The sequence below is a fragment of the Balaenoptera physalus genome (genome assembly GCF_965194825.1).
Source record: "Balaenoptera physalus genome assembly, chromosome: 13".
In the NCBI taxonomy this organism is placed as follows: Eukaryota; Metazoa; Chordata; class Mammalia; order Artiodactyla; family Balaenopteridae; genus Balaenoptera; species Balaenoptera physalus.
Genome location: NC_138892.1, coordinates 29474656 through 29546744, shown reverse-complemented (window position 1 = coordinate 29546744; position 72089 = coordinate 29474656). Strand labels below are relative to the sequence as shown.

Sequence of the window (72089 nt, the reverse complement as noted above, 5' to 3'; positions counted from 1 at the left end):
GTGGCTCACGGGCCTAGTTGCTCCACGGCATGTGGGATCTTCCCAGACCAGGGCTCGAACCCGTGTCCCCTGCATTGGCAGGCAGATTCTCAACCACTGCGCCACCAGGGAAGCCCATGACTTTTTTTGAATTATGGTTTTCTCAGGGTATATGCCCAGTAGTGGGATTGCTGGATCGTATGGTAGTTCTATTATTAGTGTTTTAAGGAACCTCCATAATGTTCTCCATAGTGGCTGTATTAATTTACATTCCCACCAACAGTGCAAGAGGTTTCCCTTTTCTCCACACCCTCTCCAGCATTTATTGTTTGTAGATTTTTTGATGTTGGCCATTCTGACCGGTGTGAGATGATATCTCATTGTAGTCTTGATTTGAGTTTCTCTAACGATTAATGATGTTGAGCATTCTTTCATGTGTTTGTTGGTAATCTGTATATTTTCTTTGGAGAGATGTCTATTTAGGTTTTCTGCCCATTTTTGTATTGGGTTGTTTGTTTTTCTGATATTGCTTCTTAATTCAATTAACAAATATTTATTAATTGCTTACTATAAGCCAGGTCTTAGGGAAATAACACAAAAGAGTGTGTGGACATAGTCACAAAACTTTCTGTCAAAATACTGAAAAGTTTGCTCCATGTTCTTCTGTAGTTCAGTGCTGTAGAGAAGTCCAAGGCAGGTGTAATTATTTTCCTCCTGTGGATAGACTCTTTTATTTATTGTTTGTCCCACATTATACCTGTGTGATGTTTTTGTGGTTGGTGTTATGTTCATTTTTGATATCCAAGTACATTACCAGGTTTCATTAAGACTGTTTTCTTTCCATTAATACTTCTTGAGCCCCCTTGTAAGCTCCAGATTCCAGTCTTCAACTCAGAATGTTTCTCCAATTTTGCCTTTGATTATTTGTTTTGCACAGTTTGAATTAGTTTCGTTTTAAAGAACAACAATTACCCATGGGACGGTTTTCTCCTTCTGTTTTTATTTGTCATCACATTGAACTATTCACACCTTTGTCTTTTTCCTTTGCCTTCTCTCTGCAGTGTTGATTTACCTCTTTACTGTTTCTGAAACGATCTTATTTTTCTCATAATGTATTTTCATTTCTTTAAACTCTGCCTATCACCCAGATCTCTCTTTCCCTCTATCTCAGCATCTCTTATTTCATAAATGCTACTTTTTCAATATTTATTTAGAACTTTTCAAAATTTCTGTTTTCTAGATAAATGATTTTCAAAGCAGTGATTCCCCACCCCCAACGCCAGTTCAGTTCTCCTTTTTATTGTATGTTGCAGAATATTTTCCTAAAGTTCTAGCTGTTTTAACAATGTTTTCTCATCCTTGAGTGATCTCTACTCAGGCTGGCATTTTGCCCATCCACAAACACTTCAGATTCTTCTTCTTGTCTTTTTCTCTCTTTTGGCTTTTAAAAAATAATCCTTTTATATATTAAGCAAGGAAACTAAGTGGTGTGCAGCATTCTGGTCTTTTACAATGATTTTTAGACTGTGAATTTGCTGAGCTAAGGAGGAAATTCCTGGTTCCATCACCTGGTCATCTTATCTTTCCAGATACAATGAAAAGAGGAAAGTTTCAAAAATAACATAGCAAATCAAAAGTGCATCATTTCTGTGGCTCTGCCAAGAAACATAAAAACGAAAAGCCTGTATAAGATGTTACAAAAATGAATTGCCTATTTCCAAACTTACACTGTTGCACATGGAATACCATTTTTATCCATTTTGCATGTAACTTATTGAAACTCCAATCCCAAAATTAGTGCAAAAAAGTATTAATTAAGGCATAAGATTAAAGAATATAAAAGCTCTTGTTCTTTCAGAAATTGACTCTAGATAAATAGTAGTGTTGGCTCTTTGACAATGGTCTCAGCAATATTTTTTTAGATCTGTCTCCTCAGGCAAAGGAAACAAGAGCAAAAATAAAGAAATGAGATCTGATCACACTTAAAAGCTTTTGCACAGTGAAGGAAACTGTCAACAAAATTAAAAGGTTACCTACGGAATGGGAAAAAATATTTGCAAATGATATGTCTGATAAGGCGTTAATATCCAAGATATATAAATAACTTATACCACTCATATAAAAAAAAGCACAGCCCAATTAAAAAATGAGCAAAGGATCTGAAAAGACATTTTTCCAAAGACATACAGATGGCCATCAAACACATGCAAAGATGCTCAACATCACTAATCATCAGGCAAATACAAATCAAAACCACGATGAGATATCACTTCACACCTATCAGAATGTCTATCATCAAAAAGATAACAAATAAGAAGTGTTGGCAAGGATGTGAAGAAATGGGAAACTTGTACACCGTTGGTGGGAAGTAAATTGGTATAGCAACTATGGAAAACAGTATGGAGGGTCCTCAAAAAATTAAAAATAGAACTACCATATGATCTAGCAATTCTACTCTTGTATATATATTCAAAGAAAATGAAAACACTAATTTGAAAAGATATATGCACCTCAGTGTTCATAGTGCCATTATTTACAATAGCTAAGATATGGAAGAAATCTAAGCGTCTATCAACAAATGAATAAATAAAGAAGACGTGTGTGTGTGTGTGTGTGTGTGTGTGTGTGTGTGTGTGTGATGGAATATTACTCAGCCATAAAAAAAGAATTAAAAATTGTCACTTGCAACAACATGGATGAGCCTGGAGGATATTATGCTTAGTGAAATAAGGCCAACAGAGAAAGACAAACACCGTATGTTAACACTTATATGTGGAACCTAAAAGATAAGACAAATGAATGAATATTTAAAAAAAAAGAAACAGATTCACAGATACAGTGAACAAACTAGTGGTTACCAGTAGTAAGAGGAATGGGGGAAGGGCAAGATAGGTGAAGGGGATTAAGAGGTACAAACTACTAGGTATAAAATAAAAAAGACACAAGGATGTAATATACAGCACAGAGAATATAACCAATATTTTATAATAACTTTATGTGGAGTATAATCTGTAAAAGTATCAAATTACTATGTTGTAACCTGATAACTACATGTACTGTAAGTCAACTATACTTCAGTTAAAGAACTACCAAACCAATACATTTTACACCTTAAACGTAAACAATGTTATATATCAATTATGTCTTAATAAGAACAACCCGCCCCCCAAAAAATAGTAGTGTTGGTTTCCTTACTCTGACTGACAAAGAACCAGTATTTTTTTGGTAGGATAATTATACCTTGTCACCAACCAAATATGACCATTCCAGTTGCTCACTGAAGAGTTTTTATCAGAAGTCTTTTTACTTTTAGCCATTGTCATAGGTACAGGGTAGCATCTTATTGTGTTTTGTTTGTTTTATTTTCTGTTTTTTAAATAAAAATTATATATATATATTAAAAGTGTACAACATGATGATTAGATAGACATATAAATAGTCAAATGATTACTACAGTCAAGCTAACTAATGTATCTTCTTACAGAGTCACCATTTTCTTTTCTTTGTGGTAAAAGCATCTGAAATCTACTCTCTTAGCAAATTTCCAGTATTCAAAACAGTATTATTAACAATAGTCATCATGAGCTTTTAAACAGCATTTCCCTGAGGACTACGTGATCTGTACATGTTGTACATCGTTGATCTTACCATATATTTTTTGGGTTATTTACATATTTTCTTTCATGAAATGTCTGTTCAAAAGTTTGTCCATTTTTTGAAGGTTGTTTGGTCTTACTGAAGTTAAGTTTATGTGTGTATACATACACACACACACACACACACTCTGGATAAAAGTTCTTTGTTAAATATATGTATTGGAATTGTTATCTCAGTCTGTAGCATTCTTTATTTTTCTTAAAATGTCTTTTGAAGAGTACAAAATTTTAATTTTATTAAAGTCCAACTTATAAACTTTTTTTTATTACGGTTCATGTTTTATGTATCATATCTAGGAAATCTTTGCTTACCTCAAGTTCACAAAGACTTTCTCCTATGTTTTCTTCTAGAAATTTTATAGTTTTAATTTTTACATTATATTTATGATCCCTTTTGAGTTAATTTTAATTTTTAGGTAGAGTATAAGGTAATGGTCAATTTGAATTGTTTTTCATACCAATATATAGTTGTTCCAGGACCATTTGTTAAAGGGCCTTTCTGTCCCGTTTCAACTGCCTTGTCACTGTCATTGAAAATCACTTGACTGTATATGTATGGGCTCATTTCTGGGCTCATCTCTCTTTTGTTCAATTGATTTTTATATCTATCCCTTGGCTAGTGCCACACTATCTTCACAGAACTTTTTAAAAAGTGTAAATGATCAATTTTTTTCTTGGAAAAAGAGCTTTGTATCTACTCAGTTGTTTGCGTTTTCATGTAAACTTTAGAATCAGCTTGTCAATTTATATATAAAGTCTTATTAGAATTATGATTGAAATTGTGATGAATCTATAGGTCAATTATCTTACAATAATGAATTGTGAAATGATGAACACTCTATATGTCTCCATTGTTAAGGTCTCTTTTGATTTCTTTTTTTTAAAAATATCTTTATTGGAGTATAATTGCTTTACAATGGTGGGTTAGTTTCTGCTTTATAACAAAGTGAATCAGCTATACATATACATATGTTCCCATATCTCTTCCCTCTTGCATCTCCCTCCCTCCCACCCTCCCTATCCCACCCCTCTAGGTGGTCACAAAGCACCGAGCTGATCTCCCTCTGCTATGCGGCTGCTTCCCACTAGCTATCCTTTGATTTCTATAAGGGATATTTTATAGTTTTTTATGTATATGTCTTACATGTCTCCTGTTAAATTTATTCATAAGTTTTCAAACATGCATTTTATAATTCTAAGAGAAACAAAATTTTAAAAATTCCAGGTTTTTGCTGCTGATAAGCTAAAACAAACCTGATTCTTGTATATTAACCTTGCATTCTGTGATCTTGCTAAACTAACATTAATTTTAGTAGGTATCTTTTATTGTTATCTTAGTATTTTTATGGCTATATTCATGTCATTTTCAAATGAAGATGGTTTTACATCTTCTAATCTTCATTCTTTTCATTTATGTTTCCTGTCTACTGCATTATCTGGCACTTTCTGTACAATGTTTAATAGAAGTGGTAAGATTAGTCTTTTTTGTTTTTTCCTGATCTTAGGGAAAAATACCCCACTTTCTAATACCATCATATTGGGGGATAGGGTTTCAACAGGTGAATTTTGGAATGTCACAGACATTCAGGCCATAACAGGGAGGGAATGGATAAAGAGGGAATGAGGGAGTAAGCCAGTGAAGAGGTAGAGGAGATACCAATAAGAATATGGAGCTGGAAAAAAGATCTTTTTCTTCCCCAGTCTGTTAGCAATGCCACGCCTTGTCCCCTAGCTAATGGATTTAGGCCTATGTTTAATTTCATTTCTCTGTCAAAGCCTTTTAAAATTACTTATACCTTGTCTCTTTCAGAATATAAACAAATTCCACTGTTGGTCGTAAAACAGCAATGAGATTCTATCAGTGAATACACTTGTCAACTAAAAGCTGTCATATCAATGCAAAGTATTGCTATTATTATTGTTATTATTACTACTGAAAGAAAACCCAGTGAAAGGATATAAACTGAAGGATGTTAACTAAACTTATTGTGGTGATCGTTTCACCACTATATGTATAGTATGTGTGTGTAAACACCAAATTATTATGTTGTATAGCCGTCCCTCGGTATCCATTGCGGATTGGTTCCAGGACTTCCCACAGATGCCAAAATCCATGGATGCTCAAGTCCCAGTCAGTCCCCTGTATCTGTGGATCTGCACCCATGGATTCCATTAACTGCGTATCACTACATGTGTTTATTGAAAAAAATACGTGTATAAGTGGACCTGCACAGTTCAGACTGGTGTTGTTCAAGGGTTAATTGTACACCTTGAAGATAATGTTATTATTTATAGTATTTGTAATAATAGTTGTAATTATATCTCAGTAAAACTGGGAAAAAATACATGCTTGCCCATGTGAAAAAATAAGCCAAAACAACTTCAAATCAATTTGCTATTTTCAGAGTCAAAAAGGACCAAGGTCAAGGAGTTCTAGCAACCTATGAAAAGACTGTGTTTACATTATTACCTGATTTCCAGTTCTTGCCCACTAGGGCCAAAGGCATTCTTTCTCAGAAAGGAGTTTAAAGTGGACCCTAGATATCTGAGAAAATGTAGGCTTTGTGAATGTGACAGCAACTTTTATATCCCAGCTGTGTTCTACAGCCCACTCATGAGTAGCTGAGTTTTCTGCACTAACTTTCCCTTTCAGAAACTACGAACTCTATCATCACTCATCTTAAGTAAATAGATTTCTAGTATATTTATCAAGGAGAGTTGCTGAAGCTAGGAAGATATACCAGAGGAAAAAATCCATCTGTCAGTCCAGATGTTATGAAAAGGGTCTTAATCAAAATAACAGCATTCATGAACAGCTGGTCTCATAAGCTTTATTTATCATTTCCTAGACCTCAGAAAAAGCTTTGTGAGTTGTAGGTGGCCTGGTATTTCTCACAGTGTTCCAGATGTTTTTCCTGAAGTCAAAGACAGCCACAGGAAATTTGTTTAGCATTATAATTTTTAATCATGAACAGGGACACAATACTTTTGACTTTCATTTCCTCTCAGAATCTTCTCAGTTATTACCATTTCATTCAGTTTTAAAGTTGATTGAAATAATATCTCACTTTCACATCCCACTGTTATTAACTACCGGAAATCAAATATACATTTTTTTGTTTTTATTTTCTCCAGACCTAGCATAGTTCCTGTCATATTCTATGTCCTCAATAAATGTGTGAATTAAATAAATACATGAATGAATGATCAAATTAAGTAGAATTTTACTTTTTCTCTTATGAGCATGTTAAGATTACAAGAAGATACCCCCTCCATACACCCCCCCCCCACATACATGGTTTTGTGAGAAGATAAGAAAAAGTAAATTATTTCAAGAGAAATGTTTTATATTTTTTTACGTATCGATGCCAGATCAGGTGACCTCGTGGATTCTTCATAAACTAGTGATCAATAGAATTTATAACAGAATTGTCTATGCTGGAATTCCATGAAATAATGATCAGCTATGGAATTTATACGTGTTTCCGTGGTTTTCTAGTTAAATGTGTTGGTACAGTGCCTGAGGCCCCCCGAGACCTCCTGCAGTTTGAGGAATATGCTTTCTTTATGGTACAGGACTGTTTATTCACAACTGTCAAACCACCGGAAAGTTATCCATCCACATTCAAGGCAGGCACCAAGCTGCATTTTTGTTAATGTGAACGCTTGAGGGAAACAGAAACTAGACTGTGTTTTTATATAATTTTTAACTCATAAGAGAAAACACAGGGATTTTTTCAAAAACAATAAAATGCTTTCTCCTCAAGAGGTTTTTATTCCCTGGTATTGTTCAAGCAAGGACTGTTTTGGAAATGCTGACAGGATCTTAGCAAAGGCATCCAGAGGGAAACATATAATATGTTTATTTATCTTAGAAACCACAAGAACATTGCAAAAGGCCAGAATTGGCCCTGTAAAATGTGTTGCTAACATTAGAGTATGACTGCTTAGTTTCGAAAAAGTCAAGTCATTTCTGTGCTGATAAAGGAGGGCAATCTATACTCTGACATCTCCCAAACTTATGTCTACAGCCCAACCCTCTCCCTGAGCTCCAGACTCCTAGATCAAGAGCCTCTTTTATACCTCCTCATAGAAACTGAATAGGCATCTTAAAAGGAACAAATCCAAAACCAGACTTCTGATTTCAGCGCTCTCCACCACAGCCTCCTCAGTGTTTCCCAACGCAGTCAATGGTGACTTCATCCTCCCAGTGGCTCAGACTAAAATTCTTGGAGTCGTCTCTGTCCCTCTTCTTTCTCTCTCACACCCCGTTTGATCTCTCAGCCATCCTTGTCCTCTGTATTTTCAAAACACTTCCATATTGTGACCCATTCTCACCGTCTTCTCTGTTACTAACCAGGTCAAAAACCATCATCATCTATTGTTTATTACAATCGCATCCTAAATACCCCTCCTGGGTCCATTTCTGTTTCTGGGTCCATGCAACCTGAGGTACCCTTTCATAGACATTTGAATCAAGTCATTCCCCTGCTGAAAACCCTTCAATAGCTTCCTGTCTTGCTCAGGGGAAAAGATAGTCTTTAAAATTGCCTAAAATAGTCCTACAGGATTTAGGTTCCCATTACCTCTCTGACTTCATGCTATATCTTCCCTCTCCTTTATTCATGTTACCTGTTCACATTTGATCTCTCTCTTACTAGAACCTGCCATGCATCCTCCTAACATTGGGCTCCTTTTTTGGCTTGCTTCCTTCCATCCTTCATATCTCTGCTCAGACGTCACTTTATCTGATGGTCTTTTTCTGACCATCCTATATAAAATAGCAAGTCCCATCCTCTCATGTTCCTTATTCCCTTATCCTTTTCTTTCCTCTGTTTTCTTTGTCATGCCCCGGAAGGTCTCCTCCCACTGTGATGTCTGCTGCCTGAGGGTGAGACACTGTTCATCGCTCTATCTCAGCCACCAGGGCAATGTCAGACACACAGTAGGTCTTTAATAAATATGTGTTGAAAGAACAAAGTGATATGTGCTAGTAGACATGTCAGGCCTAGATAGGAGGGTTAGATTATTTTGATGTTTGAGTAGACTTAAAAATTGATTTGTGTTCCTACGTTTGTCTGTGAAGGCCTGGGAGCATGAATTTAGCCCTCATAGTCCCTACTGGAATAAGGAGCCTGGAGGGCAAGTCTCCTAACCATCAACGGCTAATCAATGGCTGGGAGTCATGCACTCAGGGGGGCATTTCATCCAGTCCTTCTCTGGTGATTGTGAACTGGGGGGAAATATGGACTTTCTCTTACTTCAAACTTAACTCCATTTGAAGGTTGTTTTACATTCCTGGATGTTTATGTTTGATTTTAATAAGTTTAGTGTTTTCCCTCTCTTGATTTTCCTTTGTTTTCCACTGTTACGGTTTGTAGTGTAAAACTGACAGTCTGTCGCAGACCTGTGACTTGAAGCAACTGTGACAGATGGTGCACTAGAATATATAAACAGATCTCGTAAAAGAAATTACTTAGCAATAAGTGTGGGAATTAAAAAATGAGCAGCAAAATCAGAAATGAAATAACTCAGCCACCTGTAACACCTGTTCTGCAGGAGATGAGAGTCTGAAGGGCAATGAAGTCTTGTAAAGAGTTAACAGTGTGCATTGAGGGGCAGTCTTAGAACAGGCCTTGCTGGAACTCTGGATGAATGAGAAAGTGTTGTGTATACATTTTTAGTTTTTAGTTTACTTAAGGGATCAGGCATCTCTTTGTTTGCCTGGAAGATAAGGGAATGAGATCCTGCATCTGCAGCTGCAATGAACCGTGGAATGAGGAATTGTATTATGGAGAAGGAGGAAGGAAAAAAGAAAAGGAAGGTATGGGGAGGATTCAGTAAAATGAGTGAACCGGGAAAAAAAGCAGACACCCAGGTTACGCCTGATTTATGTGATGAGAATGACATAGTAACTTTCATTGCCAGATCAAGGTCATTGAAGAGGAATGCATGAAAAGAACATAAATGCTGTGTTCTGGAAAATTTGGGTCACTTGAATATGGTAAGATGACAGCTCTTAAGACCAAAACGTGTACAGCCTAGGCTAGCTTGAATGTATGAAGGGGGCTTACCCAGCCACAAAGGGTCAGGGCCAAATTCATACTTTCCAACCTGTTATGTAAACCACACACAGTCAAACAAAAGTGTTAATAAAAAGGAAAACAAAAAATAAATAAGCATTCTAATAAAGATAAAAAGAAAGTGAGTGTTAATGGTTGAATTATGTCCCCTCAAAAGATAGGTTCAAGATCTAACCCCTAGTACCTGTGAGTGTGACCTTGGCAGATGTAATCAAGTTAAGACGAGGTCATATTGAATTGGAGTAGGGCTTAATCCGATACAACTGCTGTCCTTATAAAAGAGGAGAAAAGACAGACACACAAGAGAAGGAGGCCATGTGGAGACGGAGGCAGAGATTAGAGTTATGCTGCCTCAAACCAAGAACATCTGGAGCTACCTGGAACCTAGAAGCAGCATGGAGGTGTCTCCCTTGGAGCCTTCGGAGGGAGCATGGCCCTGCCAACACCTTGATCTTGGACTTCTAGCCTCCAGAACTGTGAGAGAATAAATTCCTGTTATTTTAAGCCAGCCAGTTTGTGGTACTTTGTTACAGTAGCACTAGGACACTAATACAGTGGGTGGCAGGGGGGCAGGGGGGCTTGTTCACAGGGGCCAGGCAGTGGGAGACAAGAGACAGACATGGTCCAATAGGAAATGAGAGGACTCTATTGCTTTGTTCCTCAAAGTACAGACCAAGGAACAGCAACAGTCCTGGGAGCTTTTTGAAATGCACAATCTCAGACCCCACCCTAGACTTGAGACATAATTTCCCTTGAGATGATTGCAGCCCAAACTATGCAGCCTGGGGGAAAAACAGCAACAGCAATCAACATATTTAAACCCTTTTCATGTATTAGGCTCTGATCTGAGAGTTATACTCTAAGTTAACCCACTTAATTCACACACCAATCTATAAGGTATGCACCATTATTATTCCCATTTCACAGACAGGGAAATGAGTCACAGAAAGGTAAAGTAACTCTTCTAAGTAGGCGAATAGCAAATGTTGAAGTCAAGGAAATGAGCCGCATTTATCTTTATTTCAAAAGAAAAATATACAAGAAAGAAGTTGTGCTGATACCTAAGAGTGGGATGCTGAAGGGTTAGTCCTCTCTCTCCTATGGATCTGAACAAAATTAGAAACAGTTTTACTGCTGGAAAAGGTGTGTTGGAGTATCTACCTTGCAGAGGAAAGTCCAAAATCTTCCCCATCGTTCTATCTCTATCCATCCCTCACCCAGCTGTAGATTAAGCAGCAGGGTAGCTGCACTTCTTCCCCTACAAGAGGAAGCTACAGCATGAAGGAGGCAAGACTAGAGAGGAGAGTGCAGCATTCAAGGTCCAGCTCTGAAAAAATTGTCTAGAGATGACGTAGACCTTGAACGCCAACTGCTTTCCCATAGAGATTACCATTTCACTGTAGTCATGAGAGTGGGATCTCTTGAGAGGTGTGAGACGGAAGAAGAAGAAAGACATTTCCTCCTGCCTATTGAACGTTCTGGGAAATTGATATTTTGTGGGCCAGCAAGACTGTGGAAAGAGAAAAGGCCACTTCTGCTAATGTTATCCTCAGCTCCGTGTATATCAAATGTACATACAAACCACTGCTTCTGCTTCAGAAGAAAGTAAAGGAGCAAACCCTCCTTTATGCCAGCGGATCAGAGATGATATGCTATGTACACTTCTGAGTGGTCGAACTTAGTCTCCCCCAAATCTCCCTGTTGAACCTTCACACATTCATCAAAACCCACTTCAACCCTTACCTGCTCAGTGAAGTCTTCCATGTTCCTCTGTGCTTATTCTCCTACCCTTGGAAGATCCTCTGAACTACTGCTGTAACTTGCATATACTCCTATGAAAAAATTTATCCCTCTGTATTTCTATTGTTTGGTTAAATGATTGTGTCCTTTGTTAAACTCTGATCACCTTAAAGTCAAAGATGGCATCTTATTCATTCTTATATCCCCAGTGTCTGGCACAGATCTAGTAAATACTTTTCCATGAGTAAAAATCCACTCTGTGCCATGAAAATCATATTTAAAGTCATTGGGAGTATTTAGAATATGATACCAACCAGTTACATATGGCTATTAACTTAAAATTCATTAAAATTAAATAAAATTTAAAAGTAAGTTCTTCAACTCTATCACATTTCTAGTGCTCCATAGCCATATTTGGCTAGTGGATACAGTACTGAACAGTATTGATATAGAACATTTTCAAAGTTGAACAGTGTTTTTGTACAATAGTTTCAATTTTTATGAACAAATTCATCTTTTTTGAAATGTGAAAACACTGATTTGGACTGGTGGGATGCCCATTATTTTATAGCCCTGCACACTATTGCAAAGAAGATGGAAGATGCTACGGATGTTCAGTGATTCCTCATTGTTGGGCACATTCTTTTCTAAAGTAGCAGAAAGCAACACACTGAAGTGACGGAAAGTTTGCCTTTCTTACTTACAGGCTGTGTATCCATGGGAAAATTACTTGACCTCTCTGTGGCTCCATCTGCTCATCTGTAAAAGGGATAGTAAATAACCATACAGAGCCCACAGGGCTGTTGTAAACATTAAATAAGATACTTTATATACAGTTAAGACATAGTATTCAATAAATAATAGTGATTATCTTTATGGCACCTGCTCCTCAACACTCTAACCTATTAACACAATGCGGAGGAACTGCTGAGAACCATGGATAGATTCCCTTCATAAACTTTAAGACTATCACCTTTGGTCTTGACATGCTATGAATTGCATAAACTGTTGTATAAGCAAGGGCTGACCCTAACTGGATCAGGGCTATGATTCTGACTCTGCATTTCCTATATCTCAATTTCATCATCTGTGAAATGGAAATAGTACATTCTTATGGAATTTTTGTGATAAGTAGACATGGTCCAAAAAGAGCCAAACACAGAAGCTGGCAATTTGTTGTATGCATTGAGTAAACTCCAGAAATAAATATCTATTGTTGCTACTGTTGTTGTTGTTGTTTTTATCTTTCTACCAGGAGTTATCTCATGTCTGCAATATATTCAGTGCTAGTTTATTGAATGAATGAATGAATGAACAAATGAATGAATAGACTATGTTAAAGCAATAAGTAGCATTTTCCAGTTATTGGCTGATAATAGACTATGAATAAATATCACTAACATGCTCACTGCATAATTAAATAGCTCATACAGAGTTTTGTACATTCCAGGCAGTAACTGGTATGAGGAGAATATGACTTTAACTGCAACAGTTTAGAGCTCTGTGCTCTGACTCTCATGATTCTTTTTTTTTTTTAGTTTATTTTTTAATTAATTTATTTTATTTTGGGCTGTATTGTGTCTTCGTTGTGGTGTGCGCGCTTCTCACTGCGGTGGCTTCTCTTGTTGCAGAGCTCGGGTTCTAGGCACGCGGCTCAGTAGTTGTGGTACGTGGGCTTCAGTAGTTGTGGCTCACGGGCTCTAGAGCGCAGGCTCAGTAGCTGTCGTGCACGGGCTTAGTTGCTCCGCGGTATGTGGGATCTTCCCGGACCAGGGCTCGAACCCGTGTCCCCTGCATTGGCAGGCGGATTCTTAACCACTGCGCCACCAGGGAAGCCCTCTTATGATTCTCATAATTATCCAAATATTATTTTGGTTTTCTGCCAAATTTATGTACAATACATAATTGACTGTGTGCATCTTCTGTTTACTCTTCGATTTTTAATACTAACCATATTTCTTTCAATAAGTAAACTCTGCTTTAGTCAGAGCCATTATAAAAACAGTCTGCTGTTTCATAATGGAAAACCAGATTTAGCTAATCATTTGACAAAGTTTCATCAAATATTTTTGTATTTATTAGCATCTCTGATCAATGCAGAAAAGTCTAAAATAATTGGGGTCATAAAAAGTGCCTGGGATGACAAAGGATGTAAATGTGATGCTTAGCTGAGGCTGGTAGAATTTGTTCAATCATCCTACGGATACTGTTATAGTGTTTGGGCTAGTTATTCTTTGAGTGTCCTGACCAGATCCATTCCCCTCCCTTCTCTGCTCGGCCCCAGGAGGAGGCTTAATCTTCCTGGTTTTCTTGATGGTTATCTTCCCTTTAGGTTTGATCAGTGAAAGGATGTGAAGCAGGAGGAAAGAAAGGTTGATACCCTGCTTAAGTACTTCACCTCTGGTGGATGTTGCAATCCTTCCAGGGACATGGCTGCTTGGGCATGGAAACCTTCCATGGGTGTCCTCTCACTTAGCTCCAGAAACTCAGTTTCTTCTGCTGTCCATTTAGCCACGTGTGAGAATGCCCCTCCTCCATTGCCCATTCCTAGGTGCCTCACCATCCCTAATTTCATGCCATAAACTCTGCACACACTCTAAAATAGTCCCTTCATTAAATTACCCTCTTTTAAATTCTCTGGGGTAAATTCTGTTTTCTACCAGACCCTGACTTGTACAAAGGTTAAAAGAGAAAGCTCTATCGCCAGGTATTTAACTATCGGAAAGTTATTAAACTTCTCCTAACTTCAGTTTACTTTTCTACAAAATGTGAATAACAACAGTATTTACTCATTTACTCTATAGGGTTGTGAAATTTGTATGTAATGATGAGAGAGAATCTCATGACTTTTCCTGAAATTTTGTGTTAATATGCTTTTGTGTGTCGGTAAATGATGGAGGAGATTCATATTTTGCAACCATACGTGAAGCCAGCCTGAAAATGTAATGAAGGAAGGCAAAGCTGAAAGAATTGCAGAGAAACTCCTCTAGAGGCTCATCTAATAGCAGGACTGTTTTGTATTTCCCTTTATCGTTACCAGTTTGGATCTGGGTCTCAGTATTTACAATCAGAAAACACCCAAGGTTATAAAAGAAATAAACTGTTTTCTCATGTTTACTTATTAGATGGTGATAGCATAAATGTATTTTTTGATAAATATTTACTCTTGGTAAATCAGCCCATTCCCCAGTCTTGTTGAATGGTCTGCTTTGATAGCTATTTCTAAATCCTGCAGAAAAAAAAATTTAAAATCGAAGGTTTAACTAAATGCAGGAACTATTTCTAATACATCTAGTAAGTACAGAAATGCTCAGCCTGATTACACACATAATAGTTTTAAAATTGATTTAGTATTTAGTAACTGAAAATATTGGTTTTTTAGACCAATAAGAGAAAGTCAGTTTTGTGCCTTATCAGCTTAATACTGAATATAGATAAAGTGAGTTATAATGTGCAAATGTCAAAGGACAGAGGTAGAATACACACCTAAGAACTTGAAAAGGTGTGCTGTTTTTATCAAGAAAGCAATGTTTACTCCCTTCAGAAAATTGAGGTTAGGGAAGATTTACAATTACGCTTTTATACAATAGTAATTTAAAATGTACTTGTGAATTTATTTTTTTCAAAATAATGACATTAGCAAAAATTTTACATAGCCTGTATTGAATTTATACACTCAAATGAGGCTTCATCAGTAATAATGGGGATGAATACATTATTGCTAGACTATGTCAAAGGCGCTAACCCCCCTATGAGTTACAGAAGATTGATACCATTTTTATTTGATTTCTTCTGGAAATTAAAAGCTCTACTAAATTGTTTACTCCAAATTTTACATTTAGTGAAATAAGAATATCTGCAATAGCTCAGTTAACATCAATAATAAACTTCAAAAAAGGATTCTGAAAATGGCAGGCAAAATTTTTTTTTTTATTGTAGGCAATTATTTAAACTGCATATTTGGCTTTACGCATAATAAGTCATGTGGGAAAAACATCCACATTGCAGTTAGGTTTCCAGTATCTAGCTTTCTTTTTTTTTTTTTTTTTGAGCAGTGACGTTAACGGGATTTTGCCAGGTTATAAAAACGAGGGCTTTCTTGGGAGCTACTTGTAGTTTCCGAGCTGAATGGCAGAGCGCACATAGACACATCGGAAGGTGGATGGCTGGATCTCCCAGTACTGGACTGGGTTGCTGAAAAGGCTCACCCCAGAATAAGAAGCCTTTTTGGTGTTGTATCCAGGTGGGCAGAAGTCGTTAGGGCCGATTGCAGAGATGTTGTTGTTGTGAAGGTAGACAACCTACAACCCAAAATAATGGCACATGGTTATTTTCCTCTAAATATATTGAGACCATACAAATATATACTTTATTCATTTTTAGTACACTCATCCTTCAGTTTAAATACCTTAATACTTCTCAAACCAAACTTTTGATTTCTTTCTCTCTTTTTAATCTGCTTTTCCCTCCCTTAGTCTTCCTCATCTCAGTATATGGCATTTCAGTCTTTCCAGATGACTCAGGCTAAAAACATTGACATTATCTCTGACTCTCCCTGTCTCTTATACTCTCTGCCCAACCATCAATAAATCCCACTAGTGCAACCTTCAAAATGCACATATAATCCAGTTCTGCCCCATATCTACTCCTACAGTCTTATCCAAAGCCACCATTATTTCCTTCTGGATTATTGAAGTTGCCCTGATTGTTCTTCCTGCTTCCTCTTTTGCCTTCTTGAAATCTGTTCTTTCTTTCTTTCCCTTTTTCTCCCTTCCTTCCTTCCTTCCTGCGTCCCTTCCTTCCTTCCTTCCTTCCTTTCACCAATTATTTTAAAAAGTAAGCAAGTTATATCATCTTTGCCTCAATACCCCAGCAGCTTCCCATCTTATGCAGAGTAAAATCCAAAGTTCTCACAGTGGCTGACAAATCCTACATGATCTGGCATCCTTCTACTCCGAGCTCATCTCTCCTTACTGTTCAATCCAACCGCCCTAACCTACTTGTTTCTCTTCTCTAGAGGATGGTCCCTCCTCAGGTTGACACACACTGTTTCCTCCTTCTGGCATAAACTTCTCCAAGATATCTGCAAGTCTTACTGACTCATGTAATTCATTTATCCTTACCAAAGAAGTCTTTCTTGACTATCCCATTCTGCCATATTCTGTTCCAATTATATTTATTTATTTTTATTTAGCGCAATGATCACTATATAACATATTATATATATATTTGCTTTTTGTCTGTTTTCCTCCTCTAGAATAAAAGCTCTATGAGGTAGGAAACCTGTTCAGTTTTGTTCGTGACTGTATCTCCAGTATCTACTAGAACAGATTAGGTATTCAACAAATATATGTTGAATGAATAAATGAATGAATTCATGGTTATTTCATAAATTGTGTCTACATGGAACATTATGTTTTCAGGGCAAAGATAAAATGATAGACCTTTTAATGAATTATATAAAATAAGGAAGTAATATATAGTGAAGTAAGAGAGGGTATAGAGTATTAGAATCAAAATTAAAAATCACAAACTCTAAGAAATACTTGAATGTCACTGCATTTGGAGTATACAGACCTAGAAATTTTTAACAAAAATGTATTCTATGTTACAAATTCGGCTCAATGAATATAATGTTATAGTTCATCAGAAATTTTTTCTGAAATATATTTTATGGTTATGTTTAAGATAATGGTAATTTGTTCATAGATCTTCTTAGGGAAATTAATATCAGACTTAAAAAGAATTATAGAAATGAGTTTTTATTCCCATTATTTATATGTGACTTCTGAAGAATAAGAAGTGAATTGATCATAAAACCAAGGCTAAAATATAATGCTAAGGCAATAATTTCTAAAGCAAGCTATAAAACCTATGAGGTACTCCCTTAAAATAATTGACTTGAAATATTGTTCCACCTACCAGCACACTTGCACTCATATGCTGGTGAAAAGGGTTTTGATTAAGAAAGGGTTTAGAAGGAGAACAATAGATGTATTACAAAAACAGAAACAAGGAATATTAAAATCAAAACAGTATCTGTGAGGTTCGTGTGTGTTTGTGTGTGTGTGTGTGTGTGTGTGTGTGTGATTCTCAAACTTTGAAAATTTCTTGTCATTGACCATTCTCCATTTCTTAGAAGTGATTAACAAGAAAGGAGAGAGGTGTTTGGTGAGATTTTATGGCTAATAGTGAAAATGAGAGAAGGAAATATCAAGACATAAAGAAAGTATTAGTCTGTGTAAAAAGGAAAGTAAATTTCCAACCTGTTCTATGAGGTCAATATTTTCTTAAAGCCAAACAAAAATCATCACAAAAAAGAAAACTACTGGGCTTCCCTGGTGGCGCAGTGGTTGAGAATCTGCCTGCCAATGCAGGGGACACGGGTTCGAGCCCTGGTCTGGGAAGATCCCACATGCCACGGAGCAACTGGGCCCGTGAGCCACAATTGCTGAGCCTGCGCGTCTGGAGCCTGTGCTCCGCAACAGGAGAGGCCGCGATGGTGAGAGGCCCGCGCACCGCGATGAAGAGTGGTCCCCACTTGCCGCAACTGGAGAAAGCCCTCGCACAGAAACGAAGACTCAACACAGTCATAAATAAATAAATAAAAATTTAAAATTAAAAAAAAAAAAAAACGTTTAAAAAAAAAAGAAAACTACAATCAAATATCTCATATATAGACAAAAAATTAACAAAATTTTAGGAAACTGTATCTCACAACATTATAAAAGGACTATTCACCATGGCCAAGACCAAGCATGATTTATCTCAAGGGTGTAAAACTTATTTAACTGGAAATCAATTAATTTAATAGAGCATATTAAAGGAATAAAGGACAAAATCACATGATCATCTCAATAGAAAAGAGAAAGCATTTGAAAAAACGCTTTCATGATAAAAATTTTCAGTAAACTAGAAATCAAAGGGAACTTTTTTAACTTGATAAAGAGCATCTACAAAAGACCTATAGCTAGCATCATGCTGAATGGCAAAAGGTTGATTGCCCTTTTAAACTAGGGACCAGGCAAAGATGTCTAATTTTATCACTTCTATTCAACATTGTACTGGAGATGCTAGCCAATGCAATGAAGTAAGGAAAAGAAATTAAAGGAATTCAGATAAAAAAGAATACTTAAAATTCTCTTTATTTACAAATTACATGATCCTGAATGTAGAATATCCAAAGGAATGCACAAAAAACTATTGCAACTAAAAACAATTTCAGCACAGCACTAGGGTAGAAGAAAGATACACAAAAATCAACTGAATTTCTATAAACTAACAACAAAAAATTCAAAAATAAAATTAAGGTAAACAACTCATTCACAACAGCATCAAAAATAATACAAAATTTAGGAACAAACTTAATAAAAAAATGTAAAACTTGCACACTAAAAATGCCAAAATATTGCTGTGAGAAAATAAAGACAAAATAGAGAGATATCCCATGTTTGTGCATTGGAAGACTCAATGTTATTACAAGGAAAATTCTCTCCTCTTGATCTATAGATTCAACACAATTCCTATCAAAGCCCTAGCAATCTATCTGAGAAGAAATGAACAAGTTGGTTCTAAAATTTGAATGGAATGCAAAGAAACAAGAATAGCCAAAATTTTGAAAAATAAGAACAACATTAGAGGGCCTTCATTTCTAATTTCTAAACATAATCAAAACATACAGTTATCAAAAGGTATAGTACTAGCAAACAAAATGTGGTATATCCATACAATGAAATGCAATTCATCAATAAAAATGAATGAATTACTGACACACGCTACGATATGGGTGACCTAAAATTACTATGATAAGTGAAAGAAGCCAGCCACAAAAGCCACACATTGTATGATTACATTTATATGAAATGTCTAGAAAAGGCAAATCCATAGAGACAGAAAGTAGAGTAATGGTTCCCTGTGGGTGGGGATGAGATTAAGAACAACTAGAAATATATAAAAGGGATATTTTGGAGGTAATCAAAATGTTCTAAAACTGGATTGTGGTGATGGTTGAATAATTACATGATTTTGCTAAAAATAATGGGACTATATAGATATAGAAAAGAAACTAGAGTAGGTGAAACCCTACTCTAGATATAGAAAAGAAAGTAGAGTAGGTAAAACCCCTGGGACCCTCTAGAAATGCAGGTAAAATGGGTACGTGGATGCCAATTAGAGATGGAAAACCAAGAGTGAGGTCCTTCTGAATGTGGGGCTCTGTGTGAATGTCCATGAGATTTGCTGATATTCAACAAAGATTTCAAAATGGCATGTTTTAGAATTTTTTGTCTGTGACCCACAATAAGACACACACTATATATTGAGCTTTAGTATATATGGATCTATGCATATGAAACAAAAATTTTATAAAATACTTACCATTACAGTGATATTTTCTATTCTATTCAACTTATTCCATCCCATCCCATGGGATGTTCCAAATGAAACTATTAAACTGATTTTATGAACTCAGTAATATGTCCAGACTAAAATTTGAAAAACAGTAATCAAGAAGATGAAAATTATTATTCTGAGATCTAAAAAACCCCAAACCAACCAAACAAAAAAGCCCACCACCAACAAAAACCTTAATAATGACAACGTTAGCTATTTTTATTAGGTCTTCCAAGCATCTTGGTTTTACTTGTGGCTCCAAGCTATGCTTACTCACCACTCTACCACCACCAAAGACCCACTGAAAATGAATCAGCATGAAATAAAACGTCTTTAATTTCATCTTCATATGTAGAATTCTTACACTTTACTGAAAGCTAGCTAATGTAAATTGTGATATGTAAACTTAATTTGGAGTTTTTGGCATAACTCAATAAAATAAAAGAGATCAGAAATTTATTGACACTGTTGACGGCAGAGTAAAGGATAAACCCATTTTGAACCCCAAACAAAGAAGTTGAGATACTAGATTACCAAAAGGTCAACTTTATAAGACGGTTTTATCTGTAAAAGAGTGTCAGTTTAAGACACAGTTTCTGAATCACCATGATTTAACTAAGTACCTACTGAAATTTCTGAAAGATACAATTTAAATACAATCTTTAAAAAAACTGAAAAATTAGAATATACAAATATGTAAAATCTGTCGATGACCACATTATTTATTTTTTAAAAATATATAATTTAAACAATGTGTTTGTTTAATTTCCTCAAGGTAACAATGGAAATCTTATATTGTTATATATGAAATTACTATGATTATTTAAGGTAATAAGCACACTTTACATTTATAAATTTATGGACTGTAAAGCTATATTACCATAGTGGGCCACTGAACCATATCTTCTTATCTTTAAGAATACACTATAACTTGATAATTTATATAAAGTTAATTCAGTCAGTCACACTACTATCAATAGCTAAACACTGTCTTTTGACCTATATGACATCTGCTGAAGCTAAAAGTTAAAACTACTATTTTATTCCATATCTATGCACAACAGATGATACCATCTTTTCCAACAAGTATGTATTTGTTACACTGATCTGTGACTTTAAACTACCCTGCTTCATAAAAAAAATATTACATTCTGGAAGCAAGCATTATAGTAAGTTCAAGGCAGTAGTCCTAATTTTAAAAAAGTAATACTAATTTAAACCTATAGATTTCACAAAACCAGAATGAATATGTAGAAACATTAAAAATATCTCTGCAGAAGAATTTCTAAGCAGAACTTCCTGCCTCCTAGCATCCCAGTAGGGAGGATTTGCTCCCTAGATATCCCTCACAATCCCTTAGTGGCATTGCATTACCTGGATGTACTTATGATCCGCCAGCCCATCAGGCACTTTGATAAGCTTGTTGTTGTTCAAATGAAGTTCCCTCAAATGAGGAGTGTTGGCCAGAGAGTCATTGTCGACAGCAGAGATGCTGTTGAAACTCAGTCCCAACCTGCAACAGAAAACAGAAATGAATGGATACACTACATGTGGATGCCTTCTTACAGGCACTGTGTGATTAATCAAGTCAATAGGAAAAGAATTTTGTTTTGTTTTGTTTTTGTATTTACTGTTACCTCTGCCTAATGCGATTTTTCCAAACTTTCTGAGTTGGATAGAGCCCATTTGTTCTTAAGGTTTCAGCTCAGACTTACCCTCTTTAAAACTCCTCTGACAGCACCAGACTGGATACGGTGTACCCCTAGTGAATGCTCATATAGCATCCTGTTATCACCCTCTTGTAAAACTCTAGGGACTGTGTACTTGTGTGTCTTGCCTTGAGAAAAGTGACTGTCTTGTGGTATATCCAGTACTAACACAGAGCTTGATATGATCAATGAATAACTGCTGAATTGACTGTATAATGAATACAGTGAATTCATTTGAGAGAAAAATGAAAGGAACATTATCATTTCCTGCACTTTGTAAACCAAGCAATTGTATATTTATTATGCAAATTTATTTGTTGTAAATAAAAAGTGAAAGGTTCTAATAAGTCAATAAACCTACCTGCAACAAAGGTTAACAGAATTAGCATTTTACATTTGTTTGAGTTTATCAGTGACCATCTGTTAACTGTCAGAATATGCCTGGTGCCAACATTCTTGGCCTCCTGACACTGATCTCTGAGCTATGGCCTCTAGAGCCCTGATCTCTGACTCTGATCTTGGCCCCTCTGACATTTCTTATACAATGCCACTCAAGGTTTTGGGTTGTATTTTTTTTTAATTAGATGTTTAACAAGTGAGAGTCTGCAGCTGTGATGTCCCCTCACAGTAAATGGGATTCAAAAGTCAGGAGAAGTTGACTTGAAGACAAAACTTGTGTACCCAACGTTCTAGGAATAAATCTCTGTCAGAACCAGGGTTCTGTCAATCCAAAAGGGCAGAGAGAGATGAGGCAACAAGGTTGTGGAAGAGAACCAGAAAGCTCCAAGGAAGAGAAAGGGGAAGAATCTATTGGATTCCTTCAATTTAGTGAAAAAGACTTGGGCCCTTTTTGTAGGATGATTCCTGCTTGCTTTCAGCTAGTTGAGATCTTTGAGCCCTTTTGGGATTTAGATGTTGGTTTAGGTAACCAAAGTCTTCCAATTTTAATCATGACTTGGTATTTGAAATAACTGAGATTAAAGTGTACTGATTTTAGGCTATTAATAGCACAGTTGGTTCGTCTTACCTATTGATTATCAACCTGGCATCTTGTCTCATAATATTTTGTTTTTTCCCAGTCTTAAACTTTCATCTCTTGTTTCTGGTCTTTCCTTTTCTATTTCAGAATCATGTCTATTTCTTATAGCACTCTAAATCCCATATCCAATTTGGGCTAATACATTTCTTAGAGTATAATAATCTTAATTATCTATTGAAGGAAACTACATTTTCAATGATTAATTTATATTCACTTATCAAATGTTTTTGAGAACCTATTATGTTAAAGACTTTTATCCCAGGCTTGTGAGGGCAGAGGAGACATGGCTCAAAAACCACCATGATTCTTTCCATCGAAGAATATTCCACCTATTAGGGGAGATGATGATCTATATGCTTAATAAGAAAAGGGAAGTTTGCCTGATTAAAACACTTTATTTTTTTTGCAGAGGGACATACAGTATTTTCTCTTCACTTGTTCCTAGTAACTAATCGGAATATTTGTGCTGCAACAATGTTCTTTTTTCTCCTTTCCTCAGTTTTGATTTTCAGCACCAAAATACCCTTCATGTTCCAAAATCAGTGAGGAGCAAACAACATAAGGATTTGATGGTTTAATAGATGGATTTTTCTGGACTTGATTCCAAAGAGAAATGTATTTAATCAATTCAAGAGTTGGGAAAGTTTGTTGGCCAATGAGGTATTTTCCTCTGATTTAATGAATGGAATTCAAAATCCATTTAAACAGAAATCTTCATTTCTATTGACCTTTTCAAAGTTTATTAGCTCTTTATACTTCTATACTTCTCTTTGATACAAAGCATATGATTTTATATTAAAGAGAGGAAACTCAAAATCTCCATACTACTTTCAGTACAAAATAAACTTACTTTTCTAAAATGGCACAAATATTACGACTGATTTACCATATTTAGAATTTTATACTATGGTCAATCCCAACTGCTACTTCTACTCCTCCTCTTCCTCCTCCTCCTAATAATAATCCAATAATAATAGCTGTCCAAAAGACAGTTCTACACAATAAGCAATGCAACTTATCTTCCTACATTTTTCTCCAGCTAGAGAGACCTAATCAACATAGAAAGGTAGGTAATGCATAACAGTATTTTGAAAAATATCTTCTTCATTAGAGAGTGTAATTAAAATAGCTTTAGATAAAGGATTTCTTATCATTTGAGACACCAGGGTTATATATTGCAGCTATAGTCACATGCATATGACACCTTCAGGCCTCACCTCCACTGGGTCACTGGGGGATACCCACAGAAATGGGAAAAACTGCATTATATATCCATCTGCTCTTAGGTATTTCTCAGAGACAAATGATATGCTTTATATTTATTTGTCCACTATGAAATTTATATGTAAAAAAAAGGAGTGAGCCAATTTGGTACAACCCTGTGCTTCTCTGTAAGAACATTCAGCAGTATGTGTGGATCAAGAGCAGGGTGTCCCTTGAAGACAGCTGAAAGTGTCTGCCAGCACTCTTTTTTTATTGCTTCACCACATTGCAAATACAGAAAGACTGAAGTTAGGTTAGAAAGCAGGATGGGCACTAGTGATCATCTATAAGGAAAACAAAAAAAATTAAGAAGGCTCAGAAAAAATGTTTTTCAGAGTACATCAAATGTCCAGAGACATTTTAAACTCTTTAGAGGATAGGAATTAGAGAATCTCATGATAACTATTCTGTACTGTAGTGTGAGATGCCCAATATTCCCATGTCTGGTAGCTTTCATTTTAATACATTTTCAAATTCTGGATACTATGTTATAATTTACTTAGCCTTCTGTTTCATACAATCAAGTTAGAACAGATTGAATGAATATACTGATTTAATCAAATATCTTGTACATATGATATATCTAAATTAATCTAAAAATAATATGGTATTCATAAAAAATAAGGGTGATTTTGGTGGGGTTATGATAAGAACACTATTTCATTAGTTTTTTTTAATATTAATAATTGGGCAAGCTGAAGTTTGAGGTTTGTAGAAACAACAACAAAAAATGTGGTTTAGGCAAAAAAATCAATCATCATGTTTCTAATTCTGAGCATATAGGCACAATATACCTAGCCATTTTACTGATAGAATGTTATGAAAGAATATTATTACTTAGCCAAATTATTCAGTCCTTTCAGGCTAGCTGCATCAACTTTGGCGATTTTGTTGCCATCAAGATGTAATTCAGTAAGGGAAGGAGGAAGACCTGCAATATGGAAATATAAGAAGTTAAATTAGCAGATAAATGTAATTAGAGAATGTACAAAGACTTAATGAGAACATGTGCCATCAATTTTCCAAAAGACATACAGTTTCAAAGGATTTTCTTTGCATCTGATTCATCAGTTTTGCTTTTCATCTTTTTCCTTCATCCCTTTCATACAATAATACATGTTTTGGGAAGTAGTACAAGCCCTTTCTGCTTTTCTCCTAGATTTATTATGACAAAAACATGGACTGGGTTTACCATGTAGTAGATTTTTGTCTTAGCCACTGTCAGGATACAGTTGTAGAACTGAAGAAAAACCCTGAGTCTCATTAGTTTCTTACAGCTTTGTTAATGGGCTAGCACTGCCATTGACAAAGGATAATAACTTTAAAATGAGGAGATGGGCATTTGCACCATAATAAAACAATTATGTATAAGTTCAACCTATAAACAAACTTAACCAGGTATTTTATTAATGAGCATAATTAATAACTAACACTTATATACTGTGCTGGCTTTAGTTGTAATCAAGTTTTCCATAAAAACATCAAATGCCTCTGCAATACAGTGTGTAGCAAGAGCTAAAGCTTACTTGTTCCTTTAAAATCAAGATTGTTTCTTTATACAAGATGAGTACAGAGACCTATAATCAAGTGATCTGCCATATGTGGGGCACCTGGGGAAAAAATTTTAAATCCAAAGTATCCACTAAACCTCTGGATAGTACTTCGTGCATCGCTATGACTTCTAAAAATTTAGTAATGTAAATTTAAAAGTTTAAACCTTTTATTTTCATTTCCTCCTGCCATCTGAGGCTCTATTAGGTTTTTATACAGCTTTTTAAACGGCATATTGTTCCATTTACAAGAACAGCAACAACTACAAAGAAAATAGCAAATTGGTTACATGTAGAACTAACATCTGCTTAGCAGATATTGGGTTGGCCAAAAAGTTCGTTCGGGTTTTTCATAAGCTGTTTCAGGAAAACCCGAACGAACTTTTTGGCCAACCCAATAGTATTGGTTGTTTGTCCATAAAGAATAAAACTGGAAAATCACAGGTTATGTTTGGTCTGAAATTTTCATTGCATCCCACTGAATTCTGTCAAGATTGTCTATTTAATGTAGAAGTTTATTCCATATTTGATTTGAAAATGACTATTAGTTTCTCAATAGTAGTATGATTTATGTGGGAGATACTAAGGAAAGGAACTTCTACTTAATAAATGTCTGTTATGTGCTGAACACTGAGATTAGCATTTTCGTAACTTAGCTCATGTAATTTTTTTCAATGTATAAATTATTTTTCATTAACCTTGTTTCATCGATGAGGAAACAGAGATTCACAATTACCCATTTTGTAGGCTATCTAGCTACTAAATGGGGAAAGTAATATGCTCCCAGATGGCCAAAGAGAGTTAAAATAGCATGCTCTTAAATGAGGGAAATGAAATAACAATGGCATTATTCTTATGAGTAAATGTCAGGAAATCAGTCACTCTTGGAATAAGGGATTTCAACCACTTGAGTCTCCTTAGAATAAATAAACGCGGATTTTAAAAATACTTCTATAAAGAAAGCAAGTGAGTATATAACAAAGCAATGAGTATATGTCCTTTTTTCCCCATCACTATGAAAAGACATTAAAAAAAAATGTAGTGTCTCTGGAACACCAATTATCATCACATCCATCATTCTTACCTTGTTTCTAAGTGTCTTCCCTTTTGGAACATCAGTTTCCAAAAAGAAAAGTTATGGCAAGTTTGACTGTGGAAGGAAATTTTGCAATGGGATGGAGAGAGGCAAATTTATAAAGAATATCATTAGCTTTTGCCACTATAGCATTTAGCCAAAGAATCTATACTCATTACTTTTTTTTTTCTTTTCCTTTTCCATTTTTAAGATAAAATATATTGAGAGCTTACTTTGGACCAAGTACTATATATATATTACAAGTCTTATTTATTGATACATTTATTAATCCTCACAAATATCCTAGAAGATAGGTGTCACTAATACCTTCATTTTATAGGTAACAAAACTGAGGTTTTAGAGATGTGGAATAATTAGCCTGAAGTCATAGAACAGCTAAATGACTGAGTCAGTCCTCTCACCCAGGTTGGTCTAACTCCAGAGTGTGAATTTACAATCTCTCTACTCCTCCATGGACTTTTCATGTCCATCAGTGATGGACATAATATGTGGAAATTAAGACTCTTGGAAAGTGGTGACATCAGGCATAAGGGTCCCAGCCCAGGAAGGTAGACTCATACATGACACAGGCATAAATATTCACAGGAAGAAGGACTTAAGACGGCAGCAGAGTGAAATGGTCAAACACATGAGCTCTGATGTCAGCCCAGCACAACCCAGCTGTGCCACTTCCTAGCTCTAAGGCCTTGGTCACAATTTACTTTATCTCTTTAAGACTTATTTTCCTCATTTATAAGACAGGTGTGATAATATTACTATAAAGGATTGTTTTGAGATTCATATAACAGAAGCCATGAAAAGCATTTGGCACAAGTGCTTAATAAAACTTACTTACTATGATTTTAATATTATTAAGAGTTTAGTAAATAAAAGCAAGCTAGAGAAGATGAGAAAAGAGCACCTAGCATAGGGATAGACACATATAAGAAATCAAGGAAAACTGATCACTAAATGATGAAATGTGTTACTGAGGTATATTTAGGAGATGTAGTTAGAAGGACAGCAAAATCAAAGGTTGTACTTAATGCAAATCATCTGGCAGCATCAAGTAGTGAGAAATACCTGGACTTTAAATTCTAGCTACTTTACTTCACCTCCTACAGCTCTAAGGCTTTAGGCAAAATATATATAGAAAATTATATGTATATGTATATATATAATAAAATATACTATTATAAATATAAATTAAAAATATATTTACAAATATAAAATCCTTGCACTGGGGATTAAAAAATTACTTGTTACATGTAACAAGTCAGAGACTCAACATGAAAGTACTTTGTGAACTATAAATCAATCTCCCTCCATCTATCTATCTATCTATCTATCTATCTATCTATCTATCTATCATCTGCACCAGTAGTTGCTATTAATGGGCATCAAAAACATACTTTGTAGCAAAAAGACTGTGGAGAGGGCAAGGGGTAGTAAGGAACCATTCTATGGACTCCGTACTCTCTAGACTTGAAGTTTCTGTGGAAGCACAGTAAAGGGAAATTGTTTTCTGTGGGCAAGTACCTATATTTTCTACCCAGTTCAAGAACAAGATATCTAAGTTGAGGAAGGGCCAGACTAAGGGGAATATTTGAGAATACAGAGGCAGTTTTGTGAGACTGAAAAACCTGGGACCAGAAAAATGTAAAACTTAGAGAAACTTATTTTTGGTGATTTGATGCCTTTTCTGTCACAAAGATTGGCTTATGTGCCTCTCCTGGCTAAGCCTCAGCATGATGAGCTTACCCCTGTGACTGTATGATGTTTGCTGTTTATTTGCCTGTCTTTGTTCTATGCAATAAGATCCTTGAAGGCAGGTCTACATCCTATTCACTGCCCTGTCTCCAGTGTTTGTACTTTGCCTAGGCAAAAGGAGTGTTTAAAACACTTTTAACGAATAATAGAAGGTAATACTAATCCACTACTTATCTACAGGCCAGATATTTCTCTAATTATTTATTTAGTTTTAAAACAACCCAATGAAGTGGATGTTAATATTATTACCACTTTACAGATTTAAAAAATGTGTCATAGATGTTGAATAACTGGTCCAAGATCGTAGAGCCAATTAGTGACAGTCTGAACTCACGCAAATGAACCCCCAAATCCACACTCTTTACAACACACACCACCACTCTTAAATAAGAATGTGACCACTGTGAGTCCTGTTATTCAGTTAGTAATGACTAGAATGTCCTAAGATGGAAAGGAATTCACTAAGGGATTAGAGACTCAAAGTAAAAATTGGCTCAATATCAGAGGTACTTCCACGTATCATTTTTTTAAACAAAGTACCACTAAAGCACTCTATTTTTTAAATAACTGTACTTTTTTTCTTTGTGATATCACAATTCCATAATATAAAATTATTGTGTGTTAACCTACATTTTACGTTAGATGTAAGAGACTTTATAGGTGAAAGAGTCTAGCCATCTCTACTGTGAGCCTAGAGGGCCCAGTGGTCAGGTAGGTTCAGTAGAAACACTTTGAGGGATAAAGAATGGCCACTTGAGTCACCATTCAAATTTCCAAAACCATTTTTTAGTGTCAAAGCCTTTGGATTTAGATTCAAATTGCTTTGGAGAATTTTTGTCACCTTGAGGGATGGTGGTTATATTGGTGTCAGCAATGCGGATGTAGGAGAGCTTCTTCATTCCCTGGAAGGCTCCGTTTTCAATGCCTGAGCTCTTCAGAGGGTTGGTGCCAAGTTCTACAAATGCAATAAGTGCAAAGCTTTTAGAGGACAATTTGAGGATATTGCAAGTCAGAGTAGTGTCTGTTCAACAAGAAGAAATTTGGGTTAATAACAACTTGCCTGAAAAACAAAAGAGAAATTAAAGGACATGCTTCTCAAAGCGATAGCAAATGGGGTAAAAATTTCCCTTATTAAAACAATCAAAAAACGAACAACAAAAAACCCCAAAGATTTATGAAAAAGCAATAGTAGCAAAAACGATAACAACAAAATTATTTAAGGTCCATACACAGGTCTGCCTAGACGTTAACAAAAGTGTTTACAAATCACACTTATTACAGGACAATTACTTTACTAAGATATATTAAAATGTTGTTAAAATAATTTGAATCTAGGATTTTTTAAGCCAATTATAATATTACAAATATTTTACCGCACATAGAGAAAAGCTTTAGAACACATTTTTTTAAAGCAAGTGATTTATAGATGTTCAGACTAGAACAAATTCCCATAACAGAAAGGTATCCTGCAAATATCTCTAAAAAGCACTACTTAATTCCATCCTGTACCTTGGGCATGCGGCAGCTAGTGTAGCATCGGCCCTAGAGCTTTCTTCCACATTCTCAGATCCTCAAGGACAAGAATAAAAACGTCTTAAGGCACAGATTCAAAATCCCATTTCTCCTGGCCCGGCTACTGTTATTTCTATAGTATTAAGACATGTAAGTTCTGGCTAATTTACCTTCCTGTAGCTAAAGCTTACTTGTAATCTCTTAAGGTGAACCTTGAATCCTGCCTGGTCTTAGAGTTATAAGAATATCTGTACCTACGACAATCAACTGGTTCAATCCAGTGAGCACAGACTTTCGCACTTTGGTGATCTCGTTCTCATGGACACGCAGCTCCTGAAGAGTTTTGGGCATTTTCTCTGGCAATTCCTTCAGTTGATTCTTGGACAGATAAAGTCGTTCCAATTTCACCAAAGGTGCAAATGCCCCAGGGCTGATTTTGCTAATTTTGTTGTTGATAAGAATCAACGTCTGTAGACAGTGAACAAAAGCAACATCTTAATTCCAAAACCTTCCACACATACATATGTATGTAAAGCAAGTGTGTGGTTTATTCGTTCCATTCATGGGACTAGCAGAGAAATCTGCAAAATTAGAAGAAATCAGAAAAAAATTAAACCGATCTGATTCCTTTACTTGAAAACATATGAGGACCTGAACATCAGGAGTAAAGGGGAGAGAAATTTGATAAAATACAGATTATAGATAGATAGATAGAGATATAGATATTTAATTTTTAAACAATAAATACTCCAAAATATTGAAATTACTAGAGTGACCTGAAAAGAATCGTGTGCCACAGGCATCCATTCTCCAGTCAGCTTTTCAACCTAAAAGTCCATCTTCATTGGCTGTTGTCATGGATTCCACTACAAAAGGGTGGTACTAATTTATAATATCACCAACAATACAAGAGAGTAAAATTTTCTTGCAGCCTCACAGAGTTAGCTATAATCGCCTTCCAAAAGTTTGCCAAATTAGCACATTATGTTGTAGCTCATTGCTTTACTTTGCATTTCCTTGTCACTTGAGAGGTTAAATAAATTTCCTTTTTTATTTTGCTACCATTTATTGTTTGGAGGAAATGGATTGCTTGCTCACAAAACTTCGCATTGTTCTTAAGTTTTAATGTATTTTAATAACTGGTTTACAGAATAAAGGTATAGATAATACGATATGCAGAGACAATATATTTTTCTTCTGTTTTTGCCCTTTTTACATATAAGGGTTTTATGTATTCAAATATGTTATTTTGGGGGTAATTTAAAAATGTTTCTGAGTTCCATTCATATAGGAAGTTACTTGTAATCCATTATTGTTATACTATAGATTTTGCTACACCTACTTTTGGACTACCTCATTCTCTTCCAATGATCTATATGTATACAGAACAACACTGATATTATTTTAAGTCAATTTATCAATTAATCCTAAGGAATTTAGGATAATTTTATCAAGGTTTAAGAAACCTGTATTTTCAATTGTAGCACATTTTTAGGAGCATATGAAAATGGAGAGGGGTGAAATAGGAACTAGAGTAATAGAACAGTGAGAGCTTTCTGTCTCAGAAATGCAGGACTACTTTCTGAAGGTAACAGCTGGTTTAATGACCCATGTACATCCTCATATAGTTCACATTATTTGACTAATTAAAACTTATTACAAGTAACATAATCTTTTAACTAATCCTAACAGGTACATTGGTTGATTAAAACAAAATCCTAGGAAATTTCAAAGACTATTACAGAAAGTTCAAAAACCCATGAGGGTTAAAGTCATAGGAAATTGATATTAACAAGCAAAATGTCCAGAAAATCAGTAAAAGCCAGAGCTAGAGGAGAGAAGAGAGCACTTGCATCATTAAAAGGCAGCCACAATGGTGGATGCTTGATTATAAAGGCAAAGGCCATCCTTAATTGCCACCCATGGAAGAAAATTCTGAAAGACTGATACAATTAAATGAATTAAACGTGGTCTGAAAATCTGTCTTATTTTACATTAAATGTTGAAACCTATTATGAAGAATCAACCTGATTCTTGATGTGTTATCTGCAATTTCAGGTATTAAAATATTACTTCTTTTCCTAGATAATAACTAGACAATGTCTCTACTGGTGAGTATGCTGTAGTAATAATAACTGCTGCTAAATTTTGGGGTGGTGTGACATTTGTTCCCAATTATTCAGTAAAGTAGAAACTATAATAACACCTACAGGAGGCTGTTGTTAGGATGAAAAAATGATCATGCATATAGTCTGCTTCTTTGGAAAGCATCTTTCAAATGGCATTGTTGGTTGAAAGGTCTAGTCCAGCAAAAAGCATCTCTACTTTCAGAATAAAATAAATGTGAAAAATGAATCAACCATACAAATTTTGGTCATCATGATGTAAAATGTTAAGATATATATAAATTATAGCTTCATCTAAAACAGATCCATATGTGAAAAAAGGTACTCATGTATATACAGTACTGCTAAAGATGGTTAATGTTAGTTTCATACACAGGGAAATATATTGAAGAAAGCATAGTTATAATATTATAACAGGCAATGGAAAGATGTCAACATGGGAAAAAACTGACTAATTACATTGGCTAATGACAAAACAGAGAAAGAATCAAAGGTGAACCGCAGATATTCTTCAGGAGATCAACTGATGAAAAAAAGAATCACAGGCAGAAATGGATTATCATTAGTTAGGTAAGAGGCCGAGAGAAGTCGAATTGGGAGAGACCTTGTTGCTCAAGGGTCAGGAAATGCCTTGAGTACTATTTAACCTGAAATTGAAGCCCAGGCTCAAAAAATCAGGACTGCCTACTTCTCTGGTAACTAAAGAAAAGTGATCTAGCCTGGTAGGTAGGGGAGAGGTGACGAAAAAAGTGACTGACAATAGAAATAGAGTGGAAGGAGGAGTAAAAGCATTTTTACCACCTTCATCAAAGAAAGTGGTCAAAAGGTATAAACTTACAGTTATAAGACAAATAAGTACTGGGGATGTAATGTACAACATGATGACTATAGTTAACACTGCTGTGTGGTATGCCTGAATATTGCTAAGAGAATAAATCCTAAAAGTTCTTGTCACAAGGAAAACATTTGTTTTTCTTTTTTTTTTTTAATATCTGTATGAGATGATGGATATTAATTAAACTTATTATGGTAATCATTTTGCAATATATGTATGTCAAGTCATTATACTGTACTCCTTGAAGTTATATAGTGCTGTATATCAATTATATTTCAATAAAACTGAAAAAAAATGTTGAAACCCGACTTAATAGTATGTACAATTTTCTCCAAAGCCATTTATGTAGGGCTCACACTGTACCAGGTGTTGTTTAAGGGATTTTATTGTTACTATCATATTTACAGGCAATTTATAAGTGCACAGACTCAAGCCAGACTGTTCCCGAGTTTAGATCTCAAACTCTGGCTCTTATTTGTTGTGTGACAGTAAGCAAGTAACATAACCTCACTGTGCCTGAGTATCCTCATCTGTATTAAAGGTGTTCTCAAGAGTGTCTACCTCATTAGAATAGTTACAAGAATTAAATAAGTTAATGTATACAAGATATTAAGAACAGTGCCTAGTATATAGTAATGGCTAAAGAAGTGTTTGCTATTATTCAATCTTTGACAATTTTTGTTTATTTTTAATTAAAAATTTAAAAAATTTGATTTATTAAGTTTTAATTCAAAGGAAATATATTGACTGTTGATATTATTATACTGAATTTTCCATTACTTTATAGAATAATTATGTATTTTTTTCTGCTATATATAAGTATACAACTACTCTTAAGCAATATATACTGCTCATAGTGAGGCACGGTTGTAAATTAATAAAATTATTGAGAAAAAGGCAACATTTTTCTGTTAAATCCTTTCTATTTTAATCCTTGGTAAATTTTTATTTCTCTCCCTTCTCATTCAAGGGTGGCTTTCCTGGCTGAAATTATGATGTTTATTTGCATAATAACAGGGATAAAAATGATTATGAATGAAAGAGTAAGAGAAAAATAGCTGTTTAACATCCTCTAAATGGTTAGAAGCTGTAATAAACTCAGTCTTCTTCCAGTGTATACTTTAAAGCAGAAAGAAAGAGATTGCCAAGATGATAAGTTGCCTAAAAACATACTTAGCAGAAGATGTGGAAAAGAAAGAACACATTGTTACAAACACCAGATTTAGTGAGAACCAGAAACTAGGTATCTCTTATTTAAGGTATGAGGAGTTTAAACAAATTATTGAGATTATACTTAAACATACAGGAAGTTGGGTATAAGAGAATTTTCCTTCCTTAAAAAAGTAGCTTTAGGCTAAAGTTATGCAAAAAAAAATGAAGCTTTTTAATATTTTAGTTTATTGAAACTAATATATTCATTTTTTATTATCACCTCTTTTAACTTATTCCAAGGATAGTTTAAATACTCACTGACAAACTTTGTTGGTATCTCCATCATCTCACACCCAGTGAGATCATAACATGAAAGCAGAGAGAAGGTGAGTAGGGGCCCATGTCCAGTATCCTATCAGTGGAGAAGGATCCCATTGGTCCAGGGTTCAAGATCTCCAGCACAAGCCTTACCTTCCACTACTTTGGAGCCTGTATCTTTCACTTTAGCCATCTTCTCTTTTTGTTTGCTGCTCATTTTCTTCTGCCTTTCCTTTCCTCTTGCACAGAAAACTCTCTTCTCTTCCCTTCAAAATTCTGCTAATCCTCTATGACCCCTTTGTTCCATATTCTCTCAAAACATTAACTGGGTAACCTGATATAAGAGCATGTCTTTTTCTTCTCTTACTTAGTGCCCAAAATATTCACTACTTATATCGTAATGTGCTTATATTGTTGGATACTTCAGTAATTTGATGATGCCATTTTATTACTTGCTACTATTTTTGTTAACTGTTCCATGGGCAATCTTAAAATCTCAAGGAAAAAATTCTTTGCTTCCTTTTAAAAATCTGGTAAATTTTCTCCTAATGGATAAATGTTTATTGCTTTTCTCATCTTGGCTGTCAGAAAGTTGATAACTAAATCTTGCCTTGATCATGCCATCTCTTTTCTGCTGGAATCCTGACTGGTAGACTGGATGTGTTACATTACAATAGAGTAGAAGTAAGTGAAAAAGCAGAATAAAAACACAGATACAGATAAGGATGCAGCATGCATAATCTTAAATACAAAGCAAAATATATAGCTATATAGACATTTATTTTTTTCTCTTGGTGCCAGTCTTTGAGCCTTTACAAAGCCATTTGCATGTCTTAGAAAATGAATGAAAGAAAACAAAAGAAACAATGAAATAAAATAATACTAAGATCAGTCCATTTTGTGTTTTGTTCCACTATTGAAGTACATTCTAATTGGGAAGATAAAGATTTTTATCGATAAAATGTGTGAGAAGATTAAGATATAACATATCTTTTAGAAAGCCAATACTAAAGTTATATGAGGTATATGTAAGAAAATTGGATGTTTTTTTAGGCGTTAATGAATATGATGCTTTGCTCCTTTATCACCCCCTAAAAAGAGAATTTAATAAACACTTATGTGCTTATTTATTACCATATGGTAATCTTGGCCTTACCTAAGTTTTGTTTTCAAAAATACTTTGAGTTAGATCTTGTTATAACTCAAATAAATAATAATTCTTACATGAAGGTTCTTCAGGTTCTTAAAGTCTCCATCTTTGATTTCAGTTATTTTGTTGTTTTGCAGGTCCAGCAGTGCAGTGTCAGGGGGAAGATCTTTTGGCACTTTGTCCAGACCTAGCATGAGAGTAAAAGCAATGTGCACTCAGTGAAAAGGGACACATGACTACAGAATCACAAAGGATGTGTTTACAGAGAAATCAATGTTTCAGTGATAGTTTTACCGCTACCATATTTTTCTTCTTCTAGGAATTATATCAACTGTAGTTTAAAATATCTGTTCTATCTTTTCCAACAAAGTCAAATGATTTTTTTAAAAAATCATGAACAGAGCACATTATTTACCCCATGTAATTACTCTTCTGCATAATAGGAAAATTAATATTTTGTAAGGTGTGGTTCAAATGTCTCAGTACACAGTGTGTTTTACCTCATTGTTCTTGTTTTAGAAAGTCATTCCTTTGATAAGTGTTAAGTGGGAGTGATTTGTAAACCTGTATCTTTCTACATAGATATCCTTTCAGTAGAGAGAGCTTTAGCCAAATCATCAAAGATCCTTTTGATAAACCTAACGCTATCACAGATCTACATATAAAATTAAAATTATGTGAATATGGAACCACGCTATTGTGCCAAAAACTTGAAAATTTATCCAAACTTTTAGGAGAACGGTTCTTTCAGTTTTAATTGGAACGTTAAAACAGTATCAATTTTATGACCAATAGATATGTAGCTAATCAGAATAAAATGAACAAAATTTGTTAATATAACTTCTCTAAAATTTATTATATGAAGCATTACCTTTGGACTTTAAATTTAGATCTAAATAACTGAGTTATTGTTTTTCGTTTATAAACGTAAACACATTGAAAAACCAAATGCTCTATAGCATTAAAAAAAGACATTTCAATAGTCATTCAACTAGATGTATAAGGATAAACTGCTTTTATTCAAAAGGTATGGCATTTAAAATAAATTATCATTATGAATGTTAACAGAGAAAGTATTAAATTATATAGCCTTTTTCCTTTCTTTCTTCCACTGGCTTTGTTCCATATTGATGTAAGCAAAAATTTGATATTATATTAACTCAAATTCCTATGGTCATTTTCATATTTTAAGATTGCATAACATAAATCAGAAACACTTTTCAACCTCTCCATCATATCTGAGACTTAAAAGTGCTGAAGATCATTCTTTCATTCATTCAATAATGTCTTATTGAATACCTTTTAGACACCATTAATTTATTAGGCTCTGGGGATATAGCAGGAAGAAGACAGAAATTGCCCACATCCTCATGGAAAAAAGAGTTCAATCTACAGTTTTCAATTAAAAGGGAAATTGAAACAGGGTACATAATAACTGCTATGTTGGGAAGATATCTTTTCAATTTTCAATCTTATGTAAGCATACAGGTAAATTATCATGCTAACCATATTCCTATCTTCATATTGCCATGAAAATTACAGAAAATGTATCTGAAATATCAACTTCTGATTTCTTTCCAAAAAAATTTTTTTTGTTCACATTATCACTGTTCTGTTGATAATGGCAAAAAGTTTAGTTCCCAATTCAGTGATCAGCTATGGTTATAAATTTGAATATCAAAGTGCAGGTGATTCTGCACATGCATAAATATATTCCAAGAACTCACTACAGAAAGAGTTCACAGAGAAATAACAAAAATGAAGTGTTTTCAGTGATGAACAGCAAACCACCAGAACAGCTACCTTGTAGGAGGATATTTAACTGCACTATTCACTCATGATCACTGCCATTTTCAGAAATGTCAGTTTGTTAACTTCATGCAATTAAGAGTGGTAGACTTCTGCCAAATCTTTGATAATTAGTGTTCTTCAACGCAGAAAAGGCACATTTCCTTTCATTTGGAGAAAAGTTACTGCCTACATTTCATCATTACTTAGTGGGCTTCTTTGTCAAAGTCTTAATTCCCACTTATGCTTAGTTTTATACATTGTTGAACTTACATTATAGTGGCCCCCTTAACAATTGTTCAATGCCAAAGTGAAGAAACATTTCAGATGTGAAGAGAAAATGATATATCTGGATGGCTGACAATTTTGATTATGTCATCCTAGAATTTTAGAGTAATAGGAACTGCTTGGGGTGAATTATATACATCTTTTCCCTGAAGATTTAGCATAAAAAAAACCAGGCTTGTGGTTTCTGCAGCTTAGTTCTTAGAGAGTTGTTATAATGATTAAAATCATAATCCTACAATCTTCTCTGAATTACTAGAAAATTCATATTCATTTGAGGGACTTCACATATCAGCACTTTATTATTAAAACTTTATTTAGCCTTACAATTTATAAAAAAATTGAAAATATGTTATCTCATTTACCTCACAGCAATCCAATGAGACAGGTAAGGCAGTATGATAATTTTCATTTTTTTCAGATGATTTTTAGAAAAAGTTCAGTGACATGAACAAGCTCATGTAGCTAGGAGTGACAAAATGCAGATGAAAAGCCTAATCTTCTGGCTTCCAACAGGATACTTTTTTTTCCTATCATATCTATTTGTATCCCCAAGAAGAATTATTCTGACATCAGACCCAATAACATGCTGTACATTTAAGGGCTAGACAAGGTATCGGGGTGTTAACTAGCTCGCTCAAAAAGTATAGGCAGAATACAAAGGGGAAATTATCCTAGCTATGAGTTCTTAGAATGTCACAAAGGGAAGGACCATTGAGTATCAGCTAATCTATGGTTTGCAAATTCTGATCAGGTAGACTCTGTGATGAGGTTCTTATCAGTCTATATCAAAATCAGAAAACTATGAGGGCAATTTGGTTAGTTTTAATATAAATTATTAGACACACATACACATGTACACACACACATTTCTGAGACTAGCTCCTGCCTCCATTTTAAATATACCTTCTTTAAAATAATGATTCTGATAGCAGATGCCAGGTTGCTGTTATTTTGTTGGATTTGGTTTTGACCTTCATAAGAAAGTAACTTGTTCAACATTCAAAAAATTTTACTTGTCCCAGAAATCAGGAACTTTCAAGCCAGTCTAATACTCTCTTTTCATAGGTAAAGAAACAGAAACCCAATGAAGTTAAATGGCTTCTCCACAGTGCCTCATGGCTAAACTAAGCCAAGAACAAGATGCATGAGTCCTCACTCTAGAACTACCTGATATGCCATGGATGCACGGAAACGATGTACGTATTTTTAAAAGATGCTGATCTACACTGTCCCCTGAACATACTGTGCTTATTCCCAGCTACTCATTTTGTTCATATAATTTTATGGAATACTCCACCCACTCATTTTCTTCCACTTCCGTTCTAACAATCCTTTAAAGTGTACCCACTATCCCCACCCCCCTCTATAATATTTGTCATAACCACTCCATAAAACAAACTCCTCCAAAATTCTGATCTATCAACTTATTATGTATTATACCACATTTTAGTTTTCTTTCTTTTCTGTAAATTCTGGGTAAGTAGGGACAAATGACTATTTTTCATGAGAGCTTTGGTCTTACTGCCCTATGTACAGAAATAAATTTTTGACTGATTAGTTTTAAAATCATAGTATATTCTGCTGTCCCATTGTGAAAAGTTCATGGCCATGGCTTCAAGATCTTTTCTGCTATGTTTTGTTACAATCATCTCTTCACATCCTTCTTTCATAAAGGTACATATTCTCATAATAAATCTCCCAAATTATTAGGATGCAACTGGCTCAGAATTCAACAAGCTATTCTATAAAATAATTTCCTACTATAGTGCATAGCAGGGTCCCAAATCCTGGTACCTGTAATTATTATCAATAATGAGAAGAGAGGGTAAAACTCTAATTATCTTGCTGATTATTAGTCTGTAAGTCTGTGACAAATGATTGTTTTTTATTTTCTGTACAATACGATTATGATGCATATTATCCTGGAAGCTGCAATCTATTTTTCAGTTGTTATCGCACACAGATTTTTCACCTAAAGCACTTGATTCTGAGTTGGTTTTTCTTGTCAGTCATTTTGTGGGCTTGTTATAGTCATCATTTTTCCCATGAAGTTCAAGACCTTTGGACAACTCGTCTACCAAGCCCCCCACCTTTGGATGGTAACCCCTCAGTTTAGTAGGCACATATTCCCAAAAAACAATTAGACCCCCCAAAAAGCTGTTCATGGTCAATTTAACCCTAGTTCAATGATGGCAAATCCTACAGGCTTGCAAATCTGTAAAATATCAGTCTTTGTTTATATTAGGATATTCTTTCCTTTCTTTTCCTCCCTCCCTCCCTCCCTCCCTTCCTCCCTTTTTTCCTCCCTCCCATCCTTTCTGCCTTCCTTGGCATTAATTATATCTCCCATCTTACATGTTCTTATTCAATACACACTTGTCCAACCCCATCAAAAGATGGAGTCAAATTCCTGTCCCTTCAAATCTGGCATGGCCTTATGATGTCTCTCTGAACTAATGGAACGTGGTGAAAGTGACAGAGCATGACTTCCGGAGCTAGGTCAGAAAAGGTTGTTCAGCTGCTACCCAATTCTTCTGGGATGCTCGCTCTGGGGGCATCGAGGGGTCATGTAAGAAGTCTGTCTACACTGAGACCACTATGCTGGAGAGGCCACGTGAGACACTCCAGATGACAGAAGAGCTGAGCTCCTAGGCAACAGCAGAACAAACTGCCAGTCATGAGAGTGAGCTGTCTTAGGTCCAGTCTGGGCCATCCTCTCCATGGCTGTGGCCTCAGCCAACACCTGACTACAAATGCATGAGAGACCCCAAGTGAGAGCAGCCCTTCTAAGCCCTGCTCAAATTCCCTGTAGCTTAAATCATGAGCAAAATAAAATTATTTTTTAAGTCACTAAGTTTTGAGGTAATATTTATTCAGCAATAGTAACAGGCAAAAAGTGGTTTCCTAAATGTAATTATTTTTCAATGAGCATTCTTTAACATAATTCTAAATCTTCCATCAAAATGCAATTATTTTCAAGGCTAGACTGAATTATTTAGTTGCTCGACCAAATTCAGTAAAGGAAACTTTATCTTCTTTAAAATAGGGTTATTAATTAAAGTAAATAAAACTCTACTTAAGACATTACCAGAAAGTCATTTCTAAAATAAAGGCTAATAAGAATTGTACTTTTTTTTCTAGTTGTCTCGGTGATGAATGGTATTTTTGTGCTAGCAAATTTCATCAATCTGCTAAACATCATGTTGGACAAAGGCCAGGTCGTCCTAAAACATCATGCCTTTTTTTGTTGTTTTCTACCCTGTGGCAGGGGTCCAAACTCCAAGATTTATTCTTGTTGATTTCCAAAAAGTTTTTATATTTCTGTCTTCAATTTAATAATTAGGCCAATGGTGATACATTTTACTTTTGGCATATGATCAAAATAATATGTAGGAGTCCCAGCTCCATCAAAAACCATTTCTTCCAAAGGCAGGAATGTTTCCCTCTTTTCCTCTTAAAAAATAGCAATTCGACTCTGATGGCAGTTGGATTCAGAAATAATAGATCATCATTTTAATTCGATTCTCTTTCCAAATAACTTAAGGAAGGTTTAAGCTTCCTGGTTCTATAGTCATCCTCAAAAAGAATAAGAAAGGATACGCTACAGTTCCATGACTCCTAATTTCCAGTCAGCCATGTTCCACCCTGTTTCCAGCTTGAGAGAATCAAGAATATTGTAGAACTATGCACTCATTCAAGCACTAAGCCATGCATATGTTCATTTATTCATTTATCAAGCATTTATTGATGTTTGAGAACCTACCAAGTATAAAGCATTTTTTGGAGTGGAAGACCAAAAGATAAATTATCACCATGCTCTTCTTCTGGTAGAGAAAGTAAATATTTAAATAGGCAATTAAAGATAATGAATAATTATTATCTATGTACATATAATTGATTATTGCAGAATCATCAAAGCAAATACAGATTACAGTGAAAGCACAGAAGTAGACAAGCTGCAGAAATTGCCTCAAAACCATCTTCAGACTGAGTCAAGGGTTAATTGAATCTTGAGTGTTACAGTGTAGCTGCTACAGGGCTTCATCCTTTTGTTAAGACTAGATTGCAAACTGGGTTAATTCTTCTTTATCCTTATTTTCAAGGAAATATATAATTTTCTTGCTACTCCTTTGAAGGAGAAAAGTTAAGATTAGAGGGTCTCCTGCATTTCCTCTTTCATCCAGGAAATTGATATTCTGACTAACATATTCCCATCCTGTCCTCTGGAGCCAGGAATGATCCTCCAGAGGAGAATGCATCACAGCTGCAGTCTAACCAAATGCCTTGATCCCACACAGCTGCCTCTTTCTCCCTCCTGGGACTAAGAAGGAAACCAGGGAAATGTCAGTTGTCAGTCAGGTCAAGGAGACAGATGCTTCCTTTGGCCTTCTCTGACCCCTCTCTTCCTCCTCCTCACCTTTAAACCCTTGAGTCAGGGGCTTTGGTTATCTGGATCACACCTGAGCATTCCTCTTGCTGCATCTGAGATCTGTCGTACTCTATCCTTACCCAAAACTATTTTAGGCAACCCATGGGCATGCTCTGTGCACAGCCTCCTTCCTGCACCACATCTTAGAGATACCCTTTTGATGCACCTGAAACTCTGAATGAGAGTCACCCCACATCCCTGCTGCTGTAAAGCTAGATATAAACAATGAAAGCAACTAAGCTTCCAGCATTCTCTCTGCCCCTCTACAAATAGTCCTAATTTATTCTTCTAGGATGATTTCATGCAAGAAGTCTAATGGTTCATTTACTTCACGCATAAGATTTGCTTCTGGAAAACCAGTTTCCCCAAACAAGAGACAAGTTTTGGCATCTATGTCCCAAGTGGTGACCACTAACAAAATTTCCACCAATTGAGGCAAAATGATTAAAAAGAAGAAAACTAACTTTATGCAATTTAAAGGGTTGTACATTTTCCTGAGATTTTTAAAAAGTAAAATATCCTTTGCATTATGAGGTACACTTTAGGGACCATTAGTCGTTTGCAACGCTTTTGCTTGGTAAAATAAAATGTTTCATCTTCTGGCATCATGTCTAGAGGGCTAACTATGCAGGCTATGAATCATCTGTGATTACTAAATAGCCAAAAGCTTTATTGTTCTCTCTACTCAACCAAACCAATTTTGTTCAAAGGAATAGTATTTGGAGAATACTATTTTGATAATTATACAATTTTCTAATTTTTATCTATTTTGTGATGTGGCCTTCTTTTGGGGGAGGGGAGAGAAGGTGCTATTTTGTATCCAGCTTCACAAGCCATATATTTAGTGTTTCTCAATTTCACATAAAAATAAAGAACATCATGAGAAATAACTTTGTGTTATTAGCTGACTTTGTCTGAAATGGTCAACTGAACATAACAGTTACTATGAAAAATATTTTTATAAATATTTTCTATTCTTACCTAATAAGGTAAGAGATATTCCCATTTATCCAGTGAGGAAACAGGTTTTGAAAGTTTGAAAGTTACAGGTAATAAATGGTAAAGCAGGACTTGAGTTCAGAGGTGTTGAACTGCATGACCCAAGATCTTTCCACTATTAAATATTTTTAAGGGTATTTCAATTCTTTTGAAAGTTGTTTATAAGAAATATATCAATACATATTGCTTTAATTTGGAAGAATAGTTAAAAAACAATACTTAGGCTTATTTCACCTGGCAGGGCTGATGTGCCTTTAATAAATGAGATGAAAGTCGGTACCAAATAATGCTTCTTGGTGACACTTGATCCACAGATGAATGGCTGAGCCAAAGAGTACATAAGTAAGGGAACTGTCTTCCTTTAAGATGCTAAGTACATAAAACAAAGCGTCCAATCACAGGATTAATATTAGGCCATTCAGACAAGAATGAGTAACATTGTGGGATTATTATTTTAAGGAAACCCACAGGGTTCTGAATTTGCTAATCCTACATTTACTTTTATATTGTTATTTTTATAAATGCTATAATTATGAGTGGATTTTTTATGTCTTAAGAGGATAGATAAAGAAAGAAAAGAAGATATGGGTCTCATAAAATTCTGGTTCAAATTACAAGTTAAATTAGAAGTTCAGCCAAATAATTTGGCCAATATCAATGGAGAATTCATTACTTTCTTAGACAGGCTAAAATATATGTTTACTTTTTCAATCCCCCATGCTCTAGAAAAACAGATTATAATGCTATTCTGATAAGTTGGAACTAGGGACGAAAAGAGTCAATGGATCTTCTTGAACACCTCAAGTTTCCCATGGACTGATTATTCAATTTTAATTTCACAGTTTTTATATCTTAGCTTTTAAAGAACTGTTTAAAATTTTGATGCTGTTTAACTTTGTCAGAAATACTTCTTACTGGCAAAAATAGTCAGACATTTGAATAAGACATGTTTGCTTATATTAAACATTATGTAGATAATAAGATGACAAAGCTCTATTGTCCTTCAACACTGAAGCTCCGCTCTGCTCATTAAAAGCTCTAGCAAGAATAATCCTTAAGAAAATATTAGTCCTTGGTATAAATAGGCATTCACATTTCTCATCCCAAAGTGCATTGCATTTTTTCTTTGCTATAATAACTCAAGCTTCATGTTCAGATTACTAGAGAACTTAAAACAAAAAATAAAATAAACTGCATTGCCTTTACTATGAGTGAGGTTGCCCATTTCCCCTTCTTTGCTTTTCTCCTGTGTTTCTTTCATCTTTTACTCCACATAATCATCATATAGAAAAAAAGTATTGAGGCTCGACTATGGGTCAGGTACCTCACACAGATAATCGAATCTCTAAGACTGACTGTGATTTCTCTACAGATGAAAATGTCAAGGCTCTGAACAGCTTGCCATGATCGTAAAGGGAGCAGAGGCTATGCAGTAGTTGAAAATGTGAATACAGTGTTTTCTTTAAAGGCAGTGGATTGCTTTTCCTTTTAAGAAATGTATCTTCTGTTTCAGAAATATCTGACTGATTTTTTGGACAATATATTTAAATATGCATATGTGAAAAAAAAAAGTAAAAGTAACTTGGATGAGACCATTGCTCATTGGAACTCAGTACTCCCCTTTAAACATGGTTCCCCAAAACGAATCATTATTACAGTCTTAGCTGCTACTTCTGTATATAAGATCAGTAAGCCCAAAGGAATGATGTACACTCTGGGCTCTTAGAGTAAAAGATAACTTGGAAAACGTTCTCATCTGAAAACAACACAAAATAAACAAAGCAAAACAATAACAAGGACAACCAAAAAACTGTATCATGAGACATCCACACCAGTGAACTTGATGTTCCCTAAGGCTACATTTTTCTGTTTAGTTTGGAGCAATAGGCTTGGGAGTTTTTTTGTGATAGACAATTAGAAAACTGTCCAAATGCTTTAATCAGAGTCAAGCTTTATGAGTTATTTATCATGAAAGCAAAGTAAAACTATATTTTTGGAAGAATAAAACTTCAGTGAAGTGACTGGACAAGCCTTCCTTAAAAATATCAACTCTTTATTGTTAACAATATGTGTAGTAGGGGGTAGTCATGGATCCTTTTAAACTTGTTCTCAGGCAAAGTGAGATTCAATCTGCATCACATTTCTTAGGAACTCGGCCATTTTTGCAATATTTGAAAAACTTTACCACTAGTATATCCATCATATGGTGATTCCCTTCTTCAGATATTTTTAACACCATTATTTTCCTGTCTAAACCAGTAATGGAGGTAATCTCTAGATGCCATAAAAGTTTCTGTAGAATTTGCTAGTAATCTAATCCCCCTTGTCTCTAATACACAATTCAAAAAAGGAATAACCACCACCAGTAGAATATCAGACCCACAAGAACTAGGACCATATTTATCTTCCTCATCCCTTTCTCCCCAGGGCCCAGAACAGATCTGACCTGTTATGGGATCTCAATATATTTTCTGAATTTATGAGTTAATTAATTAATCTAGTGGAATTATCCTGTAGCCTTCTTAAAGCCTTTATTTACACGTTTTATTTGGGTTTAAATGACTATACAGTACATGTCAGCATCAAAGAATCTATCTCCAAGTGTTTGTTTTTCAGTTGTTACTATTTAACATGTTTTACATTTTCCTGGGTTCCTGTATGTAGTTTATTCCAATTCTAGGAGTTAGTAGCAAATTTTCCTGCAAAATTCTCCTAGAAAGCATATTCTGAATAAATATAGGATTTCAAAAATAAGTGCTCTACAAAGCTATGGGGTTTATTCTACAAGGAAATGCACCATGGCAGAATCATTCTGTGGGGATTTTTTTTTCTTTCCAGTAAGAAAAATGAACCAAAAAAAAGAGGAATGTGAATCAGCTGCCATGTAAACTAAATTCATTCCCTTTTGGCCCATCTGCTGGGGCTTCAAACTTTCTGGAGATTTATCTTCTGAGTATATTGCTTTTGGAATTCCCAGGCCAAATTTTTCTTGAAAGCTAATAAATCAAACTGTATTTACAGTGTTAGGATAAAGATATATGCTTCATGATTATGTTGAATATTTATACCATAACTTAGTTATAAAGATTTCCTTTGAAACATTCTAAAGAATATAAACAGCTAGATTACAAAATGCCAAAGGCAGAGGCAAAACTAAGACCCAGGGATTAAGGGAGTATTTTGGTACTTGAAAGATAAATTTCTGTTCTAAAAGTTTACTTGTTTTGCTCTTGATAACTCTGCATACTTTACAATTTAGTAATGTTCAAACTGTTATCTGGGCTAAGCCAAGAGTAGAGAGATCACCCAGGTTTTCTTAATATCTAAGATTTCATGAGAGCAAATCATCAAATTAAAATAAGCTATCACCCTGGAATCATAGAACATAAGATATTATTTTGTTCAAAATTTTATTTTACAGAAAGGGAGCCATGAAGCTCAGAAAGATGATTTTCTTTTTAAGTGACTCGTCCAAGATTGCAAAGTGATGGAGCCCGGATTTAGAAGAACGTCCCCTAACTTCAAAGCTATTTCTTTCTCTCCTACTCTGCTTCCCTTACTCCTCATTAGGTGGCACTGTCTCTCACATTTGGAATTGCAGAAATTAAAACTGAAAATGCTAAACTCCCACAGAAGCCATTCCCATGAATAAAGCAGACAAGGTAGGTAAAGAGAGCCTGCACCCCACTCACCCAAATCAGAACACTGCACAACTCGAAGATGGCATTGACAGCGGAAGGGGCACACTGGCGCCTGAGGCTCGAATTCAGGAACTTCGTGAAAGCGGTCGTCCGGGCCTATCCCAGAAGCCTCATCTTCCAGCATAAAGTCAAATAAGCCTTTCTGCTGAAACGGTCCAGCCCAGGAAACTTGTGCAAGCAAGAGGAAGATGAAAGTTGCCTTCATGATTTATCTCATGTATTTTCACAACCAAGGAACCTAGGAAACAAATGAAAGGTTTAGAAGAGTAGCCTTGCCTAGTGTATGTGGTTATTCTTAAGTAACACCTGACAGTGGAATGAGCATAGAGAAAAGCATAAAAAGTAATATTTTATTTATAGTTAGGAGCAGAGCGTTAGAAATATATTTGGAAGGTAACAAGGTACATTAGAGACTAACTCGCACAGCTATTTACTTATGAAGAAAAATTTGAATAGTATTTGAAACTGCTTGGTTGAACTTGGGTCTGAATTAAGACCATGGGTTATATAGTCAAGCCACCTGCAAAACTGTTATGATGATAAACCACTTTGGAATTTTCAATGCTCACTCAACACAAGCCATGCCACAGTTAAATAAAGTTCTGTCTGTACACATGAGAGATCTCCAATTCCTGCTTCAGAAATATCTCTGGAAGCCAATCTCATTTCTCCACCCCACTGTATTTATCTTGGTCCAGACCCTTCTCATCACTCCCTGAACAAGAGCTTCCAAATGGACTCAGCCTTGAATATTTCTTCTGCTCCAGGCCATCTTCCACTCTGCTGCCCAAGTCATCTTCTAAAAATTAAATTTCATTGTATTAATTTTCTACCACAAACCCTTTGTTGACTTCTCACAGCTTTCCAGTAAGGTCTACATCCCCTTTGTTGCATATAAGACCATACATAATTTGATACCAACTGATATTTCAAGCCATATTTCTCTCCATTTTCTCTCTACTCCCAGTCCCCACCTCAAACCTGACACTCAAAGCTAATCACCATTTAAAATACCTACCTTGTAAGAGTGTGGTAAAGACTAAATGAGATAATGGGCTTCCCTTGTGTATTCCCTGGCTCATTCAGGCAGGATGCTGCTTTCTCTTCTATGCTCCCAAAGCACGTTGCTTACCTCTTTTAAAGATCTTATCACATTATATTGTAATTTGTTTCGCATGCTTGGCCTGCCCCCCCCACTAGAAGATGTACTCCTTCAGGGCGTGTCTTAATCTTTGTTGTGTACCAGGGCCTTGCACAATATTTTGCACATAAATGACTCAATTGACCATCAGTTTATTAACAATACACGTTATTCAATTTGTTCTAGGCAACCAACTAGTCTGATTTTTAAAAATATGATTATCTTTTTTCAGTATCAAATTTCTAGCATAAGAAAGATATCAAATTGATAACCTCAACTTGGTATAAGCAAGATTCAGTTTTTAAAATAAATCTATTGGCTAGTTTCTCAAACTAATCATTTTTAATAAACTAATAAACATATATGGAAAATCCTATCTGATTTTTATATGACATATGTTATCTGATTTTACCAACAGGACTATTTTGTAAACAAATCGACAAACAGAAAGTATGATTTCGACAAATCCATACAGTTTTTATCCATTCATTCAACAAGCCCTTATAGATATGTACATCTATGTTATTGAGTCGGTTGTTTAGTTGGCTGAAGTGAACTAAATGTATCTGAATAACAAAATCTTAATAAATCTGAATAACAGAAAGTAGTTGATCATGGGGGAACAGTCAATTTTTGAGTTCTTATATTTTCAAACCCCACTGAAACTGCTCAAAGTATTCCCAGAACACATTGTAGATATTATCTTTAGTCTCATCATCTTTAATTGTACACTTATAAGGGTTCATATTAAAGTTGTACATTCATAATTAGAATTAGAGAATTATTTTCAGTCACTATCCAATTATAGCATATACAGAAAAGAAAAAGTCTTTGTATGCTCTAACCTTAATGTATCTTCTGGAAATGTTTACCTAGATCTACTAGAGGGGAAACAAATGTTTTAAAATTTCTTACACTTTTATTCTTAGTTTATATTTATTACTGAAGCACATCTAAGGCAGCACGTATGCAATACAGACTAGCGACTTTTCATTTAAATAATACCACGAAGATTATTATTCACACTGCCCCTTTAAATTCAGTATCAGGTTTCCTTTAGAAACCCATTCCCACTCAGTTACTGCATTGCCTTTTAAAGGAGACCCTATTGTTTTGGCAGTGTTCCCTTGGATTGGATCTAAGGGAGTGGTTTTCTGTCTGTTTCACATTAAAATGCAATGTTTATGGTTTACCACAAGTTTGCTAGCCTTGCATATTTAATGTCTTACAATTTTTGAGAAAAATGAAGCAAACTAATTGCAGATTTAATAAATAGCAACGAGAATTAATGCAGATGTTGCTTTCTGATCTTCCTCCAGAGCAGAAAATGCCTGGTTCACAAATCCAAAAAAAGGAAATGCTAAACATTAGCTCAGAGGAATAGTATCATTTACATTTGTTTACTCTTGTTAAAATGGTACAAATTCTCTATACAATAATCTTTTTGGTTGAAGCTGAACTCAGACAGCTTTTAAGTTTCCATTACTTATCATTTTCGTGTGTGTGTGTGTGTGTGTGTGTGTGTGTGTGTAGGTGTGCATGCGTGTGCGTGCATTTTAACCCTGAATGTCCTGGGGAAGAATAATATGTGTCCAGGTACTTTACATAAATTCCTCCATGAAATAACTTCTTTAAAATTAGCGTCATAATATTTAAAAACTCAGCATCTTAAAACAATTAATGTGGGCTGTTGATACTGATGATTTCTTTAATCATTTCCTTCCTTTCTTAATAAATCAGAAAAATAAACAAAAAACCCCCAGCAGTTGCCTATGTAGACGGCAAGGAGACTATTCTTGAGATGATATGCTATTAAAATTTCATTTCAACTGTTTTAAGTATTCTTAGAATGTATGCCTCTTTTTTAAATGCTAATTGCTAAGAATGTCACTACTTTACTAAAGCTCATTGCCATAATTTATGTGTTCTATCAAAAATAATAATTTCTGGTTTCTTAAACTATTTCATTTCATTATACCATTCAGATCAACATTTGTATGATGTCATTTAAGCCTTTGGTGTGATTTTCAAAGTCAAAATTTAACCCTCAAGAGATAAGTGAAGCTGTAAATGCAGAGCAAATTAAATCCCCCAGCACTAGGTGAATTAAAAAGCTCAATAATAATAGAAATAAGTTAAAAATAAACAGTAAAAGCAGTATCCATCCATAAATCAAGGCTACTATAGGAGGCATTTGGTTCTTTTTCTGGTCAAAATAGCAATTTGAAGAAAAAGCCACAGGTATTTACACCACTGGGAGTCCATTTAACCAGTGGTCATCATGTTACCCTGTTTTGAAATTAGAAAGAAAAATAACCCACACTTTCATTTTATAGTGAACGTATCTTATAGTAAAATTTTATTTGCAGTGAAAATTCTGGCAGGGTCTCTTCTTTACATTTCAGAAATTATGTTGCTAACTGTGAGATTATCTTAGTTCAGTCCTTAATAATCAGCATAAATATATTCAGTGTTTATTTTCACCTCTCTGGTGACAATTTCTATTATTTTCTAGGTTGTAGAAATATACATTAGACTTCTATAAGTTATCTCCAGAGTTCCCTTCTCTGAGGTTTTAAAGTTCTTAAAATATACAAGAATCCAGGAGGAGAATAAATCCTTAAATATATAATCCAACTACGAATAATATGCCAGTCTAGAATACTTTTCTATAAACATTTCCCAAAGAGCTAAACATTTAATTAGTACAAATAAAAAATATATCAATAAAGATAGTCATGGTGTTAGGTTATAGTTTCTTAAGAAACATCTTTGCAAGAACAGAGAGAAAGAACTAAAGCAATGCATTCAACCATTTTACCAAATATTTACTTTCTGTTTTCAAGCAATACTTGTTTAAAATGATGCATAAAGGCTACTAAAACTTTAGCACACACTGTTTTCTTTTTTCCTCTTACCAAATAATCCCTTTTTTCTCAACTTGATCAAAGTTTTATTAGTCTGTAGCAGAGTTCAGGACAATTATTGAAAACCATACCTTTTAATCCGGGGATCTGCCACAGGAGCCCTCAAAGCTGAGATGTAATTACACTAAATATTCAGCCCAGGCAAAAGAGTTTGCAGGTGTGGAAAGGAGGAGGGGGCAGGTGCTGCTCTGTGACTGTCACTAGGTTGAAAACCTCCTGCTTCTACTCCATAGCACAGTTAAAAAATAAGGTTTCCCTCAATGAACACAATCCGGCTGACACCCACATTAGATCATATGGTAATGATATGTCTCTTGTATTGTAGCCAGAAATTTTATCGGCCTTTTTTTCTCCCCATTTAAATGCTTTATTCCTTTTTCATCTGCTTAAGATTCTAAACTTCTTCTGTAGTATAGCAGTGGAGCAACTTGACTTGGAATTTGTTTTACGGCGTCGATTCATTTCCCTAAAATTGTAACTAAAGGGTTTATTTCCCCACCCCCAACCCTACTCCTTTATCCACCCTTTCTAGTCTTGTTTATAAGTCACATTTATCATATTACCGAAATAACAGTTTTTCTTGCTTTCAGGATGTGTAAGTCCAGCAAATGGAATGAAATTATTTTAAGTGTGGTCTGTGAAAATAAATGAGTAGTCATTCGGATTCTTACTTGCCTTGGGCTGTTTGTGCAAGTTCAAGTACTATGCTGTGGAGGTTTTCTATGTATTTTGAACGTATTTCTAAAGTGTCCTGGAAGAAAGCCATGGTTTTATATGAAAAGCATGTCATTTATTACTTTCCTTACTCATAGTTTAAAACCTTTCTTGTTGTCTACCAGTTGTGTGTGTGTGTGTTTTTAAATAAAACACATAGATATTAGAAGTTGATCACAATTTAATTTAACCTGTATATGAAAAATTTTATTTTCATAGGCTACACTTTTATATAATTCAGAACTTTGAAAATGGCAATAAAGTCTATGGCTCTTTCCAAATTCAGTAAATAGAAAGTGCAAATTCAAGGAAAGATATTTATTCAGCCAGTGGAAAGCTTTTTTGAGTTTTTGTAATTCCCTTGCTGGATGCTGTCAGTTCTCTGTGTGTGTCTCTATGTTTTGACTTGTATCTTTATGTCCTGGCCCCCAGGCTGTTACCAGGTAGAAACTTGAAATCAACATCTGTGAAACATGAGAGGATAACCCTCCCATCCTCCACCCTCCCTCCCTCCCTCCCTCCTCTAGCCATCTAAGTGCTCAATTCTACAGTAAATATACTTTTGCCTTGATGAAATGTGAAGAAATTAAAATTTTGAGTGTGCATGTAAAGAAAGGAGGAAGGGTACTATCACATGCTATTTTGTCTTATTTTCCAAGCCCAGTCTCCATAATTTTAACACATTACCCCGCTCCTTTTCTCCTTGGCATTTAATAAACCCATGCCCAGTTAGTCTGATGGTTTAGGAAAAGGCAAATAATTTCCCTGGACATTGGTGCAAAATCCATGATCCCCTTACCTGGAATCAATTAACTTTTCCACTTGAACTCCTCTTGCATTTATCTCATTCTTATAACATGCAATCACTTCTTCATATTATGGTTTTTTATGTGCATCTCTTACCCCAAGGAATAAAGTACATCCTCTTCATATTTGTAAGAGTCTCCACACTCAGCACAAAGTATATAGTAAATTCTCAAGAAACACTTGATGAATGACTATTACATGAAGATAGATCATTAGCTATGGATCATACCATGATTATTGTTTTGCTCAGGTCTGGTTTGCTCCTTATCAAAACCCAATCCACTATAGTGCTATAGTGTATATGATGAATAACAGTAGTAATTGTTACCAGAGAGAGAGAGAGAGAGAAAGAGGGAAGGGGGATTTGGAGAAGAAGAAGAAGGAGAAGAAGGAGAAGAAGAAGAGGAAGAAGAAGGAGAAGAAGTAGGACAGGAGGAGAAGAAGACACATTATCTTGATATGTAGATCATCTTACTTTTATAAAGCAGAACCATTCTGGCTAAGTTTCACATCCAGGTTCTTCCCTCTGATAGTAAGCAATATGAACTCAGCATTCTTACCCTCTCTGAGTCTCAGTTCCCATATCTGTAAAATACATAAAAAGTATTACCTAATACATAATGTTGAAATAAAAATGAAATGAGGCAAAAGGTATAAGGCACATAATTCAGAGCATGGCTGGGATAAATTAAGCTCCCTGTAAATGTTAGTCTTTATTGTTTTCTGATGTATACCATAGCAATCCTTTGAGTGGGGCAAGGGAAATCATTTTTACTCTTTCCAGTTTATAGATGAGAAAACTGAAGTCCAATGATCAGCCCAAGCTCACAGAGCTAGTAAGAAGCCCAACAGAAATGAATACCCAAACCTTCTCATACCTAATCTAGTTTACCATTACTATACTGCATTTTAAGAAAGATCAAACTCTTAAGTTATCAGAAATCAACAATAAAAATTCTTCGGTAACATGTCTTTGCAGACTAGTTTAAGAACTGTGACCAAGTTTTACAATTCTTTTTAAACTTTATCTTTGTGCAGGAAAAAATATTTCTATCTTTTAAGTTTTAGTAAGAACCTCACCTCCAAAATCCCAAGGATTTTACTGAATATCATTTTATTTAAAATTTGTACCTTTAATCAGATGTTGTTACATATGTTGTCATAACCACTTTTAGATGGAAGAAATTAAGTCACAACAAAGTCATATACAGCAAGGCCAAAAGAAGCCATAAGGACCATCATCAGAATCCTAGGTCTCTTGCAATCAAATGGGAAATGAAACAGTTTTGAGGCTAGAAGCCATGCTTGTGTAAAGGAGGCTGAAATTTATCCTGGCTTGGAATGTTTGGGGGTAGGGTTCACTGAAATCTCGGCGTTTGTATAGATATTTGAAATATTCAAATACAGAGCAGATACCAAATCTGCTGTTAAAACCACTTAAACTGTGATTTCTAGTGACAAGCCACTAGTTAACAGGGTGACTATATTCTGCATGTGGTCAAAGTTCATTTCAAGGCTAGTCACTCTTTCTCACCGACATCAAATACAAGTGATTTAAATTGTACCTGCATACTAAGATGTAAAGAATGCCAGAGCTTAGGAAGGTCTCCTTCTGACACCCTTTTATTTTCAAAGAGGTCTGGAAGCAAGTGATTATCTTCACAAACCTGATGTGACTGCTTTACTCTCAGACTGACTCTTCAAAGTAAGGTCAGCAGCTGGAATGGGTTGTTGGGCTCTTTCTTTTGCCACCCTAGACAGATTTTCTTCTTTAGCCAAGAAAGAAGGCTAGGGTGGAATTCAGGGTGGCCTAGAATGCAGGTGTGAAACAAAATTGGTAGTAGAAAATGATTACCTTGGCCATCTTCTTTCTTTCCCATATGCCTCTACTCCCCCAACCTATCGCCACTGTGTTCAGTGTCCTTGTGCCTTGCATAAGTAACTTAACCTTCTGTTTTTCAGGTTTCTAATCTATAAAATGTGTCTAAACATAGTACTACCTACATTATAGGTTTGTGGTAAGGTTTAAGAAAAGATTAATACATAAAGCATCTAGAACTGCACCTGACACATCTCAAACAATATATAAGTGTTTGTCGTTGCTTCTGCTGCTGCCACTCTTGTGGGCATGATTGTTACAAAACCTTTCCTTGGACACTCCAGTCCAGTAATCAGACTGCACCCCTGTCCTAGCCTAAGGTGTTGTCTACCTAGCAACGCAAAATATCACCTAAACTTTGATATAGTTGGAAAAACAGGGACTTTGCAGTTAGATAATCTTGGGTTTAAACCTCTACTTTGTACTTGTAAAATAACTGTCTGGCTTTCTTCATGCATGACGTTTTACTGGGTTCCAAGCCCTGATGAAATCCATTCATAGACTTTAGAAGGATCCAGAGACTCCAGGTAAAGAATCTCTACTCTGAACAATGAAGGAGAAGTGGGAATAGAAACAAGGACAGGGTAAGTTATGAATTAAGATAAAGGTATGGAGATACGTGCCTCTCTTGCATGACAAGGAGGTATTCAGTCCCTTAATTCTCTGACTCTTGAATGTTCAGGAGCATCTCTTTTGTCAAGTGCAGTCAAGAGATTTATTACTCTTTTCACAGAATTGATCAGTAGGTTGTACTGGGACACCAAGCCAAGGTTTATCGAATATCTAGTAACCTATCAAGCAATCAATCAATCAGCAAATGTTGACTGATGAACCAGTATGGAAGAAAATGTTAATACTAGGCCCTGTGGAGGATACCAATAAACAGAAAATATAAAGTGAAGGGCACGACCTCCAAGGACTTACACTGCAGTAAGGAGATAGGGCATAAGCTATATATAGAGAGAGAACAACATTTTAGAGTTGTAGTACCATAAAACTTATAATGTATTATACAGTTATAACTCCTGGCCAAAATAAAGTATGATGGAATTAAAAATAATTGTCTTAGCAAGTCAGAAGAGGAACAGGGGAGAGATCACCTTACACATGGGTGGTTAGCCAAGTGTTTATGCAAAACAAGGTACAGTTTGAGCTGAATCCTGAAGGATAAAAAGAGTGTGAAAGTAGAGGGACAGCTTTTTTAGACTGGCAGAACAGCACTATCAAAACCTTGGCAATGAGAAAGCAAGAGATAATAAATAAATAAATTTGTCTTAAAAGGACACTTTTCAAAGAAGCCGTGAGCTCTTTTCTCATCCTTGAACATTCAACAACTACAGTGGTGTCTGACATGTGGATATCACACAATAAATAAATGTTCCATGTTTATGATAATAACTAAAGGGAGATAAGGAAAGAAATGAGGGTAGAGTATGACTGTGGAAGGACTTGAAAGTCTCCCATGGGGCACTTATTTACTCATTCATTTGTTCAGCAAATATTCATTTGATGATTAATATGTGCCAATTTCCTGTGCTAGCATCTGGATGTCATCAAAGGTACTTGAATGAGGTAATAACATGATACAATTTTATTTTAACAAATCAAATCTAGCAAGTATATGCAGGGTGGTGGAACTGGAATCAAGGAAATGAGGAGGCTATTGCTTTAGTCTTGAAGTATTAATACCTTAGTAACAAGAAGATGATCATGGCCAAAAATTGGGCCCTCAGGAAATTGCTCAGGAAGCTGATGTGATATATTAAAGATAAATGTTTAGCGCACCTATTCTGTGCCAGGCACTGTGGTGTGTTCTTGAAATTCATTATCTCAATTAAGACTCATGTTAACCTTATCAGTTATGCACTATCATAATTAATTTTCATAATCAATTTTAAAAGCCTGGAACTAAGGCTTGAAGAAGCTCTGTACTCCACCCACTGGTCTCTACCACTCCAACCAGCTGCTTTTGTCATGTAAGCAATGGCAGGAAAATAGTTAACTTCTTTGCTTGCATCTTTATCTCCAAGGAGAACATTGTTTAAATGGAAAAGAGCAGCAAACAGAGATGATTAATTAAAGCTCTTGATGTCTGCAAAAGTCATAAGAAATTAACTATTTTATGTGAGTTCAACTTTTAAGGCACTAAAATAATCAGTCATCTTGATAGTGACTCTAGTGTGAGTAATTATGGAGAAATCATGCAATCTAAATTATGGAATAAAAAAAAGAAAGGAAGGATTTACATAGAAGCTTTCTCTGTGAATTCTCACATGGGAAAAGCCTTGGGTTGCATGAAGGCTTGCTTCCCACCTTGAGTGATGGAAGAAATGTTGACATTTTACAGACAAGACCACCTTTGGAGATGTGCCTATCAAAAGTGAGTGGAAACTACAAAAGAAAAAGATAAAAGCCAGACGTTATCTGAAAGACCACCTCCTAGCCGTGCTCCTGCCTGTTTACTTATTAGTTAACTAGTGCTGCTGGAAATGAAACCTGCTACCACAAACCCACCAAAGTTTGGTAATGCTATACTTCCTTCTCAAATGAAGAAAAACATTCTGTGTGAAGATGAAAGTTGAAGCCAAGCAGAAGATGAGATAGACCACAATAATGTCCAATGCCTGAATTGTGAGTTGAGCACACACACCCTGAGGCCAGAATGCTCAGGTTTGATTCTTGGCTCTGCCACTGATTATGTGTGTGACCTCAGGCAGTTTCCCCATTAACATCGCACCTTATTACACAGGAATAATAATCACACCTTATTACACAGAAGGATAAAATGAGTCTGTATTTGCAAAGGGTTTAGAACAGAACCTGTCCTATGTCAAGTAACGCAAATTTCAGAACAAACTGAGAATTTTAAGAGATTATTTGCTTCTTCGTCTTGCCTTTTATTCATACTCTCACCTGAAAGTTATGTCCTGTTTAGTTTGGAGCATGCAAATGCAGGCCATGTCTGTGCAGTGTACTTACTGCAGGGCACCTATTTGGTCTGTAAATATTCTCCTTTCAGTTTACCCTGTATCCTAGGAAAAAATAAATGCTCCACCACAGAATACAGTCCTCCAGAATTTAAGTAGGCAAATGAATGAAAAGTTCGATTCTAATGTCCGTACTGTAAAATAATGGCTTCGTTTAGGAAATTTTTCTGAGATAGTTATAGCCCCCTGAGAATTATTTGACTTGATTCAAGTTGTCCCTTCAATAGCAATAATTCATCCCTTGTAGTTTTTTCTTGTTTATTTCTTTAATAATTCATGAGATGAAAGTTTTGATGCAGATAGATATTAACATGACAACAAAGTGAACCATGTTTTCCCATTTAAATCACAGGAGTGTTTTTATTTTTGGAAACAAGCCTCTATTTTGAATAAAACCACTTTAACTTCTTGAAGAAATATTACTGCTTAGAAATAATTTATGTGCCCATTTTTTTGTAGAGTGATGTCTGAGCATATTATTTATAAAAGCATTAAATCACCAATGTGTGAGCTTACTTTATAATTATGAGTCTCTGGGGAAAAGACAGAAAATGGAGGCATGATCACATATGGTACTTCAGGTTTAAATTCTCTTTGGGGCTTTCTTCATCAAAAGGTTGGCTTCTCATGAAACATCTTCATTCCTTGAGGCCAGTTTCAATAATTTCTCTGGCATTCCTCATGGTCTGAGACAATACAAAATCCAACTAGAAATTAAGTATTTAATTCTTCCCATAGGCCAAGAATCATACAAGTTGGTGCTATCAAGACAGCTCTTAAAGATTTGTTACCTTCTGAATGATAAGAACATTATGTGCTTGTCTGAGAAGAGTAAAACCACGTAGTGAAAGCTGCTGAGAGATTACAGGAAATACTGGGAAGATTTTTTTTGTTTTTAATCCATGTAGTTGCAAACCCCCATGGTTGCCAGCTGGCAATTAAAATGTAATGGCACCAACATTACATTAACAAGTACTTAATGATGCCGTTGCAAACCTAGTTGTGTCAAGGGCTTTTTCTGGTATGTTTTCATTGTAGTAAAAATATACATAACATATATTTTATCATTTTACATTTTGTGTTCAATTTAGCGTCATTAAGTACATTTACAGTGTTGTGCAACCATCACTACTACCCATTTCCAGAACTTTTTCATCATCTCAAACAGAAACTCTGTACCCATTTAACAACTCCACATTTCCTTCTCCCCTCAGTCCTCGGTAACCTCTACTTTGCTGTCTCCATGAATTTGCCTATTCTAGATACCTCACATAAAGTGGAATCATACAACAAAATTTTAATTTAGGGAAAAAAATAAGCTTTCTTTTTTTTTTTTTTTAGCTTTAAAAAAAAAATGTATTTAAGTGGAGGGAGAGTGGAATGCAAAGAAACTATCAGGGACAATGAAATAGCTAGAACCACGTTGCTCCAAGGGAAGGGTTTCTTCCAGGAGGAAAACCCTGGCCTCAGTCATTAAACCTGATAGATGGGCCTGGGAGCTTGCTCTGTTTATGTCAAAGATGTAATTTGAAGGCACCTAACATTCTTTATTAAAATCAGCACCAAACAAAAATGTAACAATTAAGATATATTAATTTTCTGTAGAAAGTAATTCACCAAGGAAACTTTCTTATCACCAAATGTTTGTTTATAAGCATTGAGAATATAATTTTCAGGCCAGCTAATGCATTTGGAATGAGGGTATTGACATTCCTTACTGGTAGGCATTTATTTTCAGTTCTTTGCTCAGTGCTGGTAACTGAGCTATAGTATGTGTGTCTTGTCACAGCAGTTCTGTGAAATAAGGAACAAAAGGGTATGTTTTGTGACTATAAAATACACTTAAACTAACGTGGCATAGCCAAATAAAACCTTTAATCTTGGTCTTACGAGAAATACTTTCTGAACCAACTAGCTATTTTTATGAAAGTACTAAAGACAATATCTTCCTGAAAGAATAGCATCTACTTCTATAAAGTGCTTTTAATATTTCTTTTAAAAATATGTTAAAATTAAAAACAAACTTCTTAAATGTTTAATTCCAAACAACAGAAATAATTTAAGCAGTGTGTAAAGATTTTTAGAAAAAAATATCAGTACCAGACAAAAGCTACCCTGGGAGAAGTGAAGTTACTTTTATCCATAATTTAAAAATCAAAATTCAGTTCCCTCCAAATTTAATTTATACTAAGGCATCCTAGATGTGGGTGCCAGAATGAAAGTTCCATCAAAGCGGGGATATTTGCCCTTTGTTTCACTGCTATATTTCTTGTGCTTAAACAAGGATGGCACGTGGTTGGCCAAGGTAAATAGTTGTTGAGTACTAGCCCTCTAGGGTCTGAGGGTCCCCAACTTCAGGGCATACAACATTCAATTCTTCCATGTTACATCCCTTAAACACCTAGAAGAATCTTTCTTCACTGGTAAAGACCTATTAGATTGGCACAGGATCAAGTCCAAGTTCCTCCTTCAGACTGGTAATTTTGGAGATAGTCCTTCCAGCTTTCCCTGCCACATTCCAGAATTCAGACTTCACCATCCCTAATTGCTCTTCAAAGCACCACAAATGATCCCCAGGTACCCACACATAGAACTGCAAAACCTCATCTGTCTAAACTTCCTTATGTGCCTCTTTACTTCCATTTCCGTATCCCAGGTTTTTTTTAACTCTGCATCCTTTCACTCACAACTGTCATTTCCCCCATAACTCAGTGATCTTCAAAATTCGTTAAGTTGGTTACCAACATCATAACTTTTTATCTTCTCTGTCTTACCTAATGATTATTAGTTTTACTTCATAATTATTTACTTAATGACTATTATTCTAAATAAAGTCTGAAAGACCATATCTCTATATAGTAGTTATATTTCCTATTATATGTTTAAATAAATAATTATAATAATAAAACTGTTTATCAATGAACCCCCTAATATTGCATTGCCTACTATCAATGAGAGAGGTTTTACTTTTTGGAAAATATTTAATAATCTTTAACCCAATGCTCTTAAAACCAAATTCTAATGTTTTATATTTGACAATGTTAGTAATCATTAATCCATAATAGATATCAGGCATGTAGATATTTGAGGGCTTCCTATCTGATGCCCCTTTATTTTGTTGGGGTCAGGTCAGAAACATATCCCTAGTTCTCCATGTCTGTGAGGTCATTCAAACCTCTTTCCCAAGTGTCACAGAGATTCCCAATAACAGCAATCTAAAGGCTACACTACTCTTATTTTCTTTGTGTTAAATCTACTCTGTATGGATCCTGGGCTGGTTACCCATAATGCTTTTGCTGGGTGAAGTTACCTGGAACAACAATATCTAGACCAAATCTCACAGACCTTCTAATGCCCTATCAATCCAGCGTTAGATCTTCCCTAATAGATTCCCTTATTATTGCCTTATCCTATTTCCAGACTTGCCCCTCAATATTTTCTTTGACAGTTAAGACTCTTACATATACATATACTCAGAGATGCCTTAGGTCAGGTTCATCAGAAAGTAGATCCTGAGACAAAGCTTTCTTGCCGGAGGTTGATTGTAAAAAGCTCTCAGAAACAACCCTTGTAAGAGAGAGAGGGAAGCAGGGTTAGACAGAAGGAGAAGTTGAACTGTGTTGAGGTCACAGCTACAACCTTGGTGAATCCAGTGGAAAGCTCTGAAGCTGAGTGGACTTTAGACTTGACCCGAATTCAGCAAGACAGCTGAACTCCTATACCCCAACATCAGCCAGATACAGTGTGTGAGTTGCCTCTGAGAAGGGACTTAACCTTGTGCAATGTAGCTCCCTTCACCAAGGGACCATGATGTGAACTGTCAGATGACAAAAATTCTGGTAGCTAGAGAAATAATTGCCTCAATACTGAAGAGGAGATCTGAGCAATGACCCACATCCACCACAAGAGCTTCCTATCCTATAGTATAGGAAACCACAAACCAAATTTTTATATGAATCAAGTTCACAGTATTTTCCATTATTTTGAAAATGCCTTTGTAATTGTTTATCTCACTAAACTATGAGTTGGTTGAAGGTCAGGGCCAAGACTTTTCCACTTTTAATTCCTGACATCTGGCACAATAGGTATATAGTTGCTCAAAGATTGTTAAAACATTGAAACTAAAAAACTGGACATTTGACACAAGTCCATAAGCAAGCAAATTACAACAGGTTAATAATACAGTTGACCCTTGAAAAACGCTGGTGTTAGTGGGCCCTCCATATACTTGGATCCTCTGTACACACAGTCCTTTTACATCTTTGGATTCAATGAACCACAGACAGTGTGGTTCTGTAATATGTATTTATTGAAAAAAAAAATCCATGTATAAGTGGACCCTCCAAGTTCAAACCTGTGTTGTTCAAGGGACAACTGTATATAAAAATCACAAATTAAGCTAACAGACTTATACATGACTTTATATATTAGAGCATTTTGTTATAAAAGTATGATGAATTGTAATCTAACCCAGGGGTTTCAAACACACTAGCACTTGAGGGTTGAGGAAAGAAATGGCTGATTCTTCCCCAAACCTCCTCTGCAACTAGAACAATACTGATATTTTATGTCCACATCACCCCATCACTGAAAAGAAGTCCATAAAAAGCTAATAGTTCTCAACAGTTATTTCATACAATATCTATGAAAAAGACACAGTGTTCTAGTCTGTAAAGACTGCTATAATGAAATATCAGAGACTTATAAACCACAGATATTTATTTTTCACTGTTCTGGTGGCTGGGATGTCCAGCATCAAGGTTCCGGAGATCCTGTATTTGGTGAGAGTGTGTTTCCTGGTTCATAGAGGGTTGTGTTTTTGCTATAACCTACATGGCAGAAGGGGCAAGGGATCTTCTCTGGGGCCTCTTTTATAAGAGAACATATATATGGAATCTAAGAAAAAAAAAAAAGTCATGAAGAACCTAGGGGTAAGACGGGAATAAAGACACAGACCTACTAGAGAATGGACTTGAGGATATGGGGAAGGGGAAGGGTAAGCTGTGACAAAGTGAGAGAGTGGCATGGACATATATACACTACCAAACGTAAAATGCATGGCTGGTGGGAAGCAGCCTCATAGCACAGGGAGATCAGCTCGGTGGTTTGTGACCACCTAGAGGGGTGGGATGGGGAGGGTGGGAGGGAGGGAGATGCAAGAGGGAAGAGATATGGGAACATATGTGTATGTGTAGCTGATTCACTTTGTTATAAGGCAGAAACTGGCACACCATTGTATAGCAATTATACTCCAATAAAGATGTTAAAAAAATAAAATAAAATAAAATAAAATAAATAAAAAAATTAAAAACATAAAAAGTAAAAACATAAAAAGTAAAAAATAAGAGCACTAATCCCAATCATGAGGGCTTCACCCTCATGAACTAATCACCTCTCAGAGGCCCCACCTCCTAACACCATCACATTGGGGATTAGATTTCAATATATGAATTTCGAGGGGCTGAATTTGAGTCTATAATATACTACTTTACTACAATTTCTCATATTTACAAACAGCTCTAAAGTAAAATAATTACAAGAATATACAAATTAGATATGTCATGTCATTTTTTAAAAATTTGGCTACTCATAAGATTCAAAAACATCTTTTAAAAATTTTGTCTATTTTCCTAAGATGAAGTTAAGGCTACAGATTTTAGATCTTTCTTCTTTTGTAATACATGCACTTAATGCTATAAATTTCTTCCTACCACTGCTTTTTTATTGCATTCCACAAATTTGATAAGCTGTCTTTACATTTTCATTCACTTCAAGTATTTTCAAAAAATTCTCTTCAAACATTTGTCTTCTTTTACCTAAAAGTTATTTAGAAGTGTGTTGTCTAACTTCAAATATTTGGGAATTTGCCAGCTATCTTTCTGTTTGATTTGTTATTATAATTCCTTTGGGTCTGAGAGCATACTATGTGTGTTTTCTATTCTATTAAATTTGTAAAGGCACATTTTACATCCCAGAGTGTGGTCAATCTTGGTGAATGTTCTATGTGAGCTTGAGAAGGATGTGTACCCTGCTGTTGTTGGCTGGAATAGTCCATAAATATCAATTTGTTCAAATTGATTAAATTTGGTTAAATATATCCTGATTTTCTGTCTGATGATCTATCAGTTGCTGAAAGAACAGTGTTGAAGGTTCCTACTATAGTAGTGAATTTGTCTGTTTCTCCCTTCAGTTTTATCAGTTTTTGCCTCATTTTTTGGGACACTCTATTGTTAGGAACACACATTTAAGAGAAATTAAAATTGACTCTTTTATCATTATGTAATGCCCATTTATCCATGGTAAATTTCCTTGTTCTGAAGTATGCTTTGTTTGAAATTAATACAACTACTTCAGTTTTCATTTGATTATTGTTAGCATAATGTCCATTGCTCTATCCCTTTTAACCAATCTGAGATTTTATTTTTAAAGTTGGTTTCCATCAGACAACATAAATTGAGTCTTGCTTTTTTATCTACTCTGACAATCTTTGAATTTTAATTGGTGCTTTGACTACTCACATTGAGAGTAATTCTTGATATAGTTGGATTAATATCTAACATGTTTGTAACTTTGTTCTATTTGTTGAATTTGGTTTTTTCTTTTCCCTTTTCTTCCTTGTCTGGCTGCTAAATGAACATCTCATATGATTCCGTTTTACTTCACATCTTAGCACATAAATTAGTTTTTAAAAATGTAGTGTTTGCCTTAGATTTTCCAATATACATTTTTAATTAATCCAATTGTTATTAAAATCATACTATATCATTTAGTAGATCTTTGTTACAGAGAGCAGTCTGGGTGTGTTACACAATGATTATACAGCTCCTCCCCATTCCAGAGCTCTGAGGGGATCTTCCTCCGGTCTTCAATTGAAACTTGGTAGAGTTTCTAGAGGTAAAACCCATGTAAGTTTGGGGTTCCCCTAAGACCTCAGAACCTAAGAGTTTCTCATTTTCATGCTAAACCACAAAATTACCATTTAAGTGTTTCTACCAGTTTATGGCTACCTCGGCTTCTGCTCCAGTTAGCAGATTCTAACTACGAGTCTCTGAATTCAACTGTCTAGCCAGTATAGTGTTTTGCCCTGAAACCTCCATTTTCTGACGAGTTCAAGAAAAGTCATTGATATTTGTGGTTTGTGGTTTTTTTTGTTTTCGTTTTTAAATTGTAACAGCAGTTACTTCCAAGCTCTTCACATATTATTGCTGCAATTGGAAATGTCTTAGTTCTTTTAGGTCAGTGACATTTGTCTTTCTAGCTTCTAAAATTCTATTGCTGTAATCTTATTTTTTCTTTTCATGGTCCTTTTTGATGTTAAGACCTTTTTTTGACATTTTTATGGAATTTGGTGAAGAAGTAGAGGTTAATACATTTGTTCAATTTCCCACACAATTAGTTAAACTCTACCATTATATTCCCTCAGAACTCCATGAGACATAGTTTCCTCAGCTAGGTCAATATCTATATTGGCTCCTAGAATCATTTTTTTGTTCACTTTTATACCTTCAAGGCCAAAACAGTACTTGGTAAGTAATAGGTACCTCAAAAATATGTGCTAAGTAAATGGGTAGATGAATGAATGACTGAATGAATGAATGGTCACTTAAATTACTGGAGTTGCAGGTATGCTGAGAAGGGTCTTCTCTTCAAACCACCTCATCATTGGTCTGCTTAGGCTGGAAGTTCCTTTGGAGTTTCATAGATGTCAGTCTGTAAGCATTTTCTTCTTTCTGGAGTTGTGTGTTAATGTTGAATGACTCTGGGAGAAATGACAGAGAAGCCAATATCACCTAACATTATGGTAGAAAATTTGCATGAACCTAAACAAAATTGTTTGAAGACTGTGAAAACTTGCAGAACTCACATATTTGTGTTGGTAAGATACTTTTCTTTGTAATACCTTGAGAGGAAAATAAAATATCTTTAATATTAAGTCTTTTTCTTTATCACAATTATATCTGCATATATTTTTTTAAATGCTGAATTATTACTTTTACTGAAGAATTTCCATGTATCATTTGTTAGTCTAATGCCTGGCACATAGGTAGTTTTTAATAAATAATAGTTTCTAATTGATCAAACAAATTGAATGAATTCATTCACACACTGGGTTGAGGGATGTGTGTTTATTATAGAATTCTGCTCTAGAGTATAAGTCAGCAAATTTTTTCTAGGTAAAGGACCAGGTATTAAATATTTTTGGTTTGTGAGCCATAAATCCCTGTTATAAATATTTAGCTCTGGCATTGTAGAGCAAAAGCAGCTATAGACATATGTAAATGAATAGGCATGACTGCGTGCAAATAAAACTTTATTTACAAAACTAGGAAGTGGGCTGGATTTGAGCCATGCACCCTGGCTTGGCAAACCCTACACTAGAGTCCAGGCATTTGACCTGTACTCTGTAATTTTTTATTCCTCTTTCTACTGAACATTCCCTCTGGTATGTCCCATAGGCCCCTCAATCTCAGCATGTTGAAAACTGAGTTTATCATTATTCACCAACTTAAGTGTTCCCTGTGTATTTTCTACCTCAGGAAATGCCAAAACCTTCTCCCCAACTAATCAACAGTCTAAGATTGCCTATCTCCACTTCCCTTAGTTGTTCTGGGGTTTTATCTTGTTCCTTCGTCTGGAACATATTCCTTTGCTGTCTCATTTTGTTTAATAGAGACCAGTATCCCTTTCATTTTATAGGATAACATTTTTTTTTTTTTCACACACACACACTGTATTTTATTTTTACAAGAGATAAATAGACTGACACCAAGCATTGTACATGGATGACCACAACAAAAGCAACAATGATTGCAATTACCAAACATGAAACACACTCATACTATGTCATAATATTGACATTCAGTCCAGTAATATAGGATAACATTTTAAAAAGTAACATACATGAAAAGAGGATTTGAAATCAGTTGTGTTTTTAAAGACATGTTATCATGGTTTCTTTTAAATTCCATCAGTGTATTTCTACAACAGTGCATATCTATGACTATATCTCTATTTGGAAATAGTATTAAAAGTCAAAATTCGAAAAGTTGTAAATGTCAAATCTAGAGCCAAATGGTCCTACTATATACCTTACCCCCATGATGAGTTTTGATTTTTATGTATGAAAACATAAAGAGAGGGAATATATTTATTTATGCACATGTAAAATTCTTATTTTTGAAATTTTTACAAGTTTTCATTGAGGGAATGTAAAAATTGATGGGTTAAGATATTTTATAATACTGTTTTGAGCATAATATATATATTATTTAAACTGTTAACTCAAGATTTCCATATTTCTTACCAATTGGTTGTCTTTTTTTCCCTCATTGCTTTATTTTGTAAGTAATTATTGACCAAACCTAGTTGTTCTCTAAAAGAAATTCATTTCCCCATAATGTTTGTGTGGACTCTGGGGCTATGAATCATGGAGACACATAATTTATGTATTTGTAGGGATACATTAATGCATTTTTTTTACTTGAAATTACATTTAAACCCTGAATATAACAGTAAATATTACTCAGCTGCTTTTTTTAACATACAAAGTTTGTAAAGTAAGGCTTTTAAAGAGTGCAATTCATGTTAAAAGACCTAAAACACCCATTGGCCTGTTCTGGAGTAAGAAGTCCCTGGAGTCAGGGGAACATCTATATCCAAATTTCAGTTCTTCAGAAATAGCTATAAATCTGTGAAAACAACGTCTCTTATTTATTAATACCACCTTTATTTACACTGTATGTGTTTTTCCTGGAAGATTACTCAAAATTTTGCAAGTTAGTCTGTGAATGAATACATAAGAAAATATTTATCACTAATCACATGCATTCACTCACTTCCGGGAATTTCCATTTCATAGAAGAGTGTGTTCCAGATGGGTTTTATAAGTTGCTTCTCCTAGAGACATTGGTAGAGAAAGAAAACTCAGATCCTTAAATTGCCATCCCAGAACTCCACGTTTTGTCTGAGAGCAGAAGCAGTGGTCTTAGGGGGCAGAAGCCCTTTGAAATTCTTTTCAAATTTTAGCCTCCAGGCAGCAAGGAGAGGCAATGGTGGCCAGGGAAGGGTGAGTGAGCAAAAGAAAATGTGATCTCAGGATCCAGAATTCTGGGTCAATGCATGGCCAAACGTCTTCCACAAACTGGTTTTTAAGAAGCAGTGAAAAAAATCATGCACAGATGAACTTCTGTAAAGTTCTGATGCATTACTATAAATTGCTATGAAAAGACCAAGATTTATTAATATAATGTACAGTTTCCTAATGCTATCCCACCTGAAGCCCATGGCACTTTATGTCCTCTGGTTGGTGTTGGTTCCTTTCCAGGTAGAACCCAAATAAAAGGTCCAATTTCAACTCAGTGGAAAGAGCAGCTCTACTTCAAAAGATCAATTTATGTCCTAAAGACCATAATTCACCTGAACTATTATTAGCCATTTTTACTAGTTTCTAAAATAGAACAAGTTCTTCTTACTGTTAGATTTTTTTCACAAAAGGTTTTGGTTTAGTGCTAGATTAAAAGGTAGATTTAAGTGGACATGATACATTGTTTTAGAGTTCTTTTGCTTTGGAGTAATCTGTATTTTGGTAACCAGTTTTTACTGACAGAGCCACAGAACGACAATGTGGTTTAAAATTGCCTATGAAGCACAATGTGTTCATGAAAAAATGTTATAGAAATGCTCTGTCTTTGCCATTTTATTCAGTGTCCCCAAAAGCGGTCATGTCACTGAGGTGAGAGGGTTGACTCTTCCATAGTCTTTTCACCAAAATCTCCTATATAGTATTTCTCAAAGTATATTAGTGGCAAGTAACCCATTTACATCAAGATATCTTTCTTGCCACTCCTGCACAACTGGAATTCATGCCACCTCACCTTCTAACCCAGCCCTTACATCTCAGCCTTCGGCCCAGTCCTTCTCCAGTTAGGAACAGGGAGAGTGTGTTGTGGGGAAGAAAGGTTTGTATTAGTGCTCTATTGCTGCTGTAACAAATTACCACAAATTGAGTGGCTTGAAACAACACAAATTTATTATCTTACCGTTCTGGAGGTCAGAAATCTGAAATGGTCTCACTGGTCTAAAATGAGGATACCAGTGGGGCCACATTCCTTTCTGGAGACTCTAGGTTAGAATAGAAAAATGAGAACATTTGTGCTGTGCCTGGCATTGTGCTCAACTAGATGGAACTAAATGACTCTCAGTTTATAGGCACTGGGGAGTGCTTCTCTATTCATTTTGCATCCTTCCATTTTTATTCCAAAACTGTGAGTGGCAGCAATTACTGGTAGGTGGGTTTGCCCTCAGTAGACCTCAGATTTTCCTTCAGTGGTCTATTGTAATGTCTCAAGTGGGGTTGAGGGTGGATAAAAAGAACAGAGAGCATTCCCAAATCTATTTGGCCATTAACCTAAGCCACGTTTTCCAATATAGGTTTCACTGGCAATAAAGTTGACATATTCATCCTATCACTTTATCTGCTATATACAAGATGAATTTTATTTGTGACCCCTAAAAATTCAGTATCCCTTCTATACAGTAGTTCTGGATTTACTCATATCACCAGTTTGGACTCAAACACAGATCTGACACCAAAGGTCTTATTCTTAACCATTAATCATCTTTGCCTACATGCTACAATTATCGATATTTTAAAGTTTAAATAATTTCATTAGCCATATCTCACACATAAAAGATGTTCAATAATTGTGATATTTTCTCCCACTGCTTTATGAGTAGAAGGAGAATCAAGTAAAGTAGAAATTTTAAAATATTGTATAAGGTAATTTTTACATTAATCAGCTCTCAACATGTAGGGCAAATAATTTTCAATCTAATAGTTGGTTGTTTTTTCACTCATTGATTGGTCTCTTCATTCATACATTCAATTAGTTTTTACTTTTTAGAGAAAAATATAAGGTAAAATGAGTAAAAGTCCAAATTTAGTTTTGAGCATAGCATTCATGTTTTTAAATGAACAATATAGAAGAATGAAATTCAACTGTTTCCCTGTAACTCTCAAAGCTAATATTTCTTTTTTTTCCTGATATAGAATAACATAACCAAAGAAGATGAACTGCCTGGAACTTATAATAAATAATACCAATTCAGCTGTGTAGCCATAATTTTTGCTTTTGTGACCCCAGCATGAATTCATCCTTGTATCTTCTGACAGTAACATAACCTCAGCATACCTCTAACAGACAGTCTGAATATCACATCCCCTATAATAATTATAGGAAAGGTTAAGACAAATTTTTACTTGATTTAAAAAAATTGTGGACAGGATACTCTCCAGTATTATTATGCTTCCATGGAAAAGCCAACTACTAGCACTTACTAAACAACTAACAACAGATTTTCTCTGTTGTAGCTGGCGATAAGTTTTATAGATCAGTAGATATTTCTCAGGACATCAAATGCAGGATGAGATCAGTCTGTCTCTATGGGATTAGGCTGCAAAGCTATTGGTGTTTTTGAGGAAAAACAGTGACAGATGGTGTATCATTCACTTTTGTTGTTGGGCAGATTTATATAGGCATCGCACTACCACGTAGCTAATGTTAAAAGCAGAATTTCCACTTGTGAAAATATACACTGTTGCTTTAGGAAGTATGAATACCTGCTCTATCATCTTATGCTCTAATAGTTAAGCAGAATGTGGAAATTTTACCCTTTTGGAAATACAATTTGGAAAGCCAGATTTCATTTGATTTTCTCAACTACAACATTTTCTAAGGCTCTTTTGATACTTGCTTGAGAGTGTGGTGATTTGCAATGTAAGAGATCAAGTATTAAATAAAAGACTAAACTCTGAAGTCAGAAAATCAGAGCTTGAGTTCTGGTTCATTCATTTGAAATGCATGACCTTGGGGAAATCATTCAACTTTTCTAATATTTATTTGTAAATAACATATATCAGCCTCAGACATTTATTATGAAATTTTATAGGTCATTTTCACTTCTAAATATAATATTTGGTACATAGTAATACTTATTCGCTATTATTATTACTTTATGTTAGTTAGGGTTTGAGCAGAAACAACACATTCAAAGTATCGAATTGAAAAGACTTTATAATGAAGGACATATACAGAGGCGTGTTCAGGTGGTAAAGAAAGTAGAGAGAATGGTTGATTATCCATAACAAGCAGACAGTTGCAAACAATGACCAGCCTGTAAGAAAGAGGGAAGGGACTGGTATTATCAGAATGCAGGGAAATCTGTAGGCTTAGGAGGCTGGGATCCCTGAATAAATGTGGCAGCAGAAGCAGAGTCACACAGCCACTGACACAATCACAGCTGGTGGGGAGGGATGTGAGGCAAATCAATTCTCCACTGCCCTACATATTACTCTCATATGTCAGATGCAGTGGAAGCCAGAGACTAAGGAAGCACCATAATGAGGTCCACAGAGGTCAGTCCTCTGGGGCACAGGACAGGGTAGAGATGGTAAATAGAGTGTAGCCAGCATGGCATTAGATTTGACAGTCTCCTCCTGAGGTCCCATATCTTCTCCTGCGTGAATTGTGACAATCTGGGCCTGCTTGCCAAGCAAACACTTGCTCTGTCTCATCCAGGATACAGCTGTGGCCTCCTTGGAGCCTCCACTGCTCTGGATGCCTGTTACTCTCTCTCAGCCACATGGACTTCTTCCTTCAAATCCAAGGGTCTTGAGGTCACAAGTCCAGAGAAGTTCCCTGTACTGGAAGCCTTCTCGTCCTGGTCTCCTAATGGAAAACCATTGCCAAGGGCGCTTTGATGTGAAGACAAAGTGTAGGCGTAGCGGTGTTATTCTGTTGAGTCATTTCCAATATCGGTAACTCTGAGGAGCTAGACCACCACTACATTTTCCTCTCCCAAAGACACACTTTTGAACACAAGTAGTATTTAATCTTTTTCTGAATAGAAGAAGGTAAATTTATTAAATATAAGATACTTGTCAATAGTTGCCCTTTATATCAGTACATTTAATTTTGGAACTCCTTTCATGTGAAATAGTTGGTACTTTTAAACTGTTCCACAACAGTATTTCAGGGGAATAAGATACTGGCTTGGTGTGTGATTAAACGGAAAACATGTTTTCATAATGTCTTTTCTCTATTGCTTTAAAGTAGCTAGATATAATTTAAAGCAGAAGATTGAGGTAAATTTCTGACTCCACTAGCTCAGAGAGCTCACTTAGCCTCAGTGGGTGGCCATGCTTTCATCTTTGACATTAGGATGTGAATATTTGCCCTGATCTAGAGTAGAAATCACATAATAGATATGAGAATCTTTATGTAAATTATGGTTTATTTGAGAAACTAATTCTTTTTTCTTTTCTCTCTCTCTGTCTCTGTCTCTTTCTCTTTCTTTTTTTTTTTTCTGGCAACATGAACTCTGCTATCCTCTAACTCAGGGGAAGCCTAGGGTTTTGGTCAAGAGTTATATAATGACTAGCTCTGAGACTTTGAAGAACTCCAATGACACTAGACAGATAATGAATACTTTAAAGATATATTATTTTAAAAGCCTATTGAGGGTCTTCCCTGGTGGCGCAGTGGTTGAGAATCTGCCTGCCAATGCAGGGGACACGGGTTCGAGCCCTGGTCTGGGAAGATCCCACATGCCGCGGAGCGACTAGGCCCATGAGCCACAATTACTGAGCCTGCGTGTCTGGAGCCTGTGCTCCGCAGCAAGAGAAGCCGCGATAGTGAGAGGCCAGCGCACTACGATGAAGAGTGGCCCCCACTTGCCGCAACTAGAGAAAGCCTTTGCACAGAAACGAAGACCCAATACAGCCATAAATAAATTAAATAAATAAATAATTTTTTAAAAAAAGCCTATTGAATAAAATATATTTAATTTTATTTTTAATTCTCAACTTTGTACAAAGTTATTTAGCTATGATCACATTCAAATATTAATTCTTTTTTGAGATATAGTTGGTTTTGCAGTTCCTTGCTAAGTTAATAAAGAATAACATTGTTTCGTATAATTGATTGATAATGTTTAATTCAGTTATGATGTTAGTATAACTTTAAAAAATGCTTGCCCTCATCATAGAAGAAGAATGATATAATATACCAGATGGAAATCCAC

General features: G+C 35.3%; 1 protein-coding gene across 2 annotated transcripts; it reads right to left on the bottom strand.

Moving 5' to 3' along the window:
- Window positions 1–15486: 15486 nt before the first annotated feature.
- On the bottom strand, window positions 15487–51020 carry DCN (decorin). Of its 2 annotated transcripts, none has more exons than XM_082419052.1 (8): window positions 50693–51020; window positions 46545–46791; window positions 35423–35535; window positions 30022–30235; window positions 29097–29210; window positions 24698–24791; window positions 21224–21362; window positions 15487–15759 (listed from the first exon to the last, which is right to left on the bottom strand). In XM_082419052.1, exons 2-8 carry the CDS (start codon window positions 46756–46758, stop codon window positions 15565–15567), a joined length of 1083 nt encoding a protein of 360 aa, XP_082275178.1. In that variant the 5' UTR covers window positions 46759–46791; window positions 50693–51020; the 3' UTR covers window positions 15487–15564. The 2 variants fall into 2 exon arrangements, with proteins under 2 accessions (XP_082275178.1, XP_082275179.1); XM_082419053.1 differs by lacking the exon at window positions 50693–51020 and adding an exon at window positions 47572–47721.
- Between the last annotated feature and the right edge of the window lie 21069 nt (window positions 51021–72089).

Coding starts and splice junctions, on each gene's coding strand:
- DCN (XM_082419052.1), bottom strand. CDS start 46,758: ATGAAGGCAACTTTCATCTTCCTCTTGCTTGCACAAGTTTCCTGGGCT. Junction 24,792..29,096: donor TATAACCACCATCCCTCAAG/GTGACAAAAATT, acceptor TCCATATTGCAG/GTCTTCCTCCTTCCCTTACT. Junction 21,363..24,697: donor GGACTGAATAATTTGGCTAA/GTAATAATATTC, acceptor TTTCTGTTGCAG/GTTGGGACTGAGTTTCAACA.